Source organism: Dreissena polymorpha, chromosome 13 (assembly GCF_020536995.1).
Source record: "Dreissena polymorpha isolate Duluth1 chromosome 13, UMN_Dpol_1.0, whole genome shotgun sequence".
Taxonomy (NCBI): domain Eukaryota; kingdom Metazoa; phylum Mollusca; class Bivalvia; order Myida; family Dreissenidae; genus Dreissena; species Dreissena polymorpha.
In genome coordinates this window covers 73,005,274-73,077,362 of record NC_068367.1, presented here as the reverse complement: position 1 = coordinate 73,077,362, position 72,089 = coordinate 73,005,274, and the positions used below count along the sequence as shown (strand labels likewise).

At 35.8% G+C, this 72,089-nt stretch overlaps 1 protein-coding gene and 1 pseudogene across 1 annotated transcript; both read right to left on the bottom strand.

Annotated features, from left to right (window-relative positions):
- The window catches only part of LOC127854768 (uncharacterized), a 5,939-nt pseudogene extending 3,188 nt beyond the window's left edge, over window positions 1-2,751 (bottom strand).
- Window positions 2,752-33,714: 30,963 nt separating this feature from the next.
- Window positions 33,715-57,406, bottom strand: LOC127856338 (zinc finger protein 91-like). Its single transcript, XM_052392473.1, has 8 exons — window positions 57,301-57,406; window positions 45,671-48,737; window positions 42,550-42,717; window positions 41,649-41,768; window positions 40,995-41,113; window positions 38,607-38,742; window positions 37,329-37,489; window positions 33,715-36,000 (listed from the first exon to the last, which is right to left on the bottom strand). Exons 2-8 carry the CDS (start codon window positions 48,672-48,674, stop codon window positions 35,743-35,745), a joined length of 3,966 nt encoding a protein of 1,321 aa, XP_052248433.1. The 5' UTR covers window positions 48,675-48,737; window positions 57,301-57,406; the 3' UTR covers window positions 33,715-35,742.
- Between the last annotated feature and the right edge of the window lie 14,683 nt (window positions 57,407-72,089).

Genomic DNA, 72,089 nt, shown 5'->3' with positions numbered 1-72,089 from the left:
ACATAATATGTATTTAGGCATGTGTAGTAATAACAAAATCACTGTGAAACATACCCATTTTTTTGTTCCGTGCATTTCTGAAAATGCAAATAACAAATACACATTATCAGACAGAACGCATTTTAAGTAGAGCTTGACGACGTTCAATGATAAAACATTTTAATTCACGGCTAAAAGGTATTTAACCAGAAAATACGCCTAAGTAGCTTCAACATAGTGAAATATTACAAACCGTCTCATTAACTTCTTCCGTGTGTACGGATGTTGTTTGTCCTGGTTTCTGCCTGTCCGTAGGTCTAGTAGTCATTGTGTTGCCTATTTAAAACAACAATAAAAATGGTATTACACATAATCTAGTCAGTGTTAAAAATTTCGTTAGTCATGAAACCATTAAGTACAGCGCATTGACATTAATTCCGTGTACAACATTTACAATAATTTCATGATGTTCATAATATGTATTTAGGCATGTGTAGTAATAACAAAATCACTGTGAAACATACTTTTTTTTGTTCCGTGCATTTCTGAAAATGCAAAAAACAAATACACAATATCAGACTGAACGCATTTCAAGTAGAGCTTGACGACGTTCAATGATAAAACATTTTAATTCACGGCTAAAAGGTATTTAACCAGAAAATACGCCATAGTAAGGCAAAATTACGCTCATTTCACTGAAGACAAAACCAACCAGAACATACGCCTTAGTAGCTTCGACCTTGCGAAATATTACAAACCGTCTCATTGACTTCTTCCGTGTGTATGGATGTTGTTTGTCCTGGTTCCTGGCTGTCCGTAGATCTAGTAGTCATTAAGTTGCCTATTCAAAACAACAATAAAAATTGGTATTACACATAATCTAGTCAGCGTAAGAAAGTTCGTTAGTTATGAAACCATTAAGTACAACGCATTTGTATTAATGCATGTATAGTAATAACAAAATCACTGTGAAACATACCCATTTTTTGCTCCGTGCATTTCTGAAAATTCAAATAACAAAAACACATTATCAGAAAGACCGCATTAAAGTAGAGCTTGACGACGTTCAATGATTAAACAATTTAATTCACGGCAAAAAGATATTTGAATTTCTGTATTTAAAATGAATAACTCATGAATGAACATGAATGTAATCATAAAACTGATTGGCTATATTTAAAAAAATTATAATTCAAAAGACATTTAAAGCTAATTTAAAATGTGATATTTGATAAATATCAGTGATAAATCCATCACAGATAACATCTTTACAATAGAATGTACCTTTCTCCATGGAAGTGTTGGTACTCCATAATCATATCGGAGTTCCTCGCCAATTGCAATGTCTCTGTCGGCGAAAGTGCATAGATGGGGAGTTTGGTTGACTTCAACTATTTTCATTACACAATTTTGTTTTGCGTCTCCATTTTCGGCATCATTTATCATTCGACCCTCATGAAATATATCGTTGGTAGCGTCAATGCTGAATAAGACATTTACATAAACACTTCTGATGCTTTATACTAAAATAACGCGCATGCCATATTTAATTATTATGGTGAAAAAAACTAAAGATAATTCTTCTTCTAATGGCGTGATTTAAACGTTTGATGTGCAAAGTGAAGATAATTTGTAGTTACCAGCAAGATTTGTCTCTGTATTTAAAAAAGTACATGAAGCTGCCTTGAACCTCCTTTTCATACTCCCTTTCTAATTGCCGTGCATGTTTTACTCGTGTTATCAGATCCCCTTTGTATTCGAGAAGAAAGTCTCCTTTTTTAAAAGGCTAAGTGGCAAAGAATCCTTCGCCTGAAATATTTATATTTGTAGACATTTTGTATTAATAATCATTTTGGTCATATAATTGAAGGCTAGATATAGGATCCAATAGTTTTTTTATTCATAAATAATCAATAAATCGTTATGCTACTTCCATACTTCTGCCAAGTATTAAGTAACCCAATAGTCCATGTTTGTATTCTTCATTTTAATGGAAAGGGGCTACGATGTTCTTTTTTAATTTCTAAACGACCTTTAACATAACCATATTCAAAACATTTATACCTATGACATCATTGACGTTTTTTACTTCAAAACCTGGTGGATCAACGTAATTCTGGCAGTACGCTCTTGCGAGATCAAGGGGACTTGGACCCTTTTGGCTACTAAATGTTAAAATGGAAATGTCGATGAGAAAAACAACAAGAGCTGTCAGAAGACAGCGCGATCGACTATTCAAGTGCTTGAAAGTGTAAAGTAAGCCATCATGGAAAAATTGTTCGTATTCAATAAGGTCAAGGTACTATAGTCATATTCTAACTGGAAGAGGACCATAATTGAAACATATTGATCGCTTATGTTTTAAAGAAGTGGTACATTATAGACGATTCTGAGTTCAGGTATGTTTTCCACAATCTATTGAACATTTGTAAAGACATAAAACAAACTAATAAGATTGTATTTAAAGTTTGATAGCAATAGCTTGGGTGGGATGGTTGGACGGTCTTAAAAAAAAATGTTTTTTTAACATGTTTAAAAAATGAGGAAAAACAAAAAAACTTTTTTTTGGGGGGGGGGGGGAGATTTCTAGGGTGGGGCGTGTGGGATGGTTTGGGTGAAGTCCATTGTAAGTGTTGTTTTGTCAAAGTATGAATCAAATCTGATCCTAAATAAAGAAGTTATGGCAATTTAATCAAAATTTATTAATTTGACCTTCAGATTCAAGGTCAAGGGTCAAGGTAAAATTCAACTTGACAGGTACAGTACCCTCATCATAGTAAGAACGTATTTGAAGTTTAAAAGCAATAGCCTTGATACTTTAGAAGTAAAGTCGATGTAAACACAAAATTTAACAAAATATTCAAAATTACTAAGTGGAAAAAGGGCCATAATTCTTACAAAATGCTTGTTACAGTTGTCTGCTCTTGTTTATAGATTGGGGTCATGTTGGTCAAGAAGTATGCAAAATATGAAAGCAATATGTCAAGGGACAATTAAAATATTTGAGGTGGTACGCAAACTTTAACAAAGAATTATTAATAATATGCATATTCGAAGTGGAAAAAGGGGCCATAATTCTTACAAAATGCTGTTTACAGTAGTCTGCTCTTGTTTATAGATTGGGGTCATGTTGGTAAAGAAGTATGCAAAATATGAAAGCAATATGTCAAGGGACAAAGAAAATATCTTAGGTGGTACCCAAACTTTAACATAGAATAACCAATAATATGCATATTCTAAGAGAAAAAGGGGCCATAATTCTTACAAAATGCTTGTTACAGTTGTCTGCTCTTGTTTATAGATTGGGGTCATGTTGGTAAAGAAGTATGCAAAATATAAAAGCAATATGTCAAGGGACATAGAAAATATTTGAGGTGGTGCGTAAAAAATATTTGAGGTGGTACGTAAACTTTAACAAAGATTTATCAATAATATGCATATTTTAAGTAGAAAAAAGGGCCATAATTCTTACAAGATGCTTGTTACAGTTGTCTTCTCTTGTTTATAGGTTAGGGTCATGTTGGTAAAGAAGTATGCAAAATATAAAAGCAATATGTCAAGGGACATAGACAATATTTGAGGTGGTACGCAAACTTTAAGTTAAAGTTTGCGTACCACCTCAAATATTGTCTATGTCCCTTGACATATTGCGTCAGCGTGAGCGTTAGCGTGAGCGTTGGAATGTTAAAGTTTAACATTCCAACGCTCACGCTCACGCTCAAGCTCACGCTAACGCTCACGCTAACGCCGACGCCGGGGTTAGTAGGATGGCTCCACTATATATATTTAGTCGAGCTAAAATCTGCCTAGAGCTCTACTTTGTTTAACGTATATTTATAAAATATATTCGTGAAATATGTACCGTAAAACAAGCTTTGTAATCAAATGATATTTATATAAATCGATCTTTAGAATTCGTCTTCCAGTATTACTTTAACGTTTACATAAAAGCGCTTTTTAATAGTAATGAAAAATTGTAAACATAAGTAAAAAACTAACCTTAGTTTAATGCGTTTGTTCGCTCAAAACTCCATTTTTCCAACTTACTTTCACTAAATGATATAAATAACGAGTGTATGATTTTTAAACAGCGCAACCGGGGAACTGTTATAAGCCTGGATACACACTCGATTGTAATATGGTCAAGATTTGTGTATATTTTGTGCATGCCACAAACCCGCTAATCGGGGAAGGCGTTGGATTTCTAATTTAAATTGACAGTTTGGTATTTCATACACGTAGATTAGAGATTTTCGCCTAAAACCAACCGGGAATTCCCCGGTTGGTAGGTGTTTCCCGGTTTGTTGGTGTGTATTCATACGATTTTCCCCGGTTGGTAGGTTTTACAAACTCACACACACACACACGCACGCACGCACGCACGCACGCACGCACGCACGCACGCACGCACGCACGCACGCACGCACGCACGCACGCACGCACGCACGCACGCACGCACGCACGCACACACACACACACACACACACACACACACACACACACACACACACACACACACACACACACACACACACACACACACACACACACACACACACACACGCACACACACACACACACACACACACACACACACATATATATATATATATATATATATATATATATATATATATATATACAGTGAGATTCCTATCAATTACATTTAGTTCTGTTAATGTTTTTTTTCGGTTTTTCTCTAACCAGATTGCTTTAAATAACATCTTTGTAAATGTATTCATGCTTATATATACATTATAAATTACGCATTCATTAAATTATCTTCTTTTTCCATAAATCTAAGGATACAAACGGAAGTGCGTCAGCTCTACTCCTAAAAGATATGCGGATTAGTCTTCACGTGCGCATATACTCCATTTTCAAAGAAAACCGAAGCCATTAGATTTTAATCAAGGGTGAGACTTGCTAGTGCGTATAAAGACGTGTAAGTCTGTACTTCAGACATCGATTTGCGCACGTGAAGAAAAAAAAATCGATTGTCACATCAGTATGGTCTTTAATAAAGTGATTTCCTTTGCAGGACGTGCGTATTTTTGTTGTAAATGCTTTGGAAAGAACAGCTAGGGAAATCATTTGCAATGTAAGTTCTTAACAACTATCACAACACCATATAACATTGTTGCGAATAATGCCATTGTATGTAAACCAATGTTCATGTCTAATTTGTATTGTGTGCGCATTCTTACCCTTGAGCTACAGATTTTGATTACTGGTCATAAAATGAGACTGGCTGCCATACAATGGCAAACATTTTTCAAAAGTTGCTGATACGTCACTCTTGTGTTAATATGACACTTTGATGCACAAGTCGTTTTTCATGTTATTTTGATGTGTATATGCCCAAGTATATTCTAAATGTTAATACGAAATTAGTTTTCAACGTACACAACAGTGTAAATGGGCCTTTACCGTGCGATACTAACAGATTTTTAACCAAACTAGTTTCGTTAACATGATAAAGTCACATATTTGCCGCATACAATTTGCATTAATTACAAAATTATATCAGCTAGATATTAGTGATAAAATGATTGTTTTCAAGTTTTAGAAGACAGACAAAGACTAAATAATAGCTTCAAATATTTGTCCTGCACTTCAATCATATCAAATAAACGGTGCGCCTTTATATGTGCCACAACTTTACGTAATGTTTTCATTATAATTATATGTTATATTGGCATACAAATTGGCAATCTATGGAAAACGGCTTGTTTGGATATTTACGGAAAAATATTCCAATGAGTTCTGGAAGGTTGGCGATGTAAACTGCACGAAAGAAGAAATGCAAAACACATTGGAAGGGGCGTTTTTCTGTAACACAGTAATTCATGATCCCTTTTCGGACGTGGGGATAGCGAATATTACATGTTAGTAGAAACCGTTTAGGTTACTGTCGATTATCGGCTATAAAATTATAGAACGCTTAACAAATTTAACAGAACAAGTTGAATCACACTCTCTTGTTTCTTATACAATAAATCAATGACCCGTTTGATTTATTTTGCAATTACTATATAAAGGAAGCTGTTGATAATGATATGGATTCGTATTCCAGAAGCATCTTAAGTCAATTTTATTCTTATCCTTAAATCAGGAAATTTTCTTAAGTGTTTTATTTCATATTGCAATAGATTGGCATCAATATATACATGTACATTTAAATAACAACATTATGCCAATTTTATTTTAGAAATACCAAAAAAACATGTGTTTCCTTATTTAGTAAAGAAATACAAAACATTGTTATTTTGAACTTAAGTAAAATTATTTAAGAAATGACGTAAGCTATTTCTGGAATACCACCCACGGTCAATATATTAGTTAAACTCAAGTAAATGTCGTTAGAACAGTTTTTTATGTATTGTTTTACATAGTACATATCAGATTTACATCCGCATTTATATACATGAGTTTGAGATTTAACTTGCCTCTCTTACACTTGATCGGTACTATTTAAGTGCAACATTTATGCTTCATTGTGGCATGTAAAAATGCTAAAGTCTGTTTATTACTATAAATTGTTTTTAATTATGGATGCAATGATGAACTGTATGATGTCATGTCACCAAAAAGAACATTCGATTGGCCATTAAAACACCGAAGCAAAATAAAAAGTATCAGGATTATTATAACGGAAAATTCAGTTAATCCTTTGATAAAACAATAGCATATGAAAACTCGACCATAAACAAAATTTCTTCTTCATTCTTTTGTTGTTTTCAATGATACAGACTCGAACCTTATCACATATATTGGCCATCGTGCTAATGTATCAACATCCGAGCAATTCAATTATGCCGTCGGCAAGTGTTACGAACATGTATGGGTTGCAGCCATGGCGCTGAACTGTTCTTATCACTTACTGGATAAATTTTATTATGGTAAGCTCCCTCAACACATCATGTTAATCAAAAGCATATATTTGAAACATGTGCATTCGAATGCAGTACTCTACCATATTGCAATCACATGATGTATTTTAAAATTGTATTTAAATATAATAGTTGACAGATGTGCTTTGAAAGCTTTATAATTGAAACTAATGTTACGTGAAGCTTAACAAATTGGTTGTTGAAAAATGGTTTATAATTATTAATGTCGAATGTTAAGTTTACATTTCGCGGTACAGTTCAAATATTAAAATAATACAGCTTCATTGTAATGTCACTTTCAGTTAATCAGATATTATTCAAATAATAACCGTGTTGAATTTGAAGATAAGTCTCCATCTCAATGTCAACTCACAATAAGGGGTCATATTTCAAATATTGGATGGGTGATAAAACAAGTGTCGTGGATAATTTTATATATCTGGTTTATTTGACTGAATGCACATAATTTAGAGAAGCATGTCCGAAATGAAGATTGCTTTAAATGAATGAGCAACCACTATGGCACTTAGGCATGAAATTTATATTGTCCATTTATGTATGCGAATGTGTGCGTACAGCGTATCCGTAAGCGTTAAAAATATGGTTGCCAGTTGATAGAAGAAAACAGTTCCATAGGCAATATAGTCATTAGTTACGTAACTTTATCTTGAAAATTTAATTGTAATTCAGCTTAATCCATTTCATATTTCTTTCAGAATACCCATATATATTGTGGGTACGTCGGAATATAATCACTGAATGCCTTGACGTGTTAGACTTTGTAGGGACGTCAGGTAAAATAAGGTTTGAAGAGGGGGCTGTAAATCCAGTTGTCTCATTGCAACGCATCCAAGGTAATGGAACATCATGCATATCTTCTTAAAGATACATTAGTTGTGTGAATGTAAGAAATCGGTATATTGTGTTGATGCTTGGGTATTTTGCTAGGTCAATACTATGATCATAATTCTCTCGAATAAACTTATTGCAAGTCAAACAATGTAATTTACGGCTTAAGTAACGTAACTTAAAATCGATAAGCTGACTTTGTGTTTACAGAAAGGTTTGAATCAGGTATATTGATTTGAAGATTTTAAAAGTTCGTATGATTGTATAGATTCAAATCCAAAAGTGGTGGCATATTATCAAGATTATGGCACGAATGCCCGTTATCAGTGGATAGATGGAGCACTTATTTGGAAAGGTAAGACTAATATGCATCTCTTAAACATTTCACGTATAACAAATAAGCAATACAACACCAACATTGTTGAAAGTATCTTATTATATAAAGTGCTTTCAGTAAAGTCTTGTTTTATATATAATATGTAACATATGAAATGACAAAGGAGATGCCTAGCTGATAAAGATTTTCTATTTAAATTTAGCCTTCAAATATTGTTTTGGTGAATGACATATTTAAATGAATCCGTGAACGATAATACGACCCGATAATTTGCTGTTGATGTTTTCAGATGGTATTGTCCCACTTGATTCCGCTCTCACAATTTACAAAGAGGAGTCCGTTCCTATGTCTTTATACATGACGATATGCGTATTAGCTGGTGTTGGAGTCATTATCAAAACCGCTTGCTTCGTTTTCAATGTTGTTTGGATAAACCACAGGTACAATGTGAACGGGTTAGGTTTTTGATAATTACAATTGGATGAAATACACATTTTAGGTATGGTTGAAACTTTGCCTTCTGTCCCTGCGTTACTTATACGTTTTGGTAAAATGATTTGAGTGTGTGTTCTGTGATAATCAATTTCTTCAAAACAGTGCAAATTATAAATAATTGTTTTCCATTTGGCACTTTCTATTAAACTCGTATGCCCTGATAATAAGTATTCCTTACCTATGATAGAAATTCCTTTCATGCGACCCTTTATATTTTGCAGAATCGTAAAAATGTCATCACCAAATATAAACAGCATTATACTTGTTGGTTGTCTACTACTGTACGCAACTATAGTTATCAAGACACTTGCAATGACAACAAAAGCACTGTGTGCGGTAAGCTATATGTATATATCTTATTTTTATAGAGAAATTCTGACAGCAGAAAGCATATTATCATATACTGGTTGTAAAGTATGTCCTGGTACTGCAAGCCGTGCAATCTTTTAATTTTAGTTATATATTTGAATCCTTTATGCAGCAATGATATGCCCTTTTAAAAATTAATTTGACATTTGCGTTGAGCATAGACGTTTTTCTTTTCATTCAGGTGCAATTGTTTTGCTTCTGGATAGGATTCGCAACTACCTTTGGTTCCATGCTTTCCAAGACATGGAGAATCTATAAAATTTTCACTAATAAACAAATGAAGGGAATGGTATGTCAAATAAAGAAACAGATTAATTACACAAATACATTTTTTACGATTTATATTATTTAAAGTATGGTTATTATGTCCATCTAAATGTTTTGATGACAAAATTTGCCATTAACTTTATAACTATATATTACCGGTATAACGACATTTATGGTTAATGCGTAAGCAATTTAATTCATACTGCTTAACATAAAATTGCTGTATTTCTATAGGTCATTCGGGACAAACATCTTCTGATCATCATCGGTATACTCGTCACCATGGACAAACTTGTGTTAGTTGTGTGGGAGATTTACTCACCGACTTGAGAGCAACAACAGGATGCAGAGAGTGTGTGTTTTAGTTTGATAAACCAAAGAACAATGTTATTATTTTGTCTAAAAATTTTGGTGACCACACACACAGGGGACAAAATGATCGTGTTTTACCGTGTTTGTGTTTCGGAGCACTCCAACTATTTCAACTGAACCCTTCAAATAGTTAATGGTGTTCTTCTTTTTGCCTTCGGGGCCTTCTTGGCATGGGAAACCAGACAAGTACGTCAAATTTGTCACCAATGTTTCATTTAATAATTTGCATCACACTGCAACTAGTTGATATGGATGAATGGAAATGTGCATGATTTATTCGTCACAACCTCATATATGATTTATTTTAAAATCACGTGTTCGAGTTTTTATCAATTTTGACTGGATTTTATCATGTCATTCAATTATTAATTCATTTAGAATGACTTTTTAAGTGGAGTTATGTCTAGAGTGAAATTGCTTGTTGATGCGCCCTCAACTTTTTGTTTCCACATGTGCACTGCCTAAATGTTCAGGTCAACACTAACAGTGTGAACATCTCTTAAATTAAGTGTTTGAAAATAGTTCATGGAAAAGGATCAGCCTTTTTGCAATGCAATATTTTGATTTACATTTCAATGCGTTATATGTTTAAACATGTGTTCAAAACAGTGAGATATTCAACAAAAGTATGATTACATCATATTTAGACAACTAAATATACACATTAGGTACACATAGACGCCCTAAACGATTCCAAGACGATCTGTATATGTTTGTACAACGTTGTCATTTTGAATGCAGTGGGGCTGTTTCTGTCACTGATGCTTAAGGACAAACCGATTGAACTGCATGGAGTCACATCCGTGTGCCTATTCACCGGCACTCTCGTCTCAGAGATGTTGATATTCATCCCAAAGGTTCAACTGCACTTAACATATGAAATCAGTAATTTAGTATTAAATGAATATTAATTATAATATTGTGATAGTTCTCCCAAAGGTACAAGTGCACTTAACAAATGAATTCAGGATTTTAGTAAAAAATGAATTTTAATTGTAATATTGAAAATAAATCCATTTAACTAGAGCAACATTATTATATGTAATTAGTTAACATATATATTGTGTGTCTTTTATTTTCATTGAGCAGATGTTTGATGTATACTGGAACCCCATGACAACCCCAAATCCTGCCTTAAATAATCTAGAATCCTCGACATCCGCGAACTGAACAGGATAACACACACTGAACAGACGACGAGATTGGATATACATTACACAATACAATTACCACAAGATTGGATTTTCTACGCAAATTGAACATACGACGATATCAGTTGGACAACGCAAATGAAACTAACGACAATATTAGATGGACAACACACATAGAACTTTCTGAGAGATTCGATTGTCATTACACACTGAACTTACGATGAGATTGGATTGACAACACAAGTTAAACATATGCCGAGATTGGATTGATAACAAAAATCGGACGCACGGCATAATTCTATTGAAACTACCAATTGAAAACCATTATAAATGTAATGCCCAGTTGTGTAATCGACTTTTCCTATATTGTACAACGATTATCAGAACATCAAATTAAATGATGCTATGAAGCTTGTTTAATCAAATACAAAATGTAGGTGATACTTGTTCGGTTTCATTTAATCAAGCTTCAGAATATTTAACTATGGTGCCCTGTTTCGTATCAAATCCCTGAAGAGTTAAACGGTAATGAAATTCTATTATCCTCAAATGCCATCTAATTTCAATTGTTGAGTTAATAGTAATAAATCTTGAATGCTTTCGTAATTATACTAGACCAAGTGTTAGGCTTGAGGCTGCTTCAAACTGGCTTGAACCCCCAATACTTCACACCGACCGTTGAAAGGCGGGGATCCCATTTTTATTATGAGTGTGTGTTTGGTGTACATTTGGATACTTTGTACATTTCATATTTTTAGGACCCCAAATATTTCGTTCCAGTAACACATATGTATATTTTAAAAAATTACGACAAGGCTGTGGACAAATGTTCTTTAATCGCGTTTATGAATTGTTGACACGGTGAATTGTATTACAGTTTTCGACTGTGATCCACAAACAAAGCACAGTTGTAGTCTTAAATATGTTAGTTAATGTATACCATTTTCACATTCAATTATGAAAGGAAGTCTCGGGTAGACGATCATAAATTGAGATAACGATAAGGTTTATTTGTTGTTTTCTGACATGATTCGAATATGAGTCGGTAAATTCAACGTTATGGACAAACATGTGTTAGGTCGATTCGGTGCTCTGTGTTCCGTCACACGGTTAAACATTTAGCAATCATTTCTTCCAGAAGTCTAGTTAGTGACACAGTGCACTGCGTTATGTACAGATCCCTGCTGATAAATGTCGCAATACCGTGAAGTACCTTATACGCATTGATACTTAATCCGTCAATTTTAAGAATCAACAAAGATGAATCAAGCAAACTTTTAAAGATGTAGCCGTTCGTTATTCGCTCACATAAAATTGTCTTATAAAACAAATAACGTATGATAATAGAGAATGTATGAAAACTAAAATCGATTTTAACGTGATGTAACACATACTACAAAAACTTAGTTATTTGACTGGAAAAATATGGTATTATACTTACTTATGAAAAACAGAATGGCATACGTGTACATCGGGCTAAAAGCAATCTAAGGAATGTGACTGTCGACATCTGTTAGATTTGGATATCTTCGTAATCGCATGAGACCATCATTTTACCCAAACACAACAGACTAAACAGTTGCATCCATTCGGATCTACGAAGAAGTTTCATTCTACCCGAACAACAATATCAACGTGGAAAGTTAATTATTTTCAGCTGAGAACACATAAATGAAATATCTAACCATGCGAGCTACATATTGTTGTGTCAATATCTAACAATTTCATCACCAATTAGGTACCGAAACCATATCGCTACTTGCCTTTTCTAATGCCGTGTCAAAACAAACGCTCGGCCGTCTTCGGCATTTATAGACGATACGTATTATTTCCTTCGCATAACATAGATCGTTATTTTTGTGCATTTAAAAATGTTATGTCATATAATCGTTTACAGTTAATTATATATTGCACTTAACGACTTATACAGTGTTATGCCACCATGTATAAGTCGCGTTGGTTAGGTAAAGCAGTGTTATATCCCAGGCGTCGCATATCGTGAGGTGCGATTAAACACAAACCAGCGCGACGTGTAAAAATTGTTAAAATAAATATCTAGAAAAATATTATAAATGCCAAGTAGGGCAAAACTAAATTAGCACACAATAACATTTTTGCTTCAATATGTTCAATAGTGTGTGCTGTATTTAGTATGAGGTTGTATGTTCAATAATAAAAATATTAAACTCATAAAAGTGCTGTTTTACTGTTACATCCAAAGTTCTGATCATTAATATTGACACCCTGCAAATATTATGAAATAAAATGTGATAATTTATTTCATGGAAATTCCTCTTATTGAAATGTTTAAAAAAAACATACCATCTCTGTTAATCAAAACCTTTTAACCTTCGGCTGCTGGTTATATTATGCTGATATTAAGGTGACTTTATTAAATAAAATATCAAATATTAATTCATTTCATCTGAATAAAGTTCTTAAAAACATTGATGTGAATTGTGAGTTCTTGTACGACAGTTATATCATGTAAATCCTTTAACAGTGCTATGAGTTATGCGTGTCATTTGTATTCACTTCTCATAAAATGTTTTAAAAAATCAGGTTACAAAAGGAGTGATTCGACCTATATTTGTTGGAAATCGATGCATTAGTATAGATTAAAAACTAATTCAAATTATGTATCCTGATGTTGATCATATGTTTCTGTAAACATACACAAATACTAAGAAAAATGTCAGAAAATGACATGTGAACATCATATGTTTCGCATATTTTTGAAAGCTCTGCATTCCATTACTTTTGTATTTGTAACGTCTATGATCTTGAAACAAAACTTACGAGGGAGGCGACGACACCGTGTAGCAAAACGGGCGTATCAGTTAAAAACTAACATACAACTATTAACCGTTTAAAGATATGCGTGTTCTTCATACGAAAATTCCGAAAAGGACGCAATTTTGTCAACGGCGACTAACATCAAGAACGTCTGTATCGCAGTGTTGTGAGCTATGATTATTATTCATCAATTGCACAACGTGTCACTGGCTGCTGTTTTCCACATTGCTTGTTGCTTGTTTAAACGATTACGTATTAATACTGGCTTTTAAAAGAACAATTTTTATCCCTTGAATCTAATGAAAGGTTTATAAAAGCATATACACCATAATAGACGTTTGATTACTTTTTTCTGCCACGGAACTCTGTTTTGCTATTTGCGCTATGATATTTGATTCATACTATACAAATTCAAAATGCTCCACATAATGACTATGTCAGTCTCAATGGCTTTTAATATAGCCATGGGATGTAGCATTAACAAGAGGGAAATCATATGAATTAATGCCCCGACAAGGCGTAGATGTCAATCATTCTTATCGGGTAATCCTGTATAACTATTAACAATATGCACAATATATCAATGTGTTGATAGATGGTATTACTTATCTAAGTGCAACGTGCGCATTATGATATTAAATGTATGGCATGGTTACACATAGGAATAAAATAAATAATGCGTCATATTTCAATCACATTCCAGTAACTTGTTTTTGCTGCTTGGAAAAGTTTTTTAATCAAAGTACTGACAGTTCTGGTGTGACGATGCTTTTGAAGAGGATGGATATAAAAGCATCAATTTAAGTTTATTTACATTTACATCACCACAATTGTGTATGTGGGTACGAAAATTTTGTGTACGAAAAAAAATTGGGTACGCAAATTTTGAGTACGTAAAAAATTATGCCAACAAAAAGATTTGGGTAGGAAAAAACATTTGAGTTGGAAAGAAAATTGGGTACGAAAAAATCATTGGGTACGAATAAAAATTTGGTACAAAAATTTTTGGGTACGAATTTTTTTTTGGAGGAACGGGGAAGTAGTACCCGTGGGGAATTTGACCCATAGTCTGGTTCCTAGCTTCGATTGTAAACATATGCGTTTGAAAACAAAGGGGAAGGTAACCCAGACTACTTGACCCATTCAGCTAAACTTGGAGGAGGGTTTCATTCTCGATCAAATCTAAAAATAAATACATTTAGGGTTTTCCCAGCGTCACAGCGTTTGAAGTGCCACCTGGCAGTTTTGTGTCTGGTTCCCGTCCCGAACCTCTCGATAAATCTGAAAGTGGACGGGAACCAAGCTGCCTTTACCTTTATCAATTATAATCAGCGAGGTATGCCGATTGAGAAATTTAGCTAACTCAATCTGCTGCGTCTACACTATGTTCCCGGCGACCACGGCAATCACGTTTCGGGCCACCGTGGAGAAAACGGGATGAACGTGAGGCAGCGTAGGGGAACGATATAGCCAAACGTGATACAACGGGGTTGCCGTGGTTGTCGTGCCAAAATTTTTAACTGTCAAAAAATTTGCCACGGCAGACACGGCGAAAATGAGGAAACGTGATAGAACTTTTTAAACGCAACAAAACTTGACAGTACGTAGCAGGCCGTTACAGAACCCGAAAAGGGTCCGTACTCTGACGTGAATCCTATTCATTCCCCAGTTTCTATCAAGTTTTGTCACGTTTTGTTACGTTTTGTCAAGATTAGCACGGCAACCTAGGATAATTGACAGCCGTTTTGCTACGTGTTTATTCCGACCCGTTACGGTGTGTTGCGTTTTGCAGGCAGTTGTGTTACGGCCAGTTGAGTTGTTGTACGATCTGACACGATTCGCGCGGTCTGAAGATGAGTATATAAAAGCCGTGCTATAAAGGAAACTTTCATGTCTGAACACTCGATCAATATAATGCCACCAAGAAAGCGCCGAATAAAGGCTACCCGCGCTGCAAATTACGCTCAAGTTGAGGAGCAACCTGAAAGTCCATGCCTACCACCGCAGGATCAAGAAGAACCCATTGCTCCTGTTGATCCGCTCCTTACAAACGAGGAAGAAGAAGCAGAAGGAGGAAATCTGCTAGGAAGAGGACATCCCCTAGGGTCATAACACATTTTACAGAAAAGAGCTCATAATTAACTTCCTCCAGCAAAATCCAATTATCGACTCAAAGAGGCTGACAGGTTACAAAGACGCCGCGGCCAAAGACAGGCTCTGGGTGGAGCAGGCCACAATAAAGAATGGAATGTCCTGAAATAACAGACGGCCAGATAAGATGCGTATTTACGTAAAATACGCATGGAAAAAAAGAAAATACGAATGACTTAAAAATTTTTGAGTAAAAAACTCATAGCTAAATTCGAATTACGCATCGTGTGCAATTTCAATGCATATTAGCCGTTTATACATGCATATAAATTCATGTAAAATGACTGGTTCTCGTCATTGTGTCCACACCGGTAAAAACGTAGTGTCATCACTAGAATGTGGTTCCCGACCTAATTTACTCCTCAGTCAGAACGGTATCATTTCATTTTGGCCCACAATAAAGGCCGATGTTGACACAACAGGCTCACCGGTGCATTGTTGAGAATCGAGAAAACATTTGACATCACATTCGATAAAACCTCAAGCATATAATTTTTACTATCAGTTAATCTCTAGTGTGTCACTAAAGAAAAACCTTTTTAAATGGCAGCCGAAATACACATATAATAAACAAGTTTACAGATACCACCTGCTTACCATTCAGATAACATAACTAAGCACATGTTTAACCTGTTAGATATATTGAAATCCGGTTTGCAATCAATGAATCCACTTTAATCATAAGGTGATGCGAAAACGTGTTGCTTGCTTGTTTTTCATATGACCGTCACGATCTATGCCGTCCTGACCGGCAGTCTATGTTCCGAAAGCGCTTTTCTTTTTGTGACGTATGCCGAAGCGTCTGCATGTGTTTGTGGTTTATTGTCATGTAAATAAAACAAAAAGTAATGGCGAGCCAGTTAAAAATGGTTGATTTTTAAAGTCGACATCGTCAGTAGTAACACCAGGAAAAATAGTACACCCAAATATTGACAGTATATTAACAGATGTTATAAAATCGTTGCTGTATAGTGTGTGCTAAACAGTGGCTTGCCAAATCAAGACGGAAAAAGACATAAATGGCTGCTTATAAGCCAAGGGCAAAAAACAACAACAGAAAACCACAGAAAAACTGTTAAATAAAACAAAAGTGATTGCTTTATTGCGTACAAGACTGATTGTTATAGCAAATTAACACTACATGTAGAATGTATTATTAATTCTGACCCTTTGCACATAAATACTCCTTAAAATTATCGGATTTTGAATTTTACTCATCAATAAAAAACTTCATGAGTGAAATACCCCTCGGCTAAAAAAAATTATCTGGAGCTCTGGACCTGATTCTGGTCTTCGTTCGGAAGAGGGCATGGTGACGGGAACCCTATTCCAGACTGTTCAAGAAGTTCACAAAGTTCGGAGTCATTATAGATTCGGGCATCAGACACATGCCCAACTCCACCGACTTAAATCCATATGAAACGATACTGGGCATCTACTAATGCAAGGAGATACTGTAAAATCCCATATAGTCGTGGTACAGGGAACCTGTGTTTGGTGGCTTGCTGATAGCAACATGCTTCCTGTCTAGAGCTCAAAGTGCATGTGGCAAATTCCAATTGTCTTCAAATTCCTGGGAGATAGATATCCACTCATCGGGTGACACAGGAACGGTGAACACTTCGCTTTTTGTAGGCCTGGACAATAGCGCTGCATACTTCAGGAACCATATGACAAATTGCTGCCTTACTGCACCGAAACGCATTGGAGAGTGACGAGTAATTGTCCCCTGTAGCCAAATGCCTCAGAGTCAGTGCCAGTTTCAATCCAGGTGTAAGAGCAGAGCAAAACTTCGTATAATGTCCTGAGATGACTTGAGATATCCTTTCAAGGATCTCGTCGAATAGTTCTGGGGGCATCCTCAGATAATTCTGAAAGGTGTTGATATCTTCGTTGCGGAATTCCCTGGTAAGAAATGCATCAAAGTGCCCTTGCTGCTGCCGTCTAGCTACCGATAGCCATGGACGAACCCACAGGGACCTTGCCTCTTTGTTCGTCTTTTCCAGGACTTTTGTGCTTCTTTTAGCTCTTTACAACGCAAAGATTTTATTAAAGCTGCAAATAAGCAGGCAAACACAAAACCATCCTCGTCGTTCACATCCATGTCACTGGAATTATTGTGTTATAATAAATACTGTTGCTTGAGAGTTTCTTTTATAGCAGGAGCACAATCATTTCATTAGTTTCATTAGAACAGATAGCTTAACTCTTATAGACTGGTTCTCAAAAAATCATATGCAGGCAAACCCAGAGAAATTTCAGGCAATAGCTCTTGAGAAGAAAAAACACCAGCTGAAAATTAACTTTAAATTTAATAATATAGAAATAACATGTGAAGATGAAGTGAAATTACTTGGTGTAAATCTAGATTTTATGTTAAATTTCAATTCTCATGTATCAAGTATTTGTAAGAAAGCTTTTAGACAGCTGAATGTATTGAAACGGATTGGTAGACATCTGAATAGATTAAGCAAACTCACTATATATTACTCTTTTGTTATGTCAAACTTTCACTAGTGTCTTCTGACTTTGCACTTTACCAATGAATCTAGTACTATAAAGATAGAGAAAATACAGGAAAGAGCTCTGAGATTCATATATGATGATTTCTGTAGCAGCTATGATAAATTACTGGAAAAATCTGGTCTTATCTCACTGAAAGTTAGAAGGTTAAGATCTATTGCCTTAGAAACATACAAAATTCTTAATGTCCCCAGAGTATCTACATGATTTACTGCATCTGAAAAATGTTAATTATAATTTAAGGCACTCTAATACTGTCGAGATACCCCTACCAAGGACAGAAAGATATGGTAAGAAATATTTTAGGTATGCTGCTGCCAAACTTTGGAATGACCTTCCGGAAAACTTCAGGAAAGCATCTTCTTTTAACCATTTCCGATCTCTAGTAAATACTTGACATGGGGAAAACTGCTCTTGTTCCTCGTGCGATGTCACATAATTGTCGTTTCAATAGCCTTGGTAGCGATATACCTGGATTTCGGTCATTTCGTTATTTTGCCATATTATGTTGCCAGCTTTCCTATGTTATTTTGTTCTCTGTTACTCTAGTCTATTAATCAAAGACAGCTTAGCAAAGTCTAGAACGATTAGCTGCATGCTCATAATAGCTTTATAAGTATGCAATGCTTTAAATGCTTTACATGTGCTTGATTATATGTGCTAAATACTAGTCTTAATCATATGCGCTTAGTCATACTTGTACTAGTCTATGTCTATTTTGAATGTCCGGTTTTAACAATGTGCTATCCTTGCTTAAAGTGCATAAATTTAATTATATGTATACTCTGTCTTGCGAGGTACCTGCTGGTTAGTTCCTCACAAATCTAATTATAGGGGATAGTCGATCTCTTACTACATTTTTTACTTGTCGCACTGTTGTATCCATATTCGTCTTTTAGTGTTTTTACTCTCTTTCTTTTATGGCGGTGTTTAGACATTAAGTCAAGATCAGCAGCTACATCACAAGTTTTAACTCTGTAATACTTGTATAATGTTTGTAGGTCAGGTTTTATATGTTTAATGTATCTATATCGTACCTAGTACCTTACCTCTTCGATGTACTACAATAGCATTATATTAACATATATATATAATAGTGTATGTGATAATACATGCATTATTTAGTTTGTTTGGCTTAACATTATCTTAACAGTGATCTTAACATGCGTCATGTGCATGAATTTATATTTACATGTAAGTCGGTTTAAAAAGCTCATTAGAGCTTATATTACCTGTTTGAGTATCCGACTTTGTAAATAAAATTTACTTGACTAGAATCGTGCCCGAAACCTCTCGGATGTCCACGTTTTATCCGGACGGTAGCTTGACAGAATGTGACAAGTGAATGACAAACGTGAACAACGTAATAGACCGGCATGACAAACTCTAACAACGTGCGGGAACTTAACAGAACGCATCGTACCTTGAAGCAACATTTATACATCCGTGGCAGACCGTGGTTGAACACTTAGCGCACCGTCGAAGGGCCGCGTTTTCGCTTCGACGGCACGTCACGGATACCTTGATAAACCGCGAGGAAACTTAGCACAACCTAGCAAACCTTGGATTAAAGGTAAAAAATTGCAACAGTCACACGGCGCGATACGTTTCGGACAAACGGGACTGCCGTGGCTTACGGGAACATAATGTAAACGCAGCATAATTACATAGGTCGCCATTGTGAGGAATTTTTTCATGGTATGATAACTTAGACGAAGCAGCATCGTCAAAAATGTGTCCAATATTCAGTGCAGAAATAGTAATAATAATAGATCATACTGCGCCGCTAATACCTGTGCAAATTACTCGGTGACTGTTGTAATACATAGTTTTCAATACAGGAGTCGGTATTAATGTTTTCTTTGTGAACAAGAATACATGGTCATTTTCCACAGTCAGTTCTTTTTTTTGGCCATGATTGCAATAAACATTAGCTGCAGTTTACTGAATCTGATAAAGCGGCCCCCATGTTGGTGACGTATGTCAGACAACCAACCGCCCATGTAAGACTCATCACAATGAAGAGTTTGTATGCAGCTGCCATTTGCCCTTGCGCGTGCTATATCAACGGCAGTGCACACAAACTAAACAATGTCGAACAGCTTCGAAATTACGAATGTTCCAGCTAAAAATAAAAGATTTGACTGTTCGACTGCCAAGTCCCCCAACATCAACGATGTCCTTCTTTCAATAATGACTACCAGGTAAACATGTATTACAGATGTGTTGCATTAGCTTAAATGGCTAATACCTCATGTGTTCTGCCTTGAAACATCATTTATGCTGGATTTATATCGCAAATGATAAATGTTTAGCCATTTTCTACACTCATTTTCAAAAACGAAAAAAGAACACAGACTTATTAGATATTCCACCAAATGCCATACGATAAAGGTCGGAGCGCATATGAGAATTGTTCATAGAATCGCATTCGATATCACTCAGTGTTGCTGTAAACTGCTATTGAGCGGTATTCACTTTCTTGGAAAAAGAGAAGTATGAATAAGACAACAATTTTGTAAAATTGCTTAACACTTAATGTTGCATGCTTGTTTATATACGTAATAATGTATAGAAATAAACATAAATCAGAACAATTTATTCCTCCCACACTTTCAGACAAGGGAGATCTTTCCTTACACCAATCGAATTTAGCGCGAGTTTTTCATTTGCAGGATATATTCAAATAAACTTCAGTTGTCAAGCATAAATCAATAACTGTTGCATTTTGTTTTAAATTTAAAATGTACAAATTGTTTAAATTCAGCTGTTGAATATATATGACGTACATTTATGGACTGAAATTCAATTCTTACATCGTTTGGTATAATCAGAAATTAAATCGCGTCCATATAATTGTCTATACATACGCAGGGTGCAGGATCACGTGATTTGGTGCCAACCAGTACGTGGTGCCTTTTTCGAATAACTTTTTGAAACAATTTTTTTTAATAATTTTAACTTGTGCATAAAAAAGAAGAATTGTATGCTGCTTATGGCAATGTGAAATACTTCATAATTACTTTATTTAATAAGCATGTGTTCTTTATAAAAAATTCCATGTGCACTGCATTCATTTGTACGTTTATACTTTTTAAGCAGCGAGAAATTTTACCATCGATTTCAGACGTATTCAGGGATTTATTATTATACCTTAAGATATCGACGCAAACTGCAAGAGAACTCTGTCTTGTATGCACTAAAGATGTTTGCAAATGAATTTAAATAACTTGAAATATTTTCAAAAATTAAGCTGTTAATGGTGTGTTTACATTCTGTCCAGCCCGTGTGTAAACCATTGAAACCCCCCATTGATTCTGCACCCTGATACGCGGCGAGAAAACAAACATTGGCGCGGGGCTCGATATAAACATTCAAGTCACATTGCTCACATAACAATTGCTTGTAAATATTATAGACTGTTGCTATTGTTGTTATGTTGTTGTTGATGTTGTTATTTAAAAAAGACACTCAGAAAAATTTCTATTTTAAATGTTAAAAGACCGTGTTGACAGTCTAGTCATAAATTAAGTTTATGTAACATGTGAGACAACTCTTACTTATAACGAATATAGGATTTACCCCATCACTCTCCTTTGACTACAATCCTATTAATAAGGTTACAATATACTAAATACTTTTGGTGTTCAATGATATACCCTCTAAAAACAAAATCTTCATTTATTGGAAGACACAATTCTCTGTACGGGCATTTGCCATGACTTTATTTTTTAATATGTCTGTGTTCATGTGGAAGGGAAAACATTGTTGTATACTACAAATTCACTGTTTGCTTTTAGGTTGGAGACTACATGAGACTTTAACAGTTGTCGGGAAACCATCATCAACTGGAGAGATGCCGGTAAAAAGATGGCCATAAAACAGTGACCGCTGATTCGCATTGAGTTCTTTCTTACATACTGGATGACCTATCTTTTTATTGTTTAAATCATTGCGGCTTGGAATGCTCTTTAAGAAAAGGTATGGTTATGGGGGTTTCTACGCGCAAAAGTTTGGCTTTATTTTTTTGTTAAAGTTATTGCTTTTACATTGAATTTGTGTAGGAAATCTTTTGGTATATTGTGACCATAATCCTTCGGTTAACATGTGTGTACCATTTGAGTCTTATAGTTATTTACGTTTGGATAAGTGTATGCACATTCCGAAGAAGAAGGCATTTGCTGTTTTTTCCTTATTTAAGAGGAGTTCCAAATGTCAAAAGGTATATTTTTATTCAAATCCATTCCTAAAATTGCAATTGTTTGACTGTCAGATGTTTGGAAATAGAGCTGTAAGATAGGGATTTAGCGAAAGCGGAAATGCGGGGTAGGGGTGAATTTGTATTGTTATGTATCATCAAGCATATTATATAGCAAAATAAGTTTTACTTGATATTAACATCAAATTTATTTGAAAATAAACATACCTTATTGAATATATGTTGAACGGATTATCGAATACAAACCGCCAAGTTGCAACAGGACAATTCAGTCACTTAAAATGCGAAAAGTTACCACCCGGCTATTGTTTAACAAAGATGAATATGCTCCTTTTTGGGCTCCCGTTCCGTTTGTTTTGTCTGACTCAATGCATATGGTAAGTATAGAAAAATACAGTTTCGAAGATATTTGTACGATGAAAACGTTTAGTACTCTTAATTATAATTAAAATCTATGGAAGCATATGTGTGCCACCACTTAACAACTTAAAAAAACATGAAAATAATGGATGATTTCGCGAAAAAGAAATTCTTTTCGCGAAAACAGATAAATTTTCACGGAAATAAATATATTATGTTAACACGAATGTTTGCATGTTAGTGCTCTAAACTGCCAACACATACAGATACAATTTGCATGAAAATAATGGAAGATTTCGCGAAAACAAATAACTTTTATAGAAATCAGATAACTTCATAAAATGAATATAAATTCGCGAAAGATGCCAGTTATTTAAAAATAGATGCTCTTCAATCGGTGAACATTGTCTTTATCCTACAGACCAAGAACTGGAGTGTACGTGCATACTTTAGCAGAAGTAAGTTTCCTTTTATTGTTTTATTTTTAATGTAAATGCATCTTTGTTGACGAAAATACATGTAGCTGTTTGTACATATTTTTTTTCAGACACAAGCATGGAAATTACTGGGTGAGAAATGGATGTGCGATTTTTCTGTATTCATTAATGCAACAGTCTCCCGGGGTGGTGGTAACTTTCTATATACGAGTATATAGGGGTGTGCCGATTTTATAGGGTGTGTTTTTCGACTAAAATTATAGATATGGGTATGGTTTTGAGCATCGAACAATAGATATGGGTATTGAAATCAGAAATTTGCTTGTATATATATGCATATAGATTTGAAAGTATCAGTATCAAAATGGATATGATAAATATCATTATTGTATATAAATGGGGATCAAAAAGTAAATTTCAGTAGCGGGAAATACATAATAGCAAATTCTGTATTGTTATGAAAGAGATTAGAATTCTAGCATGAAATGTGCCCACTTTATCAAATTCTTGTAATTAAATAGGTCCAGTTTATCAAAATTCTTGTATTGAAATGGGACGACTTTTTCAATGGTATCGTATACAAATGGGTATGCTTTTTCAAAAATCTTGTATCAAAATGGGTCTACTTAATCAGAATTCCGATATAAAAATGGTTCACATTTCGGAAGTCTCAGCGGGACACCACTACCCTAAAATTTGGGAAGTTACCCCCCCCCACACCCCCCACCACCCGCGGTAGCTGTAAGTCTATACAGTGTCAATGTCACATTTAGAGTTTCAAAGGTCGAAAAGGGTACAGTACCAATGTCTCCTTTGGAAAGACACTTGTTAGACCTTTGGATTTTTTATTTGAATAATAGATCTCTAATTTTCTTTATGGTTATTCCAGATCATTCCCGCATACGATATTCAGGACGCCGATCTTCAGGGTATGTCATCATCACAGCTTATTGTTTTGTATTGTCAGAGAGGTTATTCTTTACGTGAAATTCTTGGAGTTATGGCCATACGACATGGAAAAATAACGAGCGAACGATCAATTTTCCGAGTCTTGAGACGTTACCGCCTGACTAGAGGCCAAAGTCAGCACAGTCTCGAAGAAATTATTCCAGGAATATTGCTTGAGTTATCAGCTTCCGGTGAAAATGCTGGTTACCGGCAAATGCGTCAAAGACTCCTGATTAATCATGGACGTGCAGCTACATTTGAGATGGTTCGTCTAATTTTAGGACTCATTGATCCACAAGGTGTTGCATTAAGGCAGGCGGGAAGGTTAAGGCAGAGAATTTATATAAACAATGGTCCCAATTTTGCAATCCATTTAGATGGCTGGGACAAATTGAAGCCATACGGTTTGTCAATCCATGGAGTTGTGGATGGATTTCTTGTAGATCGTTGTGGCTGAAATGTTGTGATTCTAACAAAAAGCCGATGCACATATCTAGCTTATATTTAGACTACATTAGAGAAATTAATGGCATTTCAGTTCGGGTTTACGGTGACCGCGGTACAGAAAATTCTATTGTCCGTGATGTGCAAATGGCATTACGATGGACAGACGCAGATCAGTACCAGGGGATCATAAGCTTCGTCTTTGTTTCATCTAACAGAAAAGTCAGAATAGAGAGATTTTGGCGAAGTCTAAGAGAAATGTGTGGAAATGTCTGGATGAACCATTTTAAAGATATGAATGATTTCGGATTACTGGACACATCTGATAGTGTGCACTTAGAATGCATTAAATACTATTCTCTTCCTATCATTAGTAAAGACCCGAATGAAGTTTGTAATATTTGGAATACTCATCGTGTTCGTCAAAATAACCGAATTTCATGTCCTGCAGGAAAACCTGAGGTGTTATTCTTTCAGCCAGAAGTATATGGTCAAGAGATTGTAAAATATCACTGGTTGACAATAGGGAATTAAATGATGTGGAACGGGAGTATTCTCAACGCCCTCTTGAACTTGGTGTAGCACAAGAGTTCCTGACAATTGCAAGAGCAGCTGTCGGAGATTTGAATCTTCAATACCCACCTAGAAACAGAGAAGAAGGAACAGAGCTTAATAACCTGCAATAACCATGTACATTGAACGCCTTGTTTAACACGGAAATGAAACAAACATGAACTTAATGATACTTCCTTACAAGCTGGCTAACTTGTGCATTGGTTGACAAAATGTCAATTAATAGATATAGTTGTGTCTGAAAGCAGAGCAAGTACTAGTTTTAAACAAGCTGTTGGCTTCGTATGCGCTGTCATTGCCATGTATGATTGTGTGTCAATAAAACAATACCCATTTTGTCATTTTCGCTTTAAAATATCATTTTAATATGTGGCCAAAATGCTAGCTTTATTTGTTATGAACACCATGAAATACAAAAAACACACAAACCAGGTAACGGTGTGTATGGAATCAATCCCGTCACGGGGGAAGTAGTGTTACACGAAGGGTAGAGTGTCTGGAAATATAATTTCTGAATCATTGCAATGTTTGCGTAACACTTCCAAATTTCATATGGACGGTGGAATGCTTCTGTTCTGCCCATGTGTGGCAATCGCCCTTATACTGTCAAATAGTTAAACATTTATTGGGCACACGGTATTAACAAGGCAACACAAGATGCGCATTGAGACGGTTCTGTAAATACTGAAGATAAACGAGAGAAACTGACTCATTAAGACTGTCAAATTTGATATCATTGTGTCTTGCAGTCGTGTCAGAGGGCTGTCAGGTGTCATTTTCTCGTGTTACCTTGGATGCAGGGGTTTTCATAAGGCACTTCTCGTCTTGCCTTGTTCCGCCAATGTGGGTTGAGAATAGCAGTTTTATGCCATACAATACGAGTGTTTCATACCCAAACTAATTTTCATTATGCAGTAGTCTACATGTGACCTTGACCTTTGAGTAACATACCTCAAACACACCAGTATATATGGATAAATACATCAAGATTTATGTAAAACTAAGTATTTGTTAAGGTACAACTACGCCGAATATGTGAAAGTGCAAAGGTAAGTCAGAGGTGGCTGTATTAGTTGAATTTGTTTGATGGTAATCAAGATGATATTTAAACAAGAACCGTTCGACATCCACACTCGACTTTTCGCAGTGCAGTGCTTGATTATAATTATAAAATGAAAATCTAAGTGAAAAATATACGTTGAACATGGGGCATAATTCTGTCAAAATAGTTTTTTGATTATCTGTAATCTGTATTGCAAGTTTGTGTTCTCCTTTTTGATAGTTAACAACAGCCCATTGTATAAAACTTATTCGCCTTATCCGCCGGTTATCTTTGTCCACTGCTTTGAATTTGTCCAAATAGGTTAAGACCTTGGTTAACTTTAACAACAACAGAAAAACAATATCCAAAGCATGTGATGGTCTCGTTAATCTTTGTATACGATTGGATAAGGGTGTCATGATACCCCTAACCATACGATAAGATACGAATCGCGGTACAGTGTGTACGATACAATACGTATCGCGATACGTATCGTCAGATGGAAACAACATACAAACCATTTCAAACCATTTTCCAATTTTATTTAAAGACCTCTACATATGTGTCATACAATATACAAAATACCATATAATGTCATGAAAGTACACGAATTGACAATTAGTTATTATTATTAATAAATCTAAAACTTTGATTAAATATAAACACGAAATTATAAATATGTTTAAAAAATACAGACTGCTTTATGTTTCTTTTTTTACTTCGATAGATTATTTAAGTTAAAAATATACGTGTTTACCAACTAGTCAAACTGGCTATCTTTGCTTGTGCCGTAAAAAACTCCAAGCGCAATTCGTAGAACCAGTCAAATAGTGCACCTTATTTCGTGACGTAGGCGACACAGCACATTTTTGTGTGGTTGAAATTTAATTTTAATGGTTTCAAAGAATTTGCGAAATTCTCAGCGGAATGACGAAATTACAGCTCCTGCTTAGGAAATTCGTAGCGACTAAAGTCGTGATATAAAGCAAATGTTTATACGAAATAAACGCCTACCACTTTCTTACTGATAACACAAAATGCTTCCATATTTTTTATTAGAAGCTCGCTGGAGGTGATTTCAATTCAATTTCCACCATTTTTGGGGGAGAATTACAGTTACTTCCCTTGAAAGGCATCATGGAAAATGCTGCACCGTACCGTATGGACTCGGAGGCGTATCGTGATCCGTACCGAGGGGAAACTATTACGATATACCGTCCCACGGAGTACCGCGACACCCTTACAATTGGAATCCAAATTAAATTATAAAAAAACAGAGATATTGAAAAAGATAACAAATGATAACTTTTATCAAAGTGTACACAACTGGCTGCAAGTGTTCAAAGTTAGAGGTGAAAACCTTCGATAGTTGTTGAAAAATGGACACCAGTCACACACTTAAACAAGACTGATGTCCTCAACTACAATGGTCTGACAACAATAAATCAACATGCGTCGAAAAGAAGAGCTAAAACACATTAACATGATTAAGTCAAGCAATGGAAAATAAAATTTATAATGACACTGTTTATTTTAGAAATTATTTATTTAAAATAAGACAGACCTTTTGTCATATCACAGCATAGCAATCAATGTGAAATCAATGTTATCAAAAAGTTAAGAAAATAAGAAAAAAACACAAAAAAACAAGAACTCCGCGGACGAAATTGTGCTACGGACGCAGGGAGGACATGAAACATTGTACCATAAATAGAGATTTAACCTATAAGTCTTAGTGTGACCTTGACATTGGGGGTAGGGACCTGGCTGTTCATCATGACACATTGGACAATGATGATGAACATTTGTGCCGAGTAAAATGAAATTCACTTGAAAGATGACGAAGTTTCGCTCCAGACACGAATGAGACATGAAACTGTATCATATATGGAGATTTGACCTATAAGTGTGACCTTGACATTTTAGGTAGGTGCCTGGGTATTTAACGCGACACATCGTCTAATGATGGGGAACATTAGTACCAAGTCAAATGAAATGCGCTTAATAAATGACAAAGTTATTCTCCGGACACGAAACATTGTTGACATTTGACCTATAAGTGTGACCTTAACCTTGGAGGTAGGAACCTGGGTGTTAAGCGCGACACATAGGCAAATGATGGGAACATCTGTGCCAAGTTAAATGACATTCGCTTGATAAATGAAGATGTCATGTTTCGGACACAAAACATTGTATCATATAGTCATATATAGACATTTGGCCTATTAGTGTGACCTTGACATTGAAGAATGGGACATGGTTGTTATGTGCGACTCATCATCAAATAATGGGGAAGATTTGAGCCAAGTTAATTAAAATATTTGCTTGATAAATGACAAAGTTATGCTTCGGACACCAAAAACTGTATCATATTGTCATAAATAGATATTTGACATATAATAGTGACCTTGACCTTGGAGGTAGGGACCCTGGTTTGCAAAGCGCGACATTTCGTCTTATGATGGGGGTCACTTTTGCCAAGTTAAAAGAAATTTGATTGATAAATGACTAAGTTATGCTCTGGACGCGAAACACTATAATATTGTCGTATATGGACATTTGACCTATAAGTGTGACATTGATCTTGGGGGTAGCAATCTTAATTTATGGTGAGACACATCGTCTAATAGTAGGGAGCCTTCGTAGCAAGATGAGTTAAATTTGATTAGTGATAAATGGCAAAGTTATGATCCGGACAAAAACGGGATGGACACACAGACGGACGGACGATCGCGATTCCCATATCCCCCTCCGACCTATCAAACTTTAACGACACAGCAAAAAGTAAAAAAAGCTCTGGGACAGCTGTAACAACAAATATAAGTTTACCACTGTAAACATTGATTTTTATGATTACGTGCCTTCCCAAATTATATTTATACAAGAAGTGTAGAGCAAAAACATTTCAAACATTTTTTATAACAATAAATATCATTCTTTTATACAATTAATAGATCTACTTTGTATTAGTTAATTAAAATAACCCGACCCCTAATCCTTACCCTAACCAAACCATAACCCAGGGTTATGTCCCTTATACCATGCCTCGCTCGTTGTAATTGTCCTCTTCCCATTTTGTTGTTTAAGGTTTCGTGAAAAGTTTTCAAGAAAAGTCTTCCGTTATTTTACTCTTTTCGTGAAAATGTATTATTTTCAAGGTTTCATGAAAAGTTATCTGTTTTCGAGAAAAGTGATTTATTTCGTGAAAACTTTAATTTATCTTTATGTGGTGACAGTTTAGAGCACTAACAGGGAAAAATTTGTGTTAACATAATTTATTTTATTTTCGTGAAAATTTTTCTGTTATCGAGAATTTTTTTCCGCGAAATCCGCCATTATTTTCACGTTATTTCATCTGGTATGTAGTGGCACAAATATGCTTCCATAAAAAACCTAATGAATAAAAAATATATGGAATTCGTCAATTTGACTCATATATGTCATATTCCTCAATTGTCATAGGTGTTATTAAAGAACCGCCTTAGGCGAGGAAAATGTATACGCCTCTTAAAAGGTTACACTAAACTCTTCATTTGAAAAGTTAATAAGTATTTGTAATTTAAGTAAGTCACTGAGAGGGAGAAAATCAGCTAAAAAGAGGAGACCAATGTGGAGACAAAAGACTGGTGGCATGCAAGCTGCACTGAAAGTCAATGCGAAATGTCCTCTCTCAGCAATTCCCTTACGATATGTTGATGGGTTTCAAATAACTTTGCACAATTATCAACCATCATTAGACAACTTTTCATGTGCAGAATATGTCTCCTTAACTTAGAGGTCATTATCACACTTGGTGTTTACAGATTAAATTTGGCCATAAAAAACATCTTGAAAATTCCTGTCTCAGCCATAACTTTGCAATATATTTTAGGGATATTGAAATGTCAAGTAACAACCGTATCGGTTATAAAACAGCTTGTTCGAACAAAACATTGTCATTTATTATACTCTTGTTACAATTGTTAGATAACTCCCATAAAATGATACACATACGGAAAAGGCATATCGGCCACAGTATGCCTACCTCCATGGTGAAGGTCACACTAGAAGGCGAAAAAAACTCACTAAAACCGTCTCGGCTATAAACAGCTTGTCCTATGTGTTTCTTTGATATTCGTAATTCTATTGTAAGATAACTCACCTAAAATTACAAATATAAGTAAAATGCATTTCGACAGCTGCTTCCCTAACTCAAATGTCAAGGTAAGAGAAGGCAAAAGTCACATATCGCCATCAAAAAGCTTGAAAATTTATGTCTCAACCAAATTTTCAATACGTTAATTGATATTAAAACAAGCTAATTCATTGAATTGATACCCCCCGCCAATATACTTCTGGACACAAAAGTTTTCTGGACACACAATAAAGCTTTTTTCAAGATACAAAGGGCCATAACTCCGTTATTATCCGATGGTGTACAATGCCATTTGGCGTGCATCATCCTCTTATCCATATATATACTCATACAAAGTTTCAATGAAATCTGCCAAAGCACTTTGAAGATATGGCTCCTGACACAAAAAGGCATTTCTTCAAGATACAAAGGACCATAACTCTGTTATTAACAGACGGTCTACAGTGCCATTTGGCGTGCATCATCCTCTTATCCATATACATGTATATACTCATACCAAGTTTCAATGAAATCCGCCAAAACACTTCCAAGATATGGCTCCGGACGCAAAAGTGACGGACGGAAGGAAGACGGACGGACAACGCCAAAACAATATCTCTCCGCCTATGGCGGGGAATAATAACTTGGCGCACATGTTTTTTAAAGTTCAAGGACAAAGTTGGCTGTAAAACGGCTTGCCCACGCCGTTACAATTTCATTTATCATTCATTTTTAGAAAACTTGACTACCAATGATGATTCTGAGTTATCATCTTTTTCATTAAAGCTTGTTAGTCTTCATGCCATTGTGATGACATGTTTCAAATTAATTCGCTTCAGAACTAAATCGATCGACAAGAGTGACTCCTGTATACACGTATCCTGTCATTTTTTGAGAGGTGCTTTAATACTATTGTACCATTCTAGTCATTCTCATTCTCGCTTTAGTCCAATTCACCATAATAATCAGTGCATTGGTTTTTTAATGTATTCAGAGCGCAACCGGGGTAAAAAATGAACCAGGACCACCTCGTCGCAATCATATTAAACTCCTTTCCTGACATTACTTTACTATCCAATGGCTGGATCTTATCCCAGTTATACAACCTTCTTCAGAACCTTAAATTTGTTGTTTTGGTCTTAACCATACGTAGTTATGTACGACATTACACATAAAATGCAATTTAGGAAGTTCAATTGCGCAAGTTTGCTCTATTTCCATTGTTAGGTTATCCCACTGATTTTACTAGCCAAAGATGATTTAGTTGGTACAGGCGTATGTAGTAACTGGCGTCTAATGTGAGGGTGGAAATGGCGTAGACAGTATCATTTTAAGCGACAGATTATTGAAGTCAGTAAGGGTGTTCCTGTAATTTTCATGGACAAGATGGTAAGATGGAATGCGTGTAGTTTACACTATCATAAAACAAATGATTAAAGTTAGTAATGGTTTAGTTTGTAACCCCCAATTCAAAAATGATAACCGGTAAGGAAACCAAAGCATTTAATGTCTCACGCAATATTATTAACGTTGGCAAGAGTGCTGTACAGCACGAAGTGTCTCATGCAAGATTATTAACGTTTGCAAGAGTGCTGTAGCATTTAATGTCTCACGCCAGAGACTATTGAAATTGGTAGCGTTTAATTTCTCATGCAACAGATGATTGAAGTTGGCAAGGGTACTGTAGCTTAAATGTTCCACGCAAGTTTATTGAAGTTGGCAAGAGTTCTGTAGTATTTAATGTGTCATGCTGTAGATTACTGAAGTTGGCAAGGATACTGTAGCATTTAATGTCTCATGCAAGATAATTGGAGTTGGTAAGGTAACTGAAGTATTAAATGTCGAATGCAATAGATTATGACAGTTGGCAAGGGTACTGTAGCATTTAATGTCTCATGCAAGAGATTATGGAAGTTGGCAAGGGTACTGTAGCATTTCATTTTTTCATGCAAGATTATTAAGTTGGCAATGGTACTGTAGCAATTCTTGTTTCGTGCAATTGATAATAGAGTTTAAGTTGGAAAGGGTACTGTAGCATTTAATGTCTTATGAAATAGATTATGGAAGTTGGCAAGGGTACTGTAGCATTTAATTTCTCGTGCAATAGTTTATGGAAGTTTGCAAGGGTACTGTAGCATTTCATTCCGCACGAAAGATTATTAAGTTGGAAATGGTACGGTAGCAATTCTTGTTTCGTGCAATAGATTAAAGAAGTTGGCAATGGTACTGTAGCATTTAACATTTCATGCAAAAGATTATGGAAGTTGGTAAGGGTACTGTAGCATTTCCTTTTTCACGCAAGATTTTAAGTTGGCAATTGTACTGTAGCAATGCTTGTTTCATGCACAAGATTATAGAAGTCGGCAAGGGTAATGTAGCATTTAATGTCATATGAAATAGATTATGGAAGTTGGCAAGGGTACCGTAGTATTTAATGTCTCATGCAAGAGATTTTTGAAGTTGGCAAGGCTACTGTATAATTTAATGTCTTATGCAATAGATAATTGAAGTTGGCAAGGGTACTGTAGCATTTAATGTCTCATGTAATAGATTATAGAAGTTTGCAAGGGAACTGTAGCATTTAATGTCTCATGCAATAGACTATTGAAGATGGCAAGAGTACTGTTGCATTAAATGTCTTATGCAATAGATTATAGAATTTGGCAAAGGTACTGTTGCATTAAATGTCTCATGCAATAGACTATGGAAGTTGGCAAGAGTACTGTTGCATTAAATGTCTTATGCAATAGATTATAGAAGTTGGCAAAGGTACTGTTGCATTAAATGTCTCATGCAATAGATTATGGAAGTTGGCAAGAGTACTGTTGCATTAAATGTCTCATGCAATAGATTATGGAAGTTGGCAAGGGAACTGTAGCATTTAATGTCTCATGCAAGAGATTATTGAAGTTGGCAAGGGTATTGTAGCATTTATTGTTTCGTGCAATAGATTATAGAAGTTGGCAAGAGTACTGTTGTATTAAATGTCTCATGCAATAGATCATTGAAGTTTGCAATGGTACTTAAGCATTTAATGTCTCACCCAGGATTATTGAAGTTAGCAAGGGTGCTGTAGCATTAACTGTCTTGCCAAAGAAAATTAAGTTGGCAAGGGTGCTGAAGGATTTAATTTCTCATGCAGGAGATTATTGAAGTTGGCAAGGGTACTGTAGCATTTATTGCCTCATGCAAGAGATTATTGGAGTTGGCAAGGATACTGTTGCATTAAATGTCTAATCCAATAGATTATTTGAGTTGGCAAGGGTACTGTAGCATTTAACTTTTCATGCAAGATGATTGGAGTTGGTAAGGGTACTGAATTATTAAATGTCTCATGCAAGATGATTGAAGTTGGTACAGGTACATGTACTGTAGCATTAAATATATCATGCAGATACGATTAGGTCATCTTTAATTTTTAAAATCAACTGAACAAAGCATGGACTATTTTCATAACATGATCTTGGTAACAGCAATTCATTATTATACAGTTGCAAAAGTAAATTCATTACATGCCAATTCAACTAACCAACAGTTAAAACATCAACATTGTGAACAAACCTTGAAAACACATCTAGATGTGTGAAACATTCAGTTGGTGTCTAGGATCTTTCTCACGGTAAATGTTCAACCAATTAAACATTTAAGGCATTAATCCATTAACATGCAACATTCAAAGACAACAATAAAACCATGTCTACCTATATTTTTAAGTCCAAAATGTTTATCTTCATAAATTTGACAAGAGTGGAATTGGAATAAAATGGGAAAAAAATAATAAGAAAGTAGCATACATTTGACAAGAGCGGAATCGGAATAAATTGGAAAAAAATAAGATTTTTTTTCTGAAACTCAAAAAAAACAAGAGATGTGTTTGTCAGAAACACAATGCCCCATACTGCGCCTCTTTGAAGCCATATATTTGACCTTTGACCTTGAAGGATGACCTTGACCTTACACCACTCAAAATGTGCAGCTCCATGAGATACACATGATTGCCAAATATCAAGTTGCTATCTTCAATATTGCAAAAGTTATGACCAAGGTTAATTTTTTGGGACACACAGCGACTGACTGAATGACACAGTGACAGACAGACAGGCCAAAAACAATATACACCCGATCTTTTGATCCGGGGGCATAGAAACAACAGAATGCAAATACATAGTTTACCTTAAATAATTTCATATTCATAAACATTATGTACAAAGTTTCTACAAAGTTATGCTTTCTGGAAAAATGCCAACTTATCACTGCATCCTAGTTAGTTTTCCTCACATGTGATAACTTAATGATATTAAATATTAAGTATTCCGTAATGCGTTTGAAGAAAAATGATATATTTCTTATACACAAACAAATTAATGTTGTGTTTCAACAATTTCACATGTACCCGGTATGTTCAGTTAATTAATGAAATAAAGAACATGTGAGACATACAAAGGAAATGGCTTAAATAAGTGAACTTCAGTAATCGTAAAATGTTGGTGCACAACATTCACTTTTAACTGAAAATTCTATGTTTAATGAAAATGTTGCACAATGTCAAATAAAAGTATCCATAGAAATTTGCTTCAACAAATTATAAAGGCTAATTATGTGTTACGACATCTTTTGTATTGATCATTGAATAAATTTATTTTATTGATCTTTTTTAACTTTCTTGAATAAGTGAAGCTTCGCGTTTTCCGCCACTCCGCCCAGTATGGAATGCTGGTACATTTCTTCAAATTACTGACAAATCAGTCTGGAACATCAAGTTGCTTTGTGAATACAGGCCCAGACAACTCAATAATGTGTTATAAAACATAAGTGTCCAAGTTGTTAGTCTAAAACATTTCCACATCCAGGGCGAAATAAATAATTAAGAATAAATAATTGTTAAATAAACAAGAGATGTGTTTGTCAGAAACACAATGCCCCGTATTGCCCTGCTTTGAAGCCATACATTCGACATTTGACCTTGAAGGATGACCTTGACCTTTCACAACCTAAAATGTACAGCTCCATGAGATACACGTGCATGCCAAATATAAAGTTGCTATCTTCAATATTGCAATAGTTATGACCAAGTCTAAAGTTTTGACGCCGCTTTGAAGCCATATATTTGACCTTTGACCTTGAAGGATGACCTTGACCTTTCACCACTCAAAATGTGCAGTGCCATGAGATACACATGCATGCCAAATATCAAGTTGCTATCTTCAATATTGCAAAAGTTATTCAATATTGCCAAACTTTTACCAAGGTTAAAGTTTTCCACAGAATGACAGACAGACAGACAGGCCGAAAACAATATACCCCGATCATTCGATCCGGGGGCATATTGAGCCTTGTTCACTGGACTCAATGAATAAGCATCAAGTGTTGTCCCAGATCAGCCTGTGCAGTCTATATTTTAAATACGGCCCAGAATGACAACCCTATTTCTCCGCATCCAGGACATTGAGCAACTTAAAAGTTCCATCGGGGTACAGGATGATCTGACATTGCTGTGCGTCCTCTGGGATTTCCAGCACATGACCGTCGAAGTCACACACTTGAGCCTCATAGTCGCTGCCATTGCCGCTAGAAACCATTTCAGTGGCAGTCCCACTTGCAGTTCCTTCTGAAGTCTGAATGATGAAGTTCTGCTCGCCTTCTGATAGTTCCACAAATTCCACCTGATCGTTGCCTTCGCTCTGATATAGAACGTTATTGAGCATCGGTTATAAACTAGTTAATAAAGGTATTTGTTAATAATATAATATTCAATTGTTTGAATATTCTTTTTATTGGCCGACTCTAATAAATTGATACAACTAGAGCAAGAGTTTGTGGTCAGAGACATATGCCCCCCTTAACATTGCTTTGAACTAGTGACCCCAATTTAAAAAGGGGTCATCTACTGTCCAAGGCCAATGCACATGAGAAGCATCAAGCCAAAATGTCAATTTGTTGACAAGTAATAGATCAGAAACGATGTTCACACTTATTGTGAGTGACCTTGACCTTTGATCTAGTGACCCCAATGTCAATAGGGGTCATCTTCTGTCCAAAGCCAATGCACATGGGAAGTATTAAGCCAATCAGTGAACCAGTTGATGAGTTATTGATCGGAGACAATTATTTCTGTCTAGTAATACCTTAATCATGATCTTGTATTCCTCCTGGGAAATCATACCTTAATCATGAACTTGTTTTCCTCCTGGGATCATACTGTTATACCTTAATCATGAACTTAAATTATTCCTGAGAAATCATACCTTAATCATGAACTTGTATTCCTCTCGGGAAATCATACCTTAATCATTAATTTGTATTATTCCTGAGAAATCATACCTCAATCATGATCTTGTATTCCTCCTTGGAAATCATTCCTTAATCATGAACTTGTATTCCTCCTGAGAAATCATACCTTAACCATAAACTTGTAATCCTCCTGGGCAATCATACCTTAATCATGAACTTGTATTATTCCTGAGCAATCATATGGTTTCATACCTTAATCATGAACTTGTATTCCTCCTGGGACATGAACTTGTATTCCTCACGGGAAATCATACCTTAATCATGAACTTGTATTCCTGCATGGAAATCATACCTTAATCATGTACTTGTATTCCTCTTGGGAAATCTTACTGTAATCATGAACTTGCATTCCTGATACCTTGATCGTAAACTTTTATCCCACTTTTACAGCGAATTCGGTTGATTAAAGCCCCGTTGATTAAATATCATCTATAATCAACGGCAGGAAATGACGTGAATATTTCGACGAAATGATGTCATAAATCCAGCGACATTATACAGTTAAACTAATTTTGTTTAAATAAAAAGGTTTACAAAATAAAAAGTGGGATAAATAGATGAGAGTTGATTATAGATCAGGTTTATCATGCTCGGCACGAAAACAAAAAAGCACTCGCCAAGGCTCGTGCTTATTGTTTTCTAAGCCTCGCATGATAAACCTGATCTATAATCAACACTAACCTATTATTCTTTATGTATTCCTCATGGGAAATCATACCTTAATCATGAACTTGTATTCCTCCTGGCCTGATTGTACCTCCTCTTGCTCTACAGACTCTGTGAGACGAGAGGTGTTGACTGCCATCACAGGAATGGTGGTCTCCTTGCCTGTCTCATCCATTAAAATGACAGGCACTGTCTTGTTTCCTTGGAGATACACTACAAAATAAATTTGGGCTGCTCTCTTAGAAAACCGGGCTTAATGCATGTGTGGTCCTAAATTAGCCTGTGCAGTTCACATTGGCTAAGCAAGGACAACACTTTCTGCTTTTATTGTATTTTTCTTCAAAGTGTCTTTGTATCAAAAGTCCAGTTGTGGCGTAAGTGTAGTCCTTAATTAGCCTGTGCAGATTGCACAGGATTATCTGGGATGACAGTTTAGGACCATGCATTATGCCCAGTTTCCCTAAAGTAAGGCTCTTATCAGTGCCCCAGATAATTATTTTGGAAATAGGGTTTTCACCCACTGATTTTGAAAAATAGGGTGATTTCATTCTTGGAATAGGGTGAAATGAGTTATAAGATGCATACAGTAAAATCAGTGATCGACTGATATTTTGGCGCAACAATTGCGGACGTCTTTCTCTTAGACATTTTTGTTACGCATCGTATTAGAAACTGAAAGTACAGACACTTAACAAATACATGCACAATGAACGACGGATTAAGTCAGATTGAAAACGCATGTATGTCGTCGTAAATAATTTGGTCAGCTGCTTTATTTAACTATGAAATCTAGTCCGCAGAGCGTTTGAATAGCTTTGACTGTTTTATTGCTCTGTCACCAAGGCGCTTGCTGAATAAAAGCGTCGCCGCGTAACGAAAATAATCACAAAAAATACCGAAAATGAGCAAAGTATTTTCGATCAAAGCTATTGTATCGTACGCATCAAATAAGACGAATGTGCGTAAAAGGCAAATCGGGTGCGTTTTCAATACGCATGATATTGTATTTCTTTGCGTTTTTAAACATTTTAATAGGGTGAAAGACGCAGATACGCAGCTTATCTGGGGCACTGCTCTTATAAGTTACAATTTGACTGTTTCTTTTCAGAAAAAAAATGTAATGAAATCTTTGATGTTAAAATGCCTGATGTGCAAACAAGCAATATTGTGTACTAGTTCTAATATTCCTCCTTATTGTTTTGTTGAGTAACATAAATAAAATGTAGTCAATTGTAAAAACATACTTCTAAAGCAAATTCTATTGAGGGGAAATCTGTGTTAGAATCTGGACTGCATGATCACAGTCATCAAATAGTCCTACTCCACTTACCTGAATAGCCCTCTCCTGGCGAGATGATGTTGCGCCTGCCATAACCATGACGACCATTCTTCTTCCTCTTCTGCTTTACGCCCTCATGCACTACACGCTCGTGATTCCTGGCTTTAGGACGAGACGGGAACGTCACCTTAAAAAAAACAATCAAGCCCATTTTAGTTTAAGCCTATTTATTTTAGCTTGGTTTAAGCCAAAGGTTTACTGCAACGGTCTCTGTTTCCTGGGTAGAGCCAGTGCTGGTGTCTTTGGGAGATATCCAAGGAACGCTCTAAGAGGGTTTCAATTCCTTGACCTCCCAATTAGTTTGTTAATGAAATTCCCGTCACTTTTCAAAAGTACAAATTCATAGAAAATTCTCAGATCAACAGTGTTTTTTATGGCAATTTCCGGGCCGATATGCGGCCCCATTCCCCTCAAAAAGAGTATATATTTTTCCCCCGTTTTGTAAAAAAATCCCCTCCAGAAGTTAAAAAAATTTGTTTTTTGTTTTTTTTTAGAAAAAACTGTCTCATAATCATGATAAATATATCTCAAATTTATTTCATAAACAACTAACAAAGAATATAACTATAATTTATATTATTTTGAATTATTTTAAAGAGTTGTTTTAAATAGTTTTTCCCAAATCAGTGGACTTTTCACATTAATTGCATTTTTGCCAAAATGGCCAAGAAAAGGCCTGATGTATCTATATTGTGTCAATATTTGTTGATAAAATCATTCCAATTTGGTCCATTTTAATGATAAAAAATGCTCAAATTTGCCATTGTATCGATTTAAAGATCCCAATTAGACTCAAAATGGCTAAGAAAACTGAGACTGTGCATGAAGGCTGAACTGTCTGAAACTAATGTTGAAAATATCATTGATATATATATATATTAATTTTCAGAAAAAGGACAAAGACATTCAGCTGTGAATATTATATTCATACAAACATGTGTATTAATATAATAAATATCATTACATATAAACAAGTGAATTTTTAATTTTCCCCTTTTCCTAAAAAACGACGCATTTTTTCCCCTTTGGACGGGCCCCGCCACCATTCCCCTATAAAAGAAAAAAAACACTGAGATTCAATAACTTTTTGATATTTTTTTGACAAGTTTAAGTCTAAGCTGAATGAATTTTATAGTCACAGATTTATTATCTCTCAGGAACATCTGGTACAACAATCCAAGTTTAACTGAGATAAAAACAACAAAATGTGTTAGTATCTTAAGGTAAATTATGTTTCTGAGTGTCCTCACCCCACAGTATTTGCATTTGCTGGCCCCAGGTACTCACCCACAGTATTTGCACTTGCTGGCCCCAGGTAATCACCCCACAGTATTTGCACTTGCTGGCCCCAGGTACTCACCCCACTGTATTTGCACTTGCTGGCCCCAGGTACTTACCCCACAGTATTTGCACTTGCTAGCCCCAGGCACTCACCCCACAGTATTTGCACTTGCTGGCCCCAGATACTCACCTCACAGTATTTGGACTTGCTGGCCCCAGGTACTCACCCCACAGTAATTGCACATGCTGGCCCCAGGTACTCACCCCACAGTATTTGCACTTGCTGGCCCCAGGTACTCACCCCACAGTATTTGCACTTGCTGGCCCCAGATACTCACCCCACAGTATTTGCACTTGCTGGTCCCAGAAACTCGCCCCACAGTATTTGCACTTGCTGGCCCCAGGTACTCACCCTACAGTATTTGCACTTGCTGGCCCCCGGTACTCACCCCACAGTATTTGCACTTGCTGGCCCCAGGTACTCACCCCACAGTATTTGCACTTGCTGGCCCCAGGTACTCGCCCCACAATATTTGCACTTGCTGGCCCCAGGGTAGTTGTGTTTCTGAGTGAACTCACTCCCACAGTATTTGCACTTGCTGGCCTCAGGTACTCACCCCACAGTATTTGCACTTGCTGGCACCAGGTACTAACCCCACAGTATTTGCACTTGCTGGCCCCAGGTACTTACCCCACAGTATTTGCACTTGCTGGCCCCAGGCACTCACCCCACAGTATTTGCACTTGCTGGCCCAAGGTACTCACCCCACAGTATTTGCACTTGCTGGCCCCAGATATTTACCACACAGTATTTGCACTTAGTGGCCCCAGATACTCACCCCACAGTATTTGCACTTAGTGGCCCAAGGTACTCACCCCACAGTATTTGCTCTTGCTGGCCCCAGGCACTCACCCCACAGTATTTGCACTTAGTGGCCCAAGGTACTCACCCCACAGTATTTGCTCTTGCTGGCCCCAGGTACTCACCCCACAGTATTTGCACTTGCTGGCCTCAGGTATTCACCCCACAGTATTTGCACTTAGTGGCCCCAGATACTCACCCCACAGTATTTGCACTTAGTGGCCCCAGGTACTCACCCCACAGTATTTGCACTTGCTGGCCCCAGGGTAGTCATGTTTCTCAGTCATGTGGATCATCAGACGGACTCGTTGACTGAACCCTGCCTCACATATCTGGCATTTGAAGCTCTTCTTCTCTACAATAAAATCAAAGTAAAGGTTACTTCCACATCTTAAATATTGCCCAAGACAAGAATGATTTATAAAAACCGAAATGACAAATTCTTACAATTCTCCTGCAGTCTATTATCCTCTGATAACAAATTTAAATTACAGAGTGGGGTTTGACAATGTTAGAAACCTAGTTTCATTTGAAGGAAGAATTTGGTAAAGTATTCAAAGCAAAAATTCTCCACTTAGAAGATCCCTGGAACCCTGCCCCAGTAGAATAAGCCTTGTTCTGGGAAAAATGGGTTTAATGCATGTACATAGTGTGGTCCCAGATTAGCCTGTGCAGAAGCCTGTGCAGTCTGCACAAACTAATCTTAGATCACACTTTTTGCCTAAATTATAATTTTGCTAAGCAGATACTTAAAAATACCATATGAGCAAAACGTTTTGTCCCTGATTAGCCTGTGCAGTCTGCACAGGGATGACACTACGCACACGCATTAAGACCAATTTTCTAAGCATGCAGCTTATATGCTTCTACAACAGAACAAACTACAATACCTAGATGTGTCTGAAGGTGTGTTTTCAGGTAGAGCTCGGTAGTGAAGCCCTTGCCACAGTAAGTACAGATCTTGTCCCTGGGGCCGTGAGTCTGCATATGGATCTCTAAGTACTTGGCCCCTGCAAAAGGTTAATACTATTAACCGTTAATAGGCACTATAACATTACATTTACATTGCATTTACATTATATTCAGTGATGATTTACATTACCTTTACATTACATTTACATTATATTTACATAAAAGATTTCCATTTATTATAGAGCAAAAAATTGGGCCAAATTGCCCCCAACGAAAAGTTTATATTTTCCCCTCAAATTGAAAAATAATGATCCTTCAAACACAATTATTTTTAATTTTTTTATTACAGTAAAACAAGTTTTTAAATACTATAAAAACTTGTCTGTATTTATTTTCTAGTTAAAGCTTTGTCTTATTCATTAATTGAGGCAAATTAAAAATATTATGATATTTCCCTTGTCATGGCAAACTGCAAATGCATTAAGCCCTGTTTTCCCAGAATGAGACTCATTTACATTTACAGTACAGTGACACATGACTCAGTGTGTTTTTTTTCATTCAAATTTAGGTCCAGGAGGGGGACCCATTCCCAAGGAAAAAAAGTATATTTTTTTCCCAAATGGGACATTAAAATTCCTTATGAAAGGTTTTCAACAATTTTTTTTTAAATAAGTCTAAACACGTAAATTAACTCAAAGTCCAGCCCTGTAAGTTAAACCTTAGAAAATATCATATTGAATTCACTTGTATTATCAATTTCATAGTATTTGTAAGCATAAATCAACAACATTAATTTCCCAAATTTAGTAAAAAGAACGTGATTGTTCTCAATGCAATGGCCCAATTCCCAAAATGGTGACAAAAAAAACACTGCAGTACCTTTGTACAGTTTGCCACAGATGTTGCACACCTGGTCTGCTTTCTTCTTGTGTGACTTCACCTTGTGGTCAGTGAGGTAGCGCCTACTCTTGTAGTACTTAAAGCAGATGTCGCACTGGAACTCCTTCGTGTCCCTGTGAGTCTCCATGTGACGCTTCAGTCGCTTCACTGAAGTCAGAGGAAGAGATTTCAATAGAGTCAAACCATGGGTCAAACGACCCTGTGCTTGAAGACAGTTGCAAAATGCATGCATCAAAAAGCAGGAGTTTGCATCAATTGAAAGCCCTCATATTCTCCCTTATACATTTTCCAAGTAGATTGTAGTAAAGGAAGTTATTAAATGGACCCCACTATTCTTCATGCCACCAAATTGCAATTATTATTTACTTTTTTTTTTACTGTAGTTGTCTGTATCTGATCTGCCTTGCATCACATTAACACATGTATAAAACTTTTACTTTAACCCATAGTTCCACAGCTGTACATAAACAATAGTTTTGTTTGTGTTTTTTGTGGTGTTTTGGAAATTTTCATAACATCAATTTAAAGCATCTGCAGAGCATATAACACATATGCAGATACAAAATAAATATTAACTTATTTAATTTCGAGGCTCTAAAATATTATTTTGAATTATCAAAAATTCAAGCCAAAGACCATGAATCCTTGTTTTTAAAATCTCAGCGCAATCTTTTTAGCCCCAATCAGGATGCAATAGAGTGAAATGTCCACTAGTTGAACAATATACATTTTCAACAACTATATTTCACTAGCCCTCAAGCTATCCGACTGGTGGTAAGGTTAATATCTGCTTTACTGATCTTCCTCATATTCACAACCAATAAATACCTGTACTATGCAGTGTTTATTTTCATTTTTAATCTTAATATTTTGTTCATCTCCCATCCATATAAGATCAACCACAGTAAATATAATACTGGACACACTTGTGTCCTCAATTTTGATGCATTTGCTAGCAAAACAACAACATTAATTTCCCAATTTTAGTCAAAACACCATGAATTTTCCCAATCCAAAGAGACAAGGCCCCATTCCCAAAATGGCAGAAAAAAACACTGCTATGGTAGCGAGGGCATACTGGATATTATGTGTGTGCCTACTGATTTGGAGGTGTTGTGTTCAATAAATCCTACTGTATTATCATTCTCTAGATCCTTAAATACCAAGTACTGGTTCAACAAAAGTCAGGGTCTTCCCCAGGCCATTTAAGCGCCCCTTGCCGGGGCGCTTGAATTTCGAAATCAGAGTCCCCGGGGCGCTTGAAATTTTCCGATCAGTGTATTCTTCAGTAAAAGAAAGTGGAGATTGTCCAAAAAATTCAAGGTTTCCCTATCAGTGTATCAATATTCCCTGTTTTAAAAGAGCACTCGGTACCTACTTTCACAAGTAATCGCCATAAACACCACATGGGGTAATGGATAATCCACTGATAAGAGAATAGCATGACGCGCATATCGATTATTCTAGCCACATTACACGGTCATTTAAATGCTGACAAGGATGTATCTGGTAACTTTCCAGTCGTCAAACTGTGAAGTTCATCGTCCAATCGGTTACGCGAATGCTTATGAGGGCGGGGTTAACTATCGACCATTATTTTTGATTGACGTCGGGCATGAAGTAAGAGTTTATCGCAGCTTGATTAGTAAGAAGTTGTACCATTTGAGTAATATAAACCGGTAATTAGTACAGTACAGAACATTAAAGACGGTTTAGGGCATCATCATCACACCTTTTTACTGTAAACAAGTGTTACCTATGACTCATAATTAATACGAGAAATTAATTGCAAGTGGTAAACAATTAATTATTATAGCGAGTAAGTTGTGCAAATGACTCCCGGTTACAATTATGTGATAACAATTTATTTAATTCCAGTACATGTATTTTTCAACATGTCCATTTATAGAACTGATTAACCTCATTTTTCTGACATTTATTCGACACGTAATGCGCTTTAACAAATTTTCGTTGAATTAATTACGAACACTTGTAAATGTTTCGTCTGATAATCGATAGTTAGAAGACTGATGATGGCAACCGGCCGTGACAACGTGAATTTCATGCATAATTCCGTCAAAACATTTATTCGACTCGTAAAGTGTTTAAACAAATTATCGTTGAATTTATAACGCAACGGCTAATATTTGTTGAAATCTCAAATGGGAATAATTAAATTTGTAATCCGAAACCCATTCCCGTAAGTCGATGTTAACGCGTTTTTAATCCGAAACACACTTCCGAATGTAAATGTAACCGCACCGTTAAATATTTTTGCTTCAAATTAGCAGTGCAAATTTATTTTGTGTCGAATCTTTTTGTCAATTAAAAAGAGCGCGAAAATTATGCAGCATGTAAAACGTCGCGTCTATTGCATACAAATGGCGTGTATTGAGCGTTTTAACAAGCACACAACAGGTCAGGGGATTGACGCATATTCAGAGGCAATATTTCATCAAATCTATAAATAGTCACTTAAAAAATGGCAAGGTTTGTGTTAATGAAATAACGGAAAGCTTTTATCGTAAATATTTACCAGAAAGAGATTGATAAAAACGGAAAAACGGGATTATCGGGTAATAAATAGAAACTTGAAAAATAGTAAGTATACAGTAATAGAGTCGGGTTGAAACGGATGTATTGGGGAATCGTTCGAGTCGGGATTTTACTATCTGTGCGGAAAAGTTTTAAAACAATTAAACAATATAAAAAAATATATATTTTTAAATGAATGGTTTTTTTTTAGAGTCATAGCGCACCAAATGACGTCTTTTGACGCTGTTATCTTTAAGTTATAACGCACCACAGAACGTGAATTGACACGTTAAATTAAAAAAAATCAACGTCGGGAGGGGACACCCCTCCCGATCCCACCCCCGATCGGCCCCGGGGCGCCTGAAAAAATTCCTGGGGAAGGCACTGAAAGTATCCAATACATGTAACCCTAAAGCCTTTAAAACATTTTAGATAAAATAAATATTTTTAAAGTAATGTTCTCTCAAGAATACAAACCGGATTTCTAAAACAGGAAATAGTAACTATTTTATGAGAAAAATCATCATAATTAATGTAAAATATATTTCCAACAAACAAATCTTACCATAAATTTGAGCCCCACATATTTCACAGGCAGCCATTTCTGAATCCCTCTTAGACAGTGATCCGATTCCCCGTTGGCCTCTTGGTTTCATCCTCTTAAGATCATCTGCCATTTCTTGCTGCAATTTTTTAACAACTTCTTCGGAATAGTACTTGTCTGACTTCAGAAGATGTTGCGATCTATGGTAATTGAATGAGTTTTGTGTCTTAAAGGTCGCATTACATACAGAGCAAGTGAGAATAACATTTTTCTTATGTGTTCTCAGCTTGTGCAAAGCGAGATGCTCACTTGTTTCAAAGACAGCGTGGCACACATCGCACATGATTTCATCTACGTCGATTTGGAAATCCATTGTAGAGTCCTTGTCGCTTTCATCCTTATTGGTATCACTCACATTTTGTTCCAATTGTTTACCACCTGTTTTATTTGAATCACCAGATTTTTCCAAAGGTTTAATTTTTACAACTTTACATGGTTCCTTTAACTGCTCAGAAATTTTATCAATATCCTCCTCGTCTCCAGAAATGGCTTCTTCTAACTCGGCAATCTCATCAAATTCATTTGAATCCTCATTGTTGATATTTACATAAATGCTCTCTTCTATCTCGATTGTTCTGTTAAAATCAACCTCTTCTTCCAAAATTTCGCCCCTATTGATATGAGTCTGCATATGGCTTCTCATACTTTCCTTCTTCCTGAGTTCTTTCTTACAGAGGTCACAGTAATAAATCCTTCTGCTATGAACTCTTCGCATGTGTTGACGATACTGGTTGCTACTGGTGTACATCTTTTCACAGATATGGCAAGTTGTGTTCAGCTTTGAAGAACTTCCACTATCATCTACAGGCTTTGGTTTAGTCCTTCTTACGTAGTCTTCATCTTTTTCATTCACTATCTCCACATCAGCTCGATTAACTGTGGCATTAAAGTCAACCTCGCTTGCTTTGATTTGATTTTTCTCGACATGATTTCTCATGTGGGACTGGTAGGTATCTTTTCGAATCAGTTCCTTCTTGCATAAAGGGCAGTAATAGATCTTTTTTAAATGAAACCTTCTCTTATGCCGGTTACAGATATACTTGTCTTGAAAGACTTTGTTGCAGACATCGCATTTCTGGGGCTGTAAATATTCAGCCCTTGCTTTTTTAAGTGTGGAGCCTTCACCATCACTGTCATTGCTTGTTTCAAACTTTTCAACACATCGATTATTTGATTCTGACTTGCTCAACAGCTTTCCTGCTTTCCATTTTGCTATAATTGACTTATCCTGTACCATCTCAAAAAGGCCATCTGTAGATTTATACACAAATGTTGTAGTTCCATCAGGATTCACTACATTTTTAGCTTCTATGTTAATAGTACCTGAACCATAAGGTTCTCTATGATTTTGGTTAATAGCTTGGGAGTTTTCATTAACTGTTTCAGTTTCATCCTCCTTGTTTAGACTTGTTTCATTTACTCTAGGGACTTCTATTATCTCATATGAAATTTCATTTAATGATGTCTCTTCCACTTCTTTCAGTAAAATGTGTTTTGCTATGTGCTGCTCAATCATCTGGCGGGATTTGAAAGAACGGTCGCACTTTGAGCATTTAAATCGGTACTTTCTATGAGCAACCCTTATGTGATCCTCCAAATGTATCTTCGACCTGAAGGATTTGTTGCAATGGCGGCATTTAAAGGGTTTATGATTATCATCAATCATGTGTGTAAGCTTGTGTCTACGAAGAGCTTTATATGTGAGCAGTCTACCACAGATAGCACAGGAGTACAGCATGTTTTTCTTAACAACACTTCGTCCTTCTCTATGCTTTCTATCATAATATTCTCTTGCAGTTTCTTTTGGAAGCCTTCCAGTTTGCATAATCTCTTTCTCAACTTCCTCCTCAGATTGTCTTAACGGCTTAGCTTCTACATAAGCTTCATTTAAAAGCTCTGGCATATCTTCAAATGCAGCTTCAACCACTTCAGCATGACTGACTTCTTCCAACTGAATTGTTTTCAAATAATTTAGTTTTTCAGGCTCATTCATATCAACTTTTTTTTTAGTCACTTCCATCTTACTTTCCTTTCTTATAATCTTCTTTGTTTCAGTCTCATTTCTTACGTTATTTTTCCCTGCTCGCTTTTCGTACCCTTTAGTGACTTCTTCTTTATCTTGGTGTGTGGGAGTTCCATACCCAGCCAATGCCTTGTAATCTACCTTTTTCATTGTTGCACGACCTACACTTCTACGTGTGCCATACTTAGATACTGAGCTCTCCTCAAAACTTTCATTACATTTGCCATCAGTTGTTTCTGTATCTTTATTTAGTTTTCTCTGTTTAAAAGCTTCAGATGCCACTTCTTCAGTTGCTTTGCGCTTCATTCCATCATGATTATTTCTAATTGGTTGTTCATCTATGTTTGGACTGGTTATTTTACTAGGTCTGCCTCTTCTTTTGACAACATTTTGCTCAGTAGATGTTTCACATGAATAACTTTTGTCTGCATTTACATTTTTAAAAGCATTAAGGTCTGTTCCATCATGCTCATTCTTAACATGTTCCTTCAACCTTTTTGGTCTACCTCTTTTCTTTTTAGCATTTACTGGACTCTCATCACTAACTACTTGCTCATCATTGATGTCAGTTTTTTTTTTGTTCTCCACAGTTTTTGGACTGTCCTTAGATAACTTTTTGTATGCTCTAGCTGTATGATCTTCATCACAGTAACTGTAGCTGGAAATCTTTTCTTTATCTACCATGTGACTATGCAATAAACTCATGGATGAGAAGGACTGATAACAAACACCACAGATATACTCAGCATGCTCAATGTCACTTGTGTTTTTATCCACAGTATAGTTTTCACCAGCTACATGTACATCATATAATTCATCAAGACCTTCAATTTCTCCATGTGTTTTAAGGTGAGCATAATATAAACCAATCTTGTCATATCCTTTGGAACAAAGTCCACAAACAAACGGACATAATACCTCTTTCATTTCAGTAGTTGCCATTATGCATGTACTATTAACGTGCCATTTTTTCTCAGAAATCTATCAAACTCTTGAAGTAGTAATCTGAAATGGATAAAATACCGTTTTGCATTTTGTAAATGATCAAAATTTCACAATACAAACGTAGTTACATTGTATATGACTGACTATACATGTATATTAGTATAATTTTAAAACCCATCAACAAAGCGATTCGGAAAATAATAGTAGTAATATGACTGTGATATCACACTTTTCAATGCCAATATCAAAACATTTCTTCATACACGTAATTTAATTTCAAATTGTAATACATAAGCGCTGTAAAACATGCATGCCCCCCAAATGGGCTGTCAGTTGTAGTAGCAGCCATTGTAAGAATTACGTTATCATCCGGAAACCATTTTACTGCTTCGAGTCACTGTGACCTTGAACTTTGACCTAGAGACCTGTAAATCAATAGGGGTCAACTGCCGATCATGACCAATGTCCCCATGAATTTTCCTGATCCTAGGCTTTAGCATTTTTGAGTTATCCTCCGGAAACCATTTTTCTGTTTCCAGTCAACAGATAAGGGTTGTATTTTCGTAATTACGAATTATTTTCAAGTCCGTTACGTATTTAATTTAAAATCTTGTCGTACCATTTAGAATTACATGTACAAAATCAAGTTACGAAAACTATTTTTACATCGGTTCGTATCGATTTTTATTCAGTTCTTTTCGCGTATTAAAGATCTTTTCGGTGCTTACATAGAATGGTTATCAGGTTTGTTAAACAAAGCGCATTTTTTCCAGTTAAAGCGGTGGGTACAGTCTATCTGTCAAAAAACAATGGCGGCACCCAGAGAGCGTCCTAAAAAAAAAATGCAAAGCGTGTAAAAACACGCTTTTAACATATTTTACGCAAAGTGAGCCGAAGTTGAATGTTAAGAAATACATTATAGAAAAGATCTTATACGATGTTGTATGTTTAGTTGTCGACACAGTCGGAAAAGCTATAAAAAAAACGTGACACGACAGGTCCAATTTTAAAACAAAAAAAACATTGAACGAGTGGGAGGGACAATTCCTGTGGCTTATCGTTGAAAAGATTGAAGGGGAGACCCGTTTAAATTATGAAATATGTACAAATTCATCGAAGATATGCAATCTAAGCACAGTTTGGGCATATGAAGGTATTTGAAAAATATAATTCTATAATACTGAATAGACACTGTTGAACTTGTGTAAATAAAGTTGCTAGTATGTTTATTTATAATTTTTTGCATGAAAATAACCATTATTATTTATTTTTAGGTCATTTAGAAAAGTTTAGAATTATTTTCCAAAACTAAGTAGTAACGTTAAGAATAAGAATCTTTTTGAAAATCTGGTAACGTTAAGAATTTCACAAAACCTTATCTGGAGCTCTGGTCAACGTGACCTTGACCTTTGACCTGAAAATTAATAGGGGTCATCTGCAAGTCATGATCAATGTTTCTATGAACTTTCCTGATCCCAGGCCTAAGCGTTTTTGAGTCTGGAAACCATTTGTTGGAGTGACCGACAGACTGACCAACAGACATGTGCAAAACAATATAGCTCCTCTTCTACGAAGGGGGGCAAAATAACAAGCTGTGTCTTAATCATTATGGTATTTTAGATAACTAATTATTAGGACAATTATTGTACCATATGCTAATCAAACACAAGGGACAAAATTGTCACAAAACCAGGTTTTCAGTTGAAACATTGTCTGATAAAGGGAGACAATTCAAAATGTGTATTGTTAACCCCCTTGTGTAAAATTGCCTTGATTTCAATTAGAAAACAAGGGCTGTTTGTAAAAACATGCATGCCCCCATATGGGCTGTCAGTTGTAGTGGAATCCAGTGTGTGAATACGTTTTTTGTCAATGTGACCTTGACCTTTGACCAAGTGACCTGAAAATCATTAGAGGTCATCTGCCAGTCATGATCAATGTACCTATGAAGTTTCATCCTCCTAGGCCTAATTATTTTTTAGTTATCATCCGGAAACCATTTTACTGTTTCAAGTCACTGTGACCTTGACCTTTGACCTAGTGACCTGAAAATTGATACAGGTCATCTGCCAGTAATGATCAATGTACCTATGAAGTTTTATGATCCTAGGTGTAAGCATACTTGAGTTATCATCCGGAAATGATTTTACTGTTTAGAGGCACTGTGACCTTGACCTTTGACCTAGTGACCTGAAAATCAATAGGGGTCATCTGCCAGTCATGATCAAAGTTCCTATGAAGATTCATGATCCTAGACATAAGCATTATTGAGTTATCATCCGGAAACCATTTTACTGTTTCGAGTCACTGTGACCTTTGATATAGTGACCTAAGAATCAATAGGGGTCATCTGCCAGTCATAATCATTGTTCCTATGAAGATTCATGATCCTAGGTGTAAGCATTCTTGAGATATCATCCGGAAACCATTTTACTGTTTTGAGTCACTGTGACCTTGACCTTTGACCTAGTGACCTGAAAATCAATAAGGGTCATTTGCCAGTCATGATTAATGATGTACCTATGAAGTTTCATGATCCTAGGCGTATGCATTCTTGAGTTATCATCCTGAAACCATTTTACTATTTCAAGTCACTGTGACCATGACCTTTGACCTAGTGACCTGAAAATCAATAGAAGTCATCTGCCAGTCATGATCAATGTACATGTACCTATGAAGTTTCATGATCCTAGGCCTAAGCGTTCTTGAGTTATCATCCAGAAACCATTTTACTATTTAAAGTCACTGTGACCTTGACCTTTGACCTAGTGACCTGAAAATTAATAGGGGTCATCTGCCAGTCATGATCAATGTACCTATGAAGTTTTATGATCCTAGGCCTAAGCGTTCTTGAGTTATCATCCGGAAACCCATCTGGTGGGCGGACCGACCAAAAAACAATTTACCCCCTCTTCTTCGAATGGGGGCATAAAAGTCTGATAAAGAGAGACAACTCAAAATCAAAATGTGCATTGTTACTGATTGAACTGTTCATAGTTACATAGTTGTTTCAAATTCAATCTATTTTTAGTTGTGGCAACCTTGACCTAGGAGATATTGACGTAATTCTTTCGTGCGACACACCGTCCAATAATGGTGAACAAATGTGCCAAATGATTTTAAAATGTCACAATTAATGACGTAGTAATGGCCCGGACAAGCTCATTTATGGCCGTTTTTGACCTTCAAACTCAAATTGTGACCTTGGAGATATCAACATGATTCTTTCGCCCGACACACTGTCTAATGACAGTGAACTAATGTGCCAAATGATTTTAAAATCTGACAATGAACGACAAAGTTATGGCCCGGACAAGCTCATATATGGCCATTTTTGACCTTCAAACTCAAATTGTGACCTTGACCTTGGAGATACATGATTCGACATAATTCTTTCGCACGACACACTGTCTAATGCACGCTTCCTGAAAAGGCCGGACCGCCGGTCTTGTGAAGCAAAATTCTTTATGGTTCGGGGAAATTTCTAACATCTCCAGTCCTTGTGACAGGTCAAAAAAATTGTGACTTAATACGGAAAAGTCTAATACTTGCCAAAAGAACGAAAACACCCAATTAGAATCCCTCTTTTTGTGAATTACGAGCCTTTTTGTCATTAAGAACACTAACGCATCACTAGTTTATAAGAGTGCTCTCCTTTTTTTTTTCTAAAACGTCAATTTTATTGGTCCGACATATTACCACCTATCCAATTACATGTACAAATGTTTCAACAAAAACTACACATGAAAATATGTTGTTGTTAAAGTTTCAATGGCGCTAGACAAGGCCAGAAAATGAAGCTAAGCGATGAGGATATAAAACAAAACCAAAAGAATATGAAGCAAAACAAGTAAAAAGAACTTCTCAAAGTAGTGGAAGTCTGACAGAAGTTGGCTGCATTATGACAAGTCACAATTCATATGTTTTGTGACATATGTTGAAACTATCCAATACGGTGCAAGTCTTCTCATCATGCAATGCGTAGTCATGGTATGTTATTTTGTTTTGAGTCTGACTATAATTTAAAGTTGTTGTCCATCATACACTCTAATCACAAGAACATGCAAACGTTTTGTTTTACTTTATCAGTGTACTTGTACACAGGCTGCACATTGCAATAAATATAAATGAGTTAAACATTACTTTATTCTTCAATTATAAACTCACGCTGTTCGGTCAGGATAATTTTTGTCCAGACAGGCAAACTTTTCCATCAGCCTGTCCGGTTGACAGGCACTTTTTGGGACTTTTCAGGAGGCCTGCTAATGATGGTGAACAAATGTGCCAAATGATTTTAAAATCTGACAATGAACGACAAAGTTATGGCCCGGACAAGCTTGTTCCCCCCACCAGCCCGCCCGCCGAGATTCGCCAATCTAATAACCAGTTTTTTTCTTCGAAAAACCTGGTCAAAAATGTGAATCGCAAATTTAGTCGGACAAGTATGATTTAACATTGTTATGCACACCTGTTGCTTACATCTTTTTAAAACAAGAGCACCGCCTTGTGGGTTCAGACCACTCATCTATTTTTCTTTTTAAAGGTGTAGGGACCTATCTCAATTTCAATCACAAAGAAGGGAGGGTTGGAGTGGAGAGGGGTGTATAGTGTGGGTGTGTGGTCATTTATTACATTATCTTCAAAAATGGCAACAAAAAAATTGCAAATTTTTCTTTATTTTTTTTTTTGGGGGGGGGGGGGATTCTTGGGTGGGATGGTTTGATGGTATTTCAAAAATAGAATAATTAAAATAAATAATTGTGTTTATAAACCAATATAAAAAAAATAGGGGGGGGGGAGGAGAAGGTGGGGGGATTGTGTTAGGGTGTGGTGGTCATTTATAAGATGATCTTAAAAAAAAATAAAAAAAATGTGTGTGTGTGTGTGTGTGGGGGGGGGGGGGGGGGGGGTGCGTCGTGGAGGATGATTTGTAAGAGTAAGAGTGCATTGTTACTGATTGTTCATAGTTACATACACTGTAACTCCAATATAGTGCGGTCCGTTATAACGCTGTGTCCAATATAACGCGGGGGGTCCTTGGATCCCGTTTTTTCTCCAACCTTCCATTTCTGATTCAAACCAATGTTATGCATCTTCATGTATTTTCAGAAAATTCAAAGATGGCGGCGATCACAGCCTGCTTGCTTTATCCGTCCGTTTAACCGATTTTAATCGATTTTAATCGATTAGAAGTTAAACGACACGAGAAAGCTAACTGGTGTTAATCTCTTGTGTAATGTCAATAAAGGTCAATAAAGGTGTGAAAACTTGCGAGTCAGTGTTTATTACATGTATTCTCTATCAGAGCGGCTCAGTGCGCTATTTTCAATAAGGTAAGTGCAAGTGGAATAATTATCAAATTAAAGTTATTCAAAACGATTAAAACATTTTTACTTTGATTTGATTGCAGTTTGTCCATATGAAAGGAGCGGCTGTGAAATATACTGCGCACAACTAGTATACTGCGCAGCCAGAGACTCGTGCAAGCAGAGAAAGATGACGGAATATTTCACATTTCATAGCGAATAGATGAATTACCTGTTAATGTTTTGTATGTATCGTGTATTGTATAAACTTTGACAGTGTTATCGTTTATTATATGCTATACATGCTTGATAAATAAAAAGATCTTTGTTTATGTTTAATGTTTCTGTTGTTTCTGTACGTGTACGAATAATAAATTAAATAATCCTAACGATTTATTTACGTGCTAACGCAGTATACTTAACAGAGATTCACTTCAATTTTTGCCATTTATCAGAAAGTCCACGGAAAGCACGATTTTTACATGACGCGTATGATGCAATAAAACATTTCTTTGTACATGTGTCGTATTGCATTCAATCTAAATTTAAAGTCGCTCGCCCAATTAAAGCTCTGTCCCATAATGCACTGTACTCTTTTTCTGAAAATTGGCGTCGGCATATGGATGTGCTTATGAATCTCATATTTCTCGTCATAAATGTTAAAGATTATTTTTTTCGTAATTGATGTTGTAATTATATTGGATTATCGGATGCATGTGCACATTAGAAAAGCGGTATGTATTACGTTATCGTTCGATTCGGTTTATATGCAAGTATTTTCGGATGACAACAGAGCATGGCAATACACAGGACCTATATTATAGGCTATACTTTACCTGTTTTTATATCCCCCTGCAATAAATTAGCTCAAAACTTATAACGCTGTCCGTTTATAACGCGGTTGCGTGGCTTGGACCCCGTCATCCGCGTTATATTGGAGTTACAGTGTAGTTGTTTCAAATTCAATCTATTTTTAGTTGTGGCGGCCTTGACCTTGGAGATATTGACGTAATTCTTTTGTGCGACACACTGTCCAATAATGGTGAACTGGATGGTTTGTAAGAGTAGTTTTTTCAAAGCATCAATCAAATCTAATCATAAACTAGAATGGCGCGGCAGAAGCCTATGCGTATCCCCACACCACATGTTTGACCCAGGGGTTCCCAGGGTCCGTAATGGGGCCATGCATAGTTGAAATTGACCGTATTGTCATAAGAGAAGTTCAGTATCAATTAATAGTGAATTGGTGTAGAAATGAAGAAATTATAGTTAAAGGCAATTTTGGGTGGGCGTGGCCTATGTGGGCGGACGCCCCAGGGTTGGTAATGGGGCCATGCATAGTTGAGATAAACTGTATTGTCATAAGAGAGGTTCAGTATCAATTTGGAGTGAATTGGTGTAGAAATGAAGAAATTATAGTAAAAGGCAATTTTGGGTGGGCGTGGCCTATGTGGGCGGGGCGCCCCAGGGTTGTTAATGGGGCCATGCATAGTCGAGATTGACCGTATTGTCATAATAGAAGTTCAGTATCAATGAGAAGTAAATCGGTGTAGAAATGAAGAAGTTAAAGTAAAAGCGATTTTGGGTGGGTGTGGCCTATGTGGGTGGGGTGCCTCAGGGTTGGTATTGGGGCCATGCATAGTTGAGATTGACCGTTTTGTCATGCAAAGTTGAGATTGACCGTATTGTCATAAGAGAATTTCAGTATAAATTTGAAGTGAATCGGTGTAGAAATGAAGAAATTATAGTAAAAGGCAAATTTGGGTGGGTGTGGTCTATGTGGGCGGGGCGCCCCAGGGTTGGTAATGGAGCCATGCATAGTAGAGATTGACCGTATTGTAATAAGAGAGGTTCAGTATCAATTTGAAGTAAATCGGTGCAGAAATGATGAAGTTAATGTAAAATAACATAAAAAAATGAGTGAAAATCTCTGACCCGGCCCGCCCCAACCCCCATAACTTTTGACCCAGGGGTCAGATCAAAATTCCAAATAGTGCAGGGTCGCACATATGCCCATAGCTACTATGTGTGTAAGTTTCAAGGTTCTAGTGCTTATAGTGCAGTTTTCAAAAAGCGTGGGGATGATTAAGAATCTATACAGTAGATGTATGTCACCAACCGAAAATGGGATAATACAAACATGGTTTCATTTACCTAGAGTGAAGTTCAATATCTTTTAAATTATGCTCTATCAATTTTGTGATTCATGGGGTTTAAAGGTTACATGACTTTGTAACATAAAACAGAATCGTATTAAATTGAAAAAAAATACAATTTCAGTTTTTATTTATGATAAGTATGTTCAGTGAATCAAATTTTCGAAGTTTTGTTGGCCAAATGCCTATTGCAATCGAGTACTCTTGCTTTTCGGATGTGGCATCTCCATACAAGGTTGTAAATGTAATTTGTATGAAACTATCGGATTTGCATGGTTAAACATGATGTAAATAAACAATTTGGGCATTGATATAACAGGAATTTAATGAATCCTGAAAGGAAAATCGTTTATTGCAGCATGGTTTGCATTAAGTCAGACATTTTTTTACTTGTTTCCTTAACTGCTTGACACACGGTAATAGGTCAAGATACTATATAGGTTCATCTGTGTAGATCACTAGATACAGGGTGCAGAATCACTTGAGTTTTTGGGGTGTTCCACCTTTTAACTTTATTGGATTTATTGGACAGTAAGTGGTTTTATTTCAAATAACTTTTTTAAACAAGTTTTCTGAAGAATTTCAACTACCCCGCATAAAAGACAGATTTTTATGCATGTGCACTTGTTTGATAATTTAATTTCTACTGTATTTATTCTACACGATAATGTTTAACCCCACGTGATATTTTGTCACCGATTTCAGACATGTTTAAGAATTTTATTCTTATACCTTAAGGCTTCAAGAAACTGTTCTTTTATGCATTATAGATTTGTGCAAACGTATTTCAATAACTTGATTTATTTGCAAAAATAAAGTTCTTTACGATGTGATTACACCCTGTCCAGCCCATGTGTAAACCCCTGAAACCTGTTGATACTGGCTTTTGCACGCTGGATACATGTATGATTTTTGTTAATTACAGTTGCTCTTATTTTTATTAAAGGAATATTATTTATGTTATCATGGTTAGCTATAGCTTGTTGAATGTTTGTGTTGCAAACTTTTCACTTATGCTTACAACATGTTAACAAGCGTTCCTAGGCTGGCGTAATCCCGTGTGATTGTATAATGGTGTTTAAAATAATACAATATTTCTACACCTGAGTAACGATATATACAAGCCAATGTAAATAATTGTGTGAAATTCCAAAATTGAACCTTCATCAAATCGAGCGAGAAAATCGGTAGTTGTAGCCGCCAAATAAACCAACAATTTGCTCCGAAAAATGGCGTCGTCCTTTTTCAAGAACAGTAACTCTAGGTGGATAGGTTACATTTCACATACTTTTTATTTTATAAATATCCGGAGCATCTGACGACCTAATACTTTATTAATAAAGATTTAATTATAAAAGATGTAGTCTAATCCTGCGTACTTGCACATTGGTTTGTACACAATTCAGCGGAGCCTTTATGAAATAAAATAAATGCACTGCTTATACTGAGACAGCGCACTTTGCATGTTTGGACCTGAATCTGGATTGGCACGTCGAAGATACTGGTAAATTCTTGCTTTTACTCAACGAAAGTGAATGCGCGATTTGTTATTCCACACAGGCAAAGTTCTAACAAAGAATTAGTTTTTAAAGGTATTAGTTGTTGCTGGAATTAGTTGAAAGCATTGAGAATTATTGTTCACTTGCTTGCACACGATGTTCTGATGTATATAGTCCTCGTATTTCTTAGCCCTAATTGTACGTTTAGGCCTTAGAGGTAGTGTTCAATTGGGATGGATGGTAAGTGCCCTTTCACCATCTTGTACCAGAGCGTCAGCCTGTGGGCTCGTCGTCGGTCTTGGAGTGGTGGGAGGTCCAGCTTTTGAAGCATGTCTGTGACACAGCCCGACTGTCTGTAGCGTTAATCACTGGTGATGAACATTGCGGCTGAAAATTGGACACGCTCTAGGCGGTCAATGTCTGTTTGGTGGAGTTGATCCCATACGACACTGGCATATTTAAGTTTGGACCGGACAAGTGCTAGATAGGAGTTTTTCAGGTTTGATTCCCTTGAGTCAGGATTCGGTCCCGAACACTATGTCAGGCTTGATAAAGTGTAAGGCTACCTGTAGCTCAGAGCTCTTTCCTCTGCCAAGGCTTCAGCAATTAACATTAATAAAGCGGAGGTTTCTTTTATCGGAGACACAGTAGAGAGATGGAGTATTCGTCTAAGATGTACTGGAAGAGTATACGTGTCTGGGTGCCCTGGAGGTACTAAGTCTATCAGCTGGGCTACTGACATGAAGCGGGGTAAATACAGAGACTGAGGTTAATAAGTCGATGGTTGATTCTAGTTGAGATAATGGGTGGAACATGCTTGACGTGCTTATAGTTCGTAGCTGTGAAAAGTGAAGCTTCTAATGTTGATGCTGTCGCATTTACAGCAGAGCCAATGGATGTGAGAGTTCTTTGCTTGAAGGTCATAATCAGCGCTGCATAGTTCGATAACGACTTGTGGTGCCAAATATCACAGCCGTCAAAGCATCATTCAATAAATTGTATGAACAAACATCAAAACTGTCCAGCGCCTTTTGAAACCTTTGTTTACATGCCTTTAAACTGGCCGATATGTTAAACACACGAGCGATTTGATTGGGCCATCACGAAGGTGTGTCTTTACTCTTTAATATTATTATTTGGATCGGGTCAGATCGTCGACGAATAGGCCACGCGAGATGTTTATCGTGTTATTATTTAAAATTTGATCCAGCGATTGTTAAAGTATGGCAAGATATGTACATTTCCATAAAGGAAATTCATTTCTGCCTTCAATAACACCAAGTTCATAAAAATCGCTTCACAATAATGACTTTTCAAAGCACTCTATTTCCGGTCATTTTGAGTTGAATACCTTGTGTGTATATATATTCGCACTGACTACTCAACCAAACATTGATTCGCACTTATGTTATCATATGCCGGATATTCTTCCTTTATTTCAGACAATTTACCAATAAAACAATAAAATACAGGACCATTCGAGCAATACCATCTTTAACAAAAAATAGTTAAGGTCAACGCACTGGAATAATCATTATACAGGTATTGTTAATATTGTTAGTACGCCCTTTTACCTATTGCATGTTGAAGAGTTTATGTTCTTATCTATATTTTTGTTATATTATACCTTGATCTTGTACCTGAATAAACTTGACATGTTTAAGAGTATTGAGTAACTGTGTCAACAAATCTTATATTGTCTAAATAATAGTATGTTGTGATGCTGAAGTGCAAAGAATTATGAGTTTGTTTTTAACCGGAATGTTAATTAATGAAGTAACAAAAATATATCGTACTATTTGAGATGCGTAAATGTATAACTAAGATGTTATGATGATGCATTATACTATTATATTTACTTGTGAATTTTAATCACTGACATGGTAAAGTGCTTTTGTGAACACTATATTACTATAGTATCTTGATTGTGGTATTCGACAAACCTACGGTTAAAAATTAACTATGACAAGAGTAAAGAATTTTCTAAGATCCATTTCTGGACAAGGCCCCAGCTCGAATTACCCGATAAACGTGGGTGTCTATGGCGCCGCTTCCGATCTGGAGGCAGTATCTCTTATCGGTGACAAAGATTGAACACAGGGATTTTCTTCCCATTGTTACTGACGTGTGCTATTTTATATTGTTAGTTGCTCTAAAAACATTTGACAGTGCGGATTTCCTATAATTATTTAGGCGTGCTTGAAGTTTCACAAGACAAAACATATGGCGAATTAACAGACGCGTTTTAATTCATTAATTATTTAGCGGAGGAACAGTGAAATACGGCGCATAGCATTGACTACCGGTAGCTTGATATAAATCAATGTTTATTTATTGGACTTTTCTTGAATCATACAACCACAGTATTTTCATAGAATAAAAAGTTTTCAATGGCTGGAAGAACAGGCTATATAATGAAAGGGACATTTGTGGTTCTTATAGTACAATACGTACTGTCGTGTGTTTGCGGGATACTTTCAGAAGAATATACCCAAACATTTAAAGAAGTATGTCCATACAACAATCTCTGCAATTAAAATGCAACAAAGGTGAGCTTTCTTATTTGTTTATGTTAACTTCTAACTTTTGCAAAAATGTATAAAAGCTATGTAAAACGTTTTGGTTTGCTGCTACCTTTATGGTTCATGGCCATCTCCTGCTTGCGCATCTGAAGAATCATTTTGTTTATATTATGACCATGTGGCATATTTGTTTTTTATTAACACGTTTTAAACATACTTTTAAACATCACGAAATGGTTTTATCTTATTTATAGCGTAGTGTTCCATTGACATATTTGAAATTATATTTCAAGAATAAAATTATTAACTCATTAATTTTTATAGACCTTTTGAGTCTCTTTTTACATACATGTATATGTACTTTTTTATAAGTTATATTTTGAAATGGAACAAAAATCTATTATTTGATACATTAATACGATATATATAATTTTTATAAAGAAAAAAATAGAAACAACTTTAACATGATTATTGTAGTTTACACTATTTCACAAACGATCATCATCGTTTCAATAAAATCAACGACATTCGTTATTTTCTAGATTAGCAACTCAACGATATATATTTGAGTAAAATAAATTCATTGACGGATATATAAATATAAAAAAAGTGAAACTCCAGCTGCTGGAGCAGTATTGAATTCTCATTATATACACTATTAGTTGGTCCTTTAATTAAGGCCAGTGACCAATTGCCAAAACAGTACAAAACATCACAAAACATCACAATACAAAACAACAAACATAACACATAAAATAATAAAGATGGGATCACCGCCTTGGAACGGTCAATGCAAAGCATTGGGGGTTTAAACCAGTTTTAGAGCGCTAAACCTCACACTTGGCCCAGCAATATTCATGATACATTTAGGTGCAAATAAAATTTAACATCATAGCATTGCAACTCAAATTAAACAATAATAAAAGGGAATTACAACGCATTCAATTTAATTACCATTTAATGGCTGATTTAGATCAAAACTTAAAACTCATTTGTTCAATCTTTTTCACGGATAACCAATGTGTATTGTTTGTGAAGCGCAATAGAATATTTTTATAATAATTTTTGCGCTATATAAGTGATATCCCAGCAAACATTTTAAATCGGTCCGATATCGGCCCGATATTTATTTCAATATCGGCCCGACATCGGTAATTACATCGGCCCGACAACGGGAGTGCAACACGGCGCAATGTTGGCCCGACATCGGTATGTATATCGGCCCGACATCGGTAATTACATCGGCCCGAGATCGGGAGTGCAACACGGCTCGATGTTGGCCCGACATTGGTATGTATATCGGCCCGAGATCGGGAGTGCAACACGGCTCGATGTTGGCCCGACATTGGTATGTATATCGGCGATACCTTCTTGAGCCAGCATGGTGCCGACATACTTTTAACCATTCCTCAGTCCCTGTCTAGCCTCAATTGTTTTTAATTGTTGTTGGTAGTGTTAAGGGCCTAAAACAGTTTCTTAAATAAATGAAAGAACATTTTCTTCAGACAACATTTTATTTTTACATTCTTTTCAACCAAACTGGAACACAGTACTTGCTAATTATACTACTGTCTTGAAACTGAAAATATTAAACTGATTTATTACTAATTCCAACATTTTTATTCTAAATGGTGTAAAAATGTATTTGTATTTATTTCACATCGTTTCTAAGGAACGATGAAATGAAAATACGATCAAATATCAACTAAATTCCTTCTTTATAGAAAAAGATTTAAGAATATAGCATCATAAAGTTAATATTTCAGATCATCATCGCGCAAATACAGGAAAAAGCAGCAATAATGGGTGTAAAAGTTCCATATTACATAGCTTGATTGTTTATGTGACTTGCTAAGAAATAAATCAAACAAGAAACGCCTGTCAGAGAGAAAATAAAATAAAAAGTGAACGCTATACACCCAATGACCTATGCATGCAGAATAAAACTGTGAAAGTTGGTCGTATGAAGCAATATCACGGTACCTAACCAATACGGATAATACCGGAAACTTTTGAACGATTCCGGATAATACGCGAAACGGCACCGGATCATATCAGAACATAAACAAGGCGAAATGATGGATGTGCCTAATATTGTGAGCGAAAAAGTCAACAAGACCGCGTAAGTATGCCCAATACTATTGCTCACGGAACATTATGGTATTTCAGCTTATGGTTGAATTCAAAATTCGAGATGAAAATAAAATATTTTATCAAAACGAACGAAAACAAATGAACCATACCTATCTCATAGTCATGAAATACTTTTTAAAAACTTGCATTTTTGTAACTGGCGAGATAAAACATATGCTACTACTACTTTGCAATGTTGTAAAAATTATTTAGATGTATAATTAAATCGTAGGAATTTACAGGCAACATCAAAAACGTGAGCATTTGCGTTTAAAAGGGTCGCATATTGATTTCACTGGCACCGGATAACAGACGAAACCATAAAATACTGGCACCGGATAAAGTCCGGAAACACGGCACTGGATAATACACGAAATCAATTGATACATATACAGATGATTACGTGCTTTTCAGCAGGTTTTATAAACAACTTGTGCACATCTTATGTGAAACTTTTAATATAGTACTTGAAGTTGGTTTCAAAAATGGATATGAGTTGACGATACGGATTGTAGCGATGTATATTCGCACTTTTCAGTTAAATTCTCCCACCTAAAAGAAGTAATGCCTACTAAGAGAAACATGAAAAAATGTATAACATGTGTGTCGCGCTCTCTTGCGGCAATCTCGATATAGCTGTAGCAATTGTCTAGTATATGTGCGTGCGTGCGTTCAATCAAGCTTGACCGGACTGGCAAATTGTCATTTATCATGAAATTTAAAAATAAATTACCACAAGTGTTCACAATATACAATTCAGGATATGTTGTATATATGGAAAGGCATGCAAAGCTACTATGCGTTAATACTGTATGGAAACGCAAATAATATGACGTCATTTTCATTGTATATATTTCAGACTGAAACGAAAGAGAAAATCGTCTCTGTGGTTACATCAACCAAAAAAAACTAAATTCCGCGAAGAAAACTTACCTGCAACAGTACCTTCCACATCAACAAGTAAATCCGATTCTGAGGCTGCATTATGTGAGAAACCAGAGTGTGTCCCAGCACTCCTACCTTATTTACTTTACTAGACTCACGAAATTTGGGACACATTTTGCAAAACCGGTATGGCTGCAATTTCCAACTACTAGTATTTGCTTGCAACTGAAAGATATTTCATTTTGGTGTGGTCTTGTGCTGGAGTGGGGGTAAAGAAAGTGCCCGAGTGAAACCCCGCCAGTCCGGTATTGCGACCAATAATCAAGCTCTCATGTACCGGAAGCGACGATTGAACCCGGGTCGCCTAGGCGAGAAGCGCGAGTACCAACCACTGCGCTAACCAGACAGCCACGATGTTCTAATGTGTTTAATGACATGCGTATATATGATACAAGCAAGCGGTAGACAAAAACGTAATCATTAAATGCAGATATGTGTTTTGCATATATGTTTTTGTAACAAAAGCGTATAATCTTAACTTGCAGGTATTGCGCAATAGACATTAAAGCACCCATGAAATGTCATTACACTAGTTCCACGTGCCTTATATTTAAATTCCAATTAATCGATAGATTTGTTTAAATTTTGCTTTAATTCTTGGGAGATGTCTGCAGTGTTTTATTATATTTGGGCGTATATTTCTTTGTTTTCAGAAATCATGCATTTGATTCACCTACGAGGCTTGGAAAAAGACAACGAAAATCGAAACGGTCAGATATCAGCAGACCGCATGAGGTAGCAAGGAGCTGTTTGCCAATTCGCAGCCACCACAAATGCGATGAGTCAAAGATTCTGCCAACCACTCGTCTTGGTATAACGTTGGAGGACACTATGAAAGTGTAAATTGTATTATGTCACCACATTAGGAGAACAAAGTGTTCATCACGGAACAGAACGAACTACTATGCCACTATTTAAATAGTTGATTAAGTAAAGGTCTTAACATGACAGTACATACCTAACGCGGTGTTCGCATGTGGTGCACTGTTCCTGCTCTATTTCAACGACCAATAGACAGTTGAATTAAACTTTCAATTTTATCAACATGTCCAATGTATTTTATGAAAATTTGGAGAAAGTGAAATATAATATCGTAATAATAACTACTATTTGTTTCAACTTACCTTTTAGGGGTTTTGAATGCAATTTAGCAAAAAGCATTTAAATGAATATACATTTGTAGTTTTTTTGAACGAGTCCCCCCTTCCAATATCAGCAATGTGATTTGAATGTGCTCGCTACTTAGGCTTGTGTATTGACATAAAACAAATTGTTATGACAAGTGACAGGTTGTTAAATGATCTTTGGATGTTTCAATACACAGGATATTGGTTTTTTGAAACCCGCTAAAGGATCAGCCATGAAAGTGCTGTAGATCATACAGTGTCTTCTTTGTCTCATCACATTGCACATCCAATGTGGCTGTAAGCTTGATGGCATTCTGCTTTTGATTGTGTGACTGATGATCACAACACCGTGCATTTTATTTCAAGGTGTCAAAACAAAACATTCTAATCTATTAGAGTTTATAGTCTGGCAGCTGTGGCGCCAAATATTCTATTGCAGAGTTATTTATGCTTCAATCATTTATGATTGCATGGTTTTAACAGAAAGATATTCATGTATCAGATTATAAATACACTCCGGTTTATGGAAAACAAACCTCAAAAAAATAATTGAACAAGCATATTTTTCTCATGTCAAATACCATTGTTTGTCTAAAGATAATTCGCATAATAAAACAGTTGAAACTTTACATAAACTTATTTGTTAGTTTTTGACCCGGCATGACCCATATTCAAACTTGACCTAGACATCATCTAGATACAACTTCTGGCCAAGTTTGGTGAATATGGTATAAAAACTACTTGAATTAGAGAGCGGACACCATGCTCAATGTTTAAAACTCACTTAGTAACTCAGTGACCTAGTTTTTGACCTGCCATGACCCATGTTCAAACTTGGCCTAGACATCATCTAGATACAACTCCTGACCACGTTTGGTGAAGCTCGGATGAAAAGTACTTGAATTAGAGAGCAGACACCATGCTCCATGTTTAAAACGCAATAAGTGACCACGTGACCTAGTTTTTTACACCGCATGAATCATATTCAAACTTGTCCTAAACATCATCTAGATACAACATCTGACCAAGTTTGGTGAAGATCGGATGAAAACAACTTGAATTAGAGAGCGGACACTTAATACAGACAGACCGACCAACAGACAAGCTCACTCATATATACCCCGTAAACCTAGTTTGTAGGGGTATAAACATGTTTTTACAAGCTTAAACAAATATTATAACAGTGGACTCTGATTAGTTATTTATTCTTTTCTGTAATACTGTAGTAGGAAGCTACAAAGAACACATTTATTGATAATACTAAACATTAAACCAGCAAAAATTAAAACAATAGTCAAACTTAAAATGAACTTAAAGACCAGCGGCTCCTGCTACGATTTTATACATTTATATTATACAGTTAATACTTTTCAGTCAATAGACACTTCAATAAAGAATGAATATAAGAAAGCCTGTTTCTTCTGTCTTGTGAAAACTGAATGAAAAATATATACACAAATAACACAATTAATATATTGTTGAAAGAAAAAGTTGCAATTATCATCAAGCATCTTGCTCAAAGAAATAAAACTTCATACAATCAAATGCTGGCTTGTCACCATGGCATCTCGTAAATGGGGTAGAAAATATTATTTAACAACTGCAAGTCAGCCCTAACAAACATATACCATGCATCAAGCATTCAAATACATGTAGTTTTAACAGAATAACCTTAATGCAGAGCCCTAACACATATATACCCAAAATGCAAATACTGTTTAATAACAATTTAAATTATAACAGTTGTAATATTCTCCAAAAATAAATGTCATTACCTGAAATAGCAAGAATATTAAATAAAACGTATTCAGACAGTTTGTTGCTGTTAATCATCAACCAACCAATCATAATTATCATCATCATCATCTTAAGAAGGACACAAAATCAACAATGCTACACTATATTTTAAGGCAGGATTAATATTCGGATGACTGCATTAAAACAATAAATGCCACAATATGAATTAATTTCATGCAGCTGGTATACCGGGTATTGGTAATTTCTCAAAAGCAATGCTTCTTTATGTCAACAAAATGATTTCCTAATTGCTAAGCAAAGCTTCTGAGCAAACATCATGATGAAGACTGGCTGAAAAAACAAGTGCTTATAAGGTTCATATGGGTTTACTATTGCCATTTAGTTTCTGTTAAGGCCTTACAGTAATCAGATATAACTGTATAATTATAATCCTTTATAATATTATAATATATCCAGAGTTTTATCTGTACTTATTCTGACTAAAGCATTTAAAACACTAATGACCAGTCTTCTTTTTGTGTTTATAAGAAGAAGATCTATATTTGTAAAAAGTTCCACACACATAACACTGATGTTGTTCGGGGTCATCATGAGCCTTCATGTGTTCTTGAAGGTAGCGTTTTTGTCTTGAAAATGCTTCCACACTTATCACACTTGGGTGATTCCATTTTTCCGCACACATGCCGTGGCAGGTTAGGCAAGTACTGATATGCTTTGTTGCACTAAGGACACTTAAATGGTTTGGACCCATCATGTTTTGCCCTGTGTCCATCTAACTCATTTCTATAATTGTAACCCTTCCCACATACTTCACACACACATTTAAAGTAAGATTTGTGTAGCCTTGTTCTGTGAACATTTAAGTCGCGTTTTGTTTTAAAGGTTTTTTCACATTCAATGCACGAGTAAGTGCGTAAGTTACTGTGGTTGCTCATATGATTCTTTAAGTCATAGGTGGAATAGAACACTTTTTCGCAAACAGTGCACTTTTACCATCATTGGAATGGCTAACTAAATGTATTTTGTATCCTGTTCTTGTGCTATATTTGTTTTCACACATATTGCATTCATATTTCTTCTTATTGTCAACAACAATTTCAACAGAACATTCTAAGTCTAAAGGTTGCTCTGTGGCTTTTTCATTATTGTTGCAGTCAAACAATAAATTATCCGCTTGGTCTCCAGACTCAACATTGTGTTCATTTCTATCAGTGTCAGATGACACCACAAAACTCTCCTGCTCCTGTTCAGTCACCGCAAATCCGAAAAAACTTAGGTCGTTCGTGAAATCCTGAAATAAATAATCATATTTTAGCAATTGACATGTGCTATTGTTCCGAAGTCATGAGCCTTTCAACTGGCACACTTTTCTTTCATGGTTTCTTTACGAATGCCATGGGCACAGCAGTTGATCAAAGCAGGATAAATTGTTCCAAATTTTTGTTAAGTTAACAACAGCTCCGTGGTCGGAGACAGAGGCCCCCCTAAACAGGGTCTTGACACGGGATTTTTCGCAACAAAAATGATCATATGAGTTAATCTTATCATATAAGTGTGACTTAGCCACTTAAATAAAACTTAATGTCACAGTGATCTTGACATTTGAACTAGTGACCCCAATTTCAACAGGGGTCTTCCACTATCCAAGGCCAATGCACATGTGAAGTATCAAGCCAATCGGTGAATCAGTTGACAAGTTATTGATCGGAAACTATTTCACACTTAGTGTGACAGTGACCTTAACCTTTGACCTAGTGATCCTCATTATAATGACGGCCATCTACTGTCCAATGCCAATGCACATGGGAAATATCAAACTAATCGGTCCCTTTGTTCAAAAGTTATTGATCGGAAACAATTTTCACTCTTAGTGTGACAGTGACCTTGACCTTTGACATAGTGACCCCAATTTAAATAGGGGTCATCTATTGGCAAAAGAAAATGCACATTGGATGTATCAAGCAAATTGGTCAATCAGATCACATGTTATTGATCGGAAACAAACTGGTCTACCGACCGACATCCAGCAAAACAATATACCCTCCTCTTCTTCGAAGGGGGGCATAATAATAATCAGTCCACTCAGGGCTTACTCTGTCATTCGCCAAATTAGCCAATGGTTACAAATAATGAAATTTGGATACAAAAAGCCATTTGGCTACAAGGATTTCTACATAATCACCCATAAAATATCCTAAATGATAAGAATTCAGACATAAAAAGGTAAATTTGGCTACAGAAAAGTTTGGGCCGGAGGGAGAACTGCCACTGCTACATCCAATCAAATAAATATGGAACAGTGGCCCTTATTCATGAAGTAAACTTATCATCTGAGACTGTACTCACCATATTCTATGTACTCACCATATTCTATCTGACTATCTCGAACTTCAAACTCTAAATCCGAACTCAGATCATGACAGATGTGAGAGCACTGGTATCTGAAACAAATAGCATACAGTAATAAGTGAACTATGAAATGAAAACTATTGTATGTTAAACATAGATTGTTTACAAATAAAACAGATAATAGCTCTGAATGAGTGAATGTTGATATTGATAATCCAAAAACGACAAACCATGTGTGCATTTTGAGGAAAGTGCATTGTGTACACACCGGCCTTACTGACCTGTGTACTAACGCGCAAGGGATTGTGGGTAGCACTTCTTTTACAAGTGAAAAGTAAAAGCGAAAGTAAGTCAAGTAATCGTGCTTCTGAAAATCGCTATCAGTCTTAATAGAGATTCAAAATCGCATTTAAACATACTAAATAACATTTCGTTAAACAACATTCCATTTTAAACACATATTTAACACCGTTTTTCTCATTGTAGTAAAATATTCATTCCTACGCGGAACTATTTTGGCGGATGCACAAATCCCCAAATCAGGGGAATGTGATGCGTCCTAGCATAGAGGTGACAATACCGAAGTGACGTCACCATCTATGTATAGAATTTAGGTCACAATATACCAAAAGATTTCCTAAACAAATTCAATGTAAAACCGACAACTTCAACGAAAAATAAAGTCAAACTTTTGCGCGTAGACACCCCATACCCATACCTTTTCTTAAAGAGCATGACAAGCCAAATGGATTTAGACAATAAAAAAGATAGGTCATCCAGTATGTAAGAAAGAACTCGACGCGAATCAACGGTCACTATTTTAAGGCCTTTTACCGGCTGATCTCCAGTTGATGAGGGTTTCCCGCCATCTGTCAAAATCTCATGTAGTCTCCAACCTATAAGCAAAACACTGAATCTGTAGTATACAACAATATTTTCCCTACCACATGCACACAGAAATATTAAAAAATAAAGTCATGGCAAGTGCCCATACAGATAATTGTGTCTTCAAATAAATGACGTTCCATTCTTTAGAGGGTATATCATTGAACACAAAAATGATTTAGTATATTGTAACCTAGAATGGTGGAAAGTGCCTTTGTAAACAAGGGAAGTCACTCTAAATCTAAACCGAAGGTTACACACAACTCCCTAATATTCAATAAAATAATAAATTACAATTATTATAATCGCACCAAAGGTAACATGAATGGTAAATAAAAAAGATTAACAATACGCCAACAATTCTATTTTACAATTATTACTGCTGAACTGGTCTAAAAACTTTTTTCAAATCGTGATCAAATCGTTTATATAATTTTAATATTAAAACAATCAAAGGTGATCAAATCGTTTATATAATTTTAATATTAAAACAATCAAAGGGTTGTTATATCTTATAGATGTTAATGATTTATCGGTCGTTCTACAATAGCACGCGTTCTACATCCGATTTTGTAAGAATCAATACAGTGTGTAACCTTTAATGTCTAGTTTTAATAAGCTTTTTCAGGGCAGGGTCAAGACATTTTTCATGCGTTTTAACTGGCGTTTAGACAGAGTGATCAGGTCTGAGTGACGAGAAATAACCGACACATTCATTTAACAATCTTAAATCAAGAAATTCTTTAAATGTTAACCATATAAGCAGAATCCAAAATATTCTTTAAAAGTACTATACTTAAGTTCATTAGTTTCGGCTATTATCCGGTGCCTAATTCATGCATTATCCGGTGCCAGCAATCGACACAAAAAAACGTGTTTTTTCTACAAACTAAACCGTCAATCATCATGGTAATGATTCAACAATAATTATGCTGCCGTTTTCATCAGGAAACTAGCTCAGAAATTTCAATTTCATTGTTAATATAGACCAATATCTGCATTTTACTTCCGTTTCCACAGGTTTTGCGCATAAAACTGTTGGACAATATAGGCTCCCTCTGCATATTGACGTTTGTGTTACTGAGCACGAGTATAGAATTTACTTAATGAATGTCTTAGTTGTTCCGTGGAATATTGGTTTGGTGAAAAATGTTAACTTAAAAAAAGAATATTGAAATAAAAGAACACACTTACCTCAAAACAGTCAATATATTTCTGATATGATCCGGTGCCTTTTCTCGTAATATCCGGAATCGTTCAAAAGTTTCCGGTATTATCCGTATTGGTTAGGCACCGTGAATATAGAAGCGAGGACGTCACATAAATCAATGTAACCAGGAACAGAGAAAGTGTATCGTATGACGTAATTGACAAGCGAAGACACGATGACGTGAACCAGATCCAGAGGCAGTATTAAAAAATAAAGTAAAAATATTAAAGAGGCGGTACTGTAAAATTGAATTACCAATAAAACGAGCTTAATTAGGTGATTATAAATTTAAGAATCAAACGTATAAAATGGTAATTCCATTAATGATTCCAAATTTTAAGAGAAGAAAGATATAGTGAATCGAAAACCAACACACACGTGTTTTTAAGTACGTTAATTAACATCATATCATTTTGATAAAATGTTAATTAGATTGAACAGTTTAATAAAAACTTTTTCTTTAAGATATTTTAATTTGCGAACACGCTTCAAAATATCTCCATAAAATGATGGGTGGGAAATTCCATTAGTCAAATGCCATTTTAAAGAAATATTATATTTTATAATTAAATCACCATACTTTGAGTGAAATTTAGCCAATTTACTTCTAAGGTCATGATACAAAAAGCCTAGTTTTAACAATTTCTTCGTTAATATACATGAACATTCTCTGGCATAACGTACCAACTGCGAAATGTAAATACCATAGGATGGACCTTTATGGATGTTACCATCTAGGAACAGAAAATTCACCGGTAACGCCGGCTTTTAAAGTGCATAACTATAATTGAAATGGAAATGGAAAATAAAGCAACAGAAAAAGGTGAACACTAGTTTTGTTTTAAATTTGTAATTCATGTTTATGAAACTAAATACGTTTTTTTTATAAATCAATATATAAAATATACGTAACAATAGTTTTATGCATACTTTATAATATTCTAACAATTTGACTCGCATTTTTCTAAACTGAGAATTGCTCTGACTGATGTACAAGCACCGTATTGTTACCGTATACCAAACATATGCATAAAAGTAACAAATACAAAATTGCTGAATTCCATTCGTTTCAGACTTGCACTTATGTGCAAATGTATTTTAATAATAGTATAACACCGTGTCTGCATAGTTGTTGAATAATCATCGGATGATTTTCGTGGGAACGGTCATAAATAATAAATATAACAATGCGTGAATGACGTTCGATGTGTATATCGTCTTTTTGTGTTTGGGTTTACATTCGAAAAAAACACGAAAGTCCGTATTCCGGTTTTTAAATAAAAAAAATACAGATAAACAAAACGTTTTCTTTACGGCCTTTTTCGTTGTACACAACGCAAGTTTTAATAACATAATTTATTGTAATACTTGCTGTCAAATAATATACTTTACCAATCTTTACATCTAGGAACACATGTTATATCAAATATATTTTATGAAACGCTGCAAAGATGTGCGTAATTATAGGGGGATAACTCTGGTAAGCTGCATGTCTAAACTTTTAACGAGCATTCGAAACAGT

Excerpts from the sequence above, each read along its gene's own strand:
- LOC127856338 (XM_052392473.1), bottom strand. The coding sequence starts at position 48,674 with ATGGCAACTACTGAAATGAAAGAGGTATTATGTCCGTTTGTTTGTGGA. Across the intron at positions 42,718-45,670 it reads ATGTGGGGCTCAAATTTATG|TGAAGCGACTGAAGCGTCAC; the intron begins GTAAGATTTGTT and ends CTCTGACTTCAG. Across the intron at positions 41,114-41,648 it reads ACACCTTCAGACACATCTAG|AGAAGAAGAGCTTCAAATGC; the intron begins GTATTGTAGTTT and ends ATTTTATTGTAG.